The 72,089-nt window shown below is 38.3% G+C and overlaps 2 protein-coding genes and 1 pseudogene across 4 annotated transcripts; 1 reads left to right on the top strand and 2 right to left on the bottom strand.

The window, feature by feature from the left end:
• Positions 1-45: 45 nt before the first annotated feature.
• Positions 46-1,836, bottom strand: LOC148855496 (GDSL esterase/lipase 5-like). The gene is made up of 4 exons (XM_088941035.1): positions 1,505-1,836; positions 1,048-1,397; positions 559-814; positions 46-440 (listed from the first exon to the last, which is right to left on the bottom strand). The coding sequence occupies exons 1-4, from the start codon at positions 1,770-1,772 to the stop codon at positions 193-195; spliced, it is 1,122 nt and encodes a 373-aa protein (XP_088797161.1). The 5' UTR covers positions 1,773-1,836; the 3' UTR covers positions 46-192.
• A 42,213-nt stretch (positions 1,837-44,049) lies between these two features.
• On the top strand, positions 44,050-46,026 carry LOC148855495 (cytochrome P450 71A9-like; annotated as a pseudogene). The gene is made up of 2 exons (XR_016095008.1): positions 44,050-45,017; positions 45,162-46,026. The product of XR_016095008.1 is annotated as a cytochrome P450 71A9-like (transcript).
• A 3,574-nt stretch (positions 46,027-49,600) lies between these two features.
• On the bottom strand, positions 49,601-69,598 carry LOC148855494 (Regulator of chromosome condensation (RCC1) family with FYVE zinc finger domain-containing protein). Of its 2 annotated transcripts, XM_088982469.1 has the most exons (10): positions 69,221-69,574; positions 68,167-68,555; positions 67,781-67,867; positions 65,249-65,338; positions 65,052-65,138; positions 64,744-64,935; positions 61,932-64,055; positions 55,190-55,336; positions 50,385-50,782; positions 49,601-50,185 (listed from the first exon to the last, which is right to left on the bottom strand). In XM_088982469.1, exons 7-10 carry the CDS (start codon positions 63,927-63,929, stop codon positions 50,077-50,079), a joined length of 2,652 nt encoding a protein of 883 aa, XP_088838595.1. In that variant the 5' UTR covers positions 63,930-64,055; positions 64,744-64,935; positions 65,052-65,138; positions 65,249-65,338; positions 67,781-67,867; positions 68,167-68,555; positions 69,221-69,574; the 3' UTR covers positions 49,601-50,076. The 2 variants fall into 2 exon arrangements, with proteins under 2 accessions (XP_088838595.1, XP_088838594.1); XM_088982468.1 differs by lacking the exon at positions 68,167-68,555 and having other exon boundaries at positions 69,221-69,598.
• Positions 69,599-72,089: the final 2,491 nt, after the last annotated feature.

Raw genomic sequence — 72,089 nt, 5'->3', positions numbered from 1 at the left:
TAATAATAATAATAATAATAATAATAATAATAATAAATAAATAAATAAAACAAAAACAGAAGCCGTTCAATTTAGAGTGTCGATATACAAAAGTGTACAGTATCATGTAAATTGTAACTTGGAAGAAATTACATATATATTTATCTCAATTTATTTAGAATACATAGACTAGAGAGAGAGAACTACAAGCAGCTATGGCGCAACAGACAGGAAGAAACTCTTCAAATTGTAATTTCCCTCTACAACAGGATTGGTTCCGTTCCACATCTGCTCTGCCATTTGTTGGTATGCCTTATCTGTGAGATGTATAGCATCCCAAAACACATATTCACTGGGTTTATCACATAACTGATAATTTTTCACTCTTCCTCTTCCACCGCAGCTCATGACTCCCCTCAAGGGTCCTATGCCACAACACGCACTTTCTCCTTCCTTGAAACCTTTATAATTTTCATTGATTACAGATATGTTATCATATATTTAATTAACAAATTAAATTGAAATAAAATATTCAACAGAAGAAGAAAATGGAGGGAAGTTGTGATGAAAATAGCATACCATATTTTGATGGGTACTTCATTCGTTGTCTGAGGAAGCTATAGAAATCATAATTTGAATATTTCAACTCTGGAAACTGGCTCTCGAGTTCTCTGAGGAGATTCGATAGAGCCTTATTGTGTAGTTTCGAAAGTGTTAATGCTTCTTCTATGCAACGTCCTTTGTTTTCTGGTTTGAGAGCTCTCAGTGCTGGTACACAACCCAACGGCCCCAATCTGATGAAACCAAATTTTCTGCCTCCTATCTTGTATATTTCCTGCCAAATAAAAAAAAAAAAAAAAGAAAGAAAAACCACCACTTTCATTTTCATATATATTGCCAAACGAAAAGAGAAGAAATAAGGGAAGGGAGACCTCATCGATCGACTTACACTTTGGCTCCCTTTTACAAATTAAAGGAGGGAATGCTCCTTTGGATCCGCCCTTCAAAGGAGCATTCTGCAGATTCCCTCCTTTCTGAAGGAAGCCAAAGTGGATCTTTCGCCCTTACTTGTATCACACTGGTCAAGTTGCCAATCACTCTGCCGACGTATTGTGTCTGAGAGGACTCTGGAATGGTGGAGTTGCTCAAGAAAGGATACATGTAGTCGTTGCTCCCTACGCTAATTAAGTAAACTGCTCTTGAGAACAGTTTCTTAGCTTCACCGTCTCCTAGTTCCTGTCTCAACCCAGTCGCCACCTTCTTGAAGTAGCTCAGCTGTGTTTTGAGGTTGATTACCAATCCTTTAAAGGTTTCAACCAGAACACCAGCTCCAGAAGAGGCGAAGTTTGCTCCTTCACTGAACTGATGAACGCCAGGGTGTAGAAACGGTGGTATGTACGGCACGTTAGCAAATTCCGCTGCAATTAAGCTCAACGTACGTCATCATCATCATGTTTATGGAGATCTAGAGAGAGAGAGAGAGAGAGAGAGAGAGAGAGAGAGAGATATGAAATGTGGATCGTACCGATAACATCCGGAGATAGGCGGCCATCGGAGAAACGCCCATTGGGATAGTGGAATAAGGTTTGTCCATAAGGCCAGAAATTTGCCTGGATGGCGCCGGTGCCGATGTAGTTGTTATTTCCGGCATCTACGAAGGAATCGCCAAAGATGAAGAAGGGAACATGGTTTTTGGGCTTCCCCAGATCATAATCCAGACTGCAGTCTGCTGGGATGGTGAGAAGGGTTGCATAGAAGACCATAGAATACAGGAGAGTAGTTAGAGTTGCCATGTGAAGTAGTCTAATAATTACTGATCTCTACTTCCACCATTTATCAGTTTGCTATTATTCATATACAGTAACAGAACGATCGTTGTATTGAAACTAAAGGAGAAAAAAAATCCTCATTAGATAATAAAATAGTTTAATTCAGTCGTTAGTTCTAGTTCACATACCAGCTTTGTTATTTTCTTTATATCCCTACCTAACTGCATTTCTATTACGTAAGTGTTTCTGCATTAATATATATTGATAAGAAAAATAAGCAACGATTTGATTTTCTCTCTCTCTCTCATAGGAAAGCAATGCTAAGCATACGTTTGTTTCTTGTATAACTTAATGCAATGTCAAGAATCAAGATTAGGGCTGTCAATGGGTATAATTATGGGTCCGGATCTCCGCACTGGGAACGGTGTGTGCCAGGCAGGCTGCACTTTCACTTGTAATTTGTTTGAAGTGTGATTCAAAAGTTTTAGTAGGGTTAGTTTTGTCATTTTTATTTTTTGTTTTTCCCACACAAGTCACATGCTTACATAAACTTTGACCTTTGCCAAAAATTTTCAATTTCTTTGTTTTTTTGAATCTGACATTGGAAAATTATAAGGGAAGTGTTAAACCTATAAGATGCTCTTTCCCTTACATTAGGAAATCTATTTATACCCTGCACGTTTTACTCTCAGCATCCATTCATTTTCCAAATTGAGAGATTATTGCAGTTGTGTTACTCAGTATTCTGAGTGCACAACTACTAACACCCTTTCCGCTTCACCCACAAATTTAGAAAAATCAATAGCCACCTGAAAACCCACCATAGAGTCTAAGAGACATGGCTAGACTTGCTTGAATTCAGTGATTGCTACGTAGTAATAGACTAATAGAAGATTTCCGGTAGCATTTCTTTTGTTATTGGGCAACATAGCCATTGTTTTGGGGGCTTCAAACAAAGGATCGGGAGTGGAGAAAGACATTCAAACATCCAAGCGATTCATGAAAAAACAAAGAATTACCGTCTCTTGTTTAGTTAGTTTCCTTTGCAGCCTCATTAAGTCGCTTCTTTTGTTTGGTTATCAAGTTAAAACTTATTTTAGAAGTATCAAGACACTTGCCACATTCAGCCTACTCATCCATTTAAAAAGTTGTCATTTCAAAACCATTAGTTGAAAGAATTATTGTTTAGTTAGTTATGTTGGTTTTTGTGCAAGTAAGTAGGCCCCTCTGTTAATTTTATTAGCAATGCATTGTATCGGCATTTTAGGGTATAGTTCCATATATTCTTAGTCTTTATTTGCGTAAGTATTCTCAATCTGTTTTGGCATTCTAGTTTGTTTATTTTTTTTCTTTTTCCTTTTTTAGTTCACTTGTCCTAGAAACCTTTTACTACTTTAGCATATATCTTTCAACACCTTTTGTTTATTCATCTTCCAATAATTAGTTATATCCTACGCTTACTAATCCTTACATTGATTTTTTTTTGGTGTTATGCTTTGAATATGATAGTTAATTGTTTAGTTGTTATTCTTATTTTTTTTATATATTGCTAGCCTTTTCTCTTAGATGGATAAAATAATTACTTTATTTTAAGGTCAAAATTATTAAATATTCTTTGGAACTTTAGTAAAGTAGAGGCCTGTTTAACCGGACCAGTGTAGGGTGTTTAACACCTTCTCATACTGTACCTTGGTCCCTAGACCTTAAGAATCTCAATTCCATTGGGAAACAAGTCACCAAGAAAACTGAAATGTTTTTTCTTAAAAATTCCCAGGTTTTCCTAAATTCCCAATTCATAAAAATTTAGGTGGCAACTCCATAATCTTAATCAACCCCCCTTCGAGTCAAGTAGCCACAGAGTGGTTGGGGATTCTATTTCACACGCGTGCACCAAGCCGGGTCAGGTGTGGGTGTGGGTTACCCACCTACTTTTATGACTGGTTTTCTTTTAATTCTAATAGTTGTGCTTTTGATTTTAAACTTGTTTTAATTTTTAATTCAGACAAGTGACTGTTCATTTTCTTCTTTCTAATCAAAACTACTAGTCTTGACTTAGCATCTCTTTGTCGCAACCTTTAATGGCATCTCTCAGAAGAGTTGCCACCTCTTTCCCTTGCAGTAGGAAATCTATTTATACCCTGCATGTTTTACTCTCAGTATTCATTCATTCACTGCATACTACATTCGTTTTCCGAGTTGAGAGATTGTTGCAGTTTGTATTGCTCAATATTCTGAGTGCACAGTTACAGAGCGCCTTGAAGGCTATTGAATCTTGGGGCAGAACACCAGGTTTACTATACTGCACTGGACATTATCTAGAGGATGCGAAGTTTTGCTTAAAGACAGCGTTACAAACACACCTCAGCCAATAAGTCTTCAAACTCCATTTACCTTCATTTCATCTACACATTCACAGTTTCATCCACTTTCACGAACAACGCTTCCAATTATAATTGAACACACCACATATTTAGCATGGTCACCCTAGTTTACAGGTGCAAGAAAACTAAACAGCAAGTTTTTCCATTATGCATATATGATGCAACTTTTGAAAGTAGATTTTAATCGGATTACATAATTTTTATGTATAAAATACATTTTTATAATTTTAAATATAATTATATAAAATTTATATATTAAAATTAATAAATATTATAATATAATTGAATTCAGATTTTAATCGGATCAGATGGGGCTAAATCCAAATCCAATCCAATTACATAAATAAATCATTCGAATCTGAGATAATCAGATCGGATGTCGGATCGGGCCTAATAGGGATAGGGAAGGGATACATAAGTGTAGGGGTGCAAACTAGGCAGGCTAGGCCAGGTTTTACCTCAACCCAAACCCAACCCTAAAATTTAGGCTTAAAGCCTGAGCCCGAGGTCAAGCCTAAATTATTCAGCTGAAACTCAGCCTGCACTAAAATTTGATGCACTCAAGTTGAATTCAGGCCTGATTCGGACTTGGATAAAATTGGATTGGATTTGGGCTGCATAAGAGTTAAGCCCGGGCCCTAACCAAAACACTTTAAAGCTCAATTTTTTTGGCCCAAGCCTAATCAGAGGACTGAAAATTTGCAGGGGTGTCACCGTGTCAGTCTGGGCTCGGCTTGGGCCCACCCAAGTTGCACCCCGGCGTAAGTACTATGTATATACCGATGGTTTGGGGGCATGTACTTTGTGGATTGCATGTAAATATTTTAAATATTTAAATGATATTGTTTTAATTTTCAGCATTATCAAGTGTTGGTCGTAAAAACACTGATGGTTTAAAGGGTTTGGTTGTAGCTGAATCCACACCCAACCTATCACCCAATTGCCAACCCTAGCTTGCATTAATCACAAGAGAAAGTGAGAAAGAGAAATATTTAATGATATGGTCCCCCAATCCAAAGCTTCTGGTGGGTGGAATTCAATATTCTTTAATTCCTTTGCATTCCGTAGCAATTCCAACTATCAATTATATGATATTTTTCTTATCCCTTATTATTAATATTAAGGCAGTGTTTGGTTTAAAGGAAAAGGTAGGGAAAAAAAGGAAAAGACATGACAACCTATATTTTTGTAAAGGTTTTCTTATCTTTTCCTTCCTTTCCTTACCTTTTCCTTCAGACCAAACACTGCCTAAATGATACTAGTTTTCAGAGAAAAAAAGTGTAGGTAAAATTAAATATGCGTTAATTTCTTTGTATCTTGTAGCAAAGTCAACTATCTGATTTTTTATTCCCTTATTATTAAACATTAAATGAGACTATTTTTGTAAGAGCATGAAATATTGAGAAGGTTGGCTCTTTACCAAACATGAAAATTGGAAGCTTGTTGAATTTTTTAACTTGAATATCAAATTCAAGCATACGTATCCAGAAGCAAATCAAGCGACTGGTTGGTTAGCTTATAAAGCTCTTAACAATCAAGAGGCTAGTAAAGAGTTTAGGTCTTGTGATTTTAATTTTATTTGTGATGTGGATGTAATGGAAAGAGTTAACCCCAGGCTTGTGTAACTCACCTATTTTCATAAAAAAAAATAAAAATGGAAGCAAGATGGCGTACAAAGGCAGTGTTTGACTTTTGCATGTACTATTAGTGAACTAATTCTGATATAATTGTAAGATTCATCATTTTTAATCTTGGATAATGCATGAAAATCATTCATCAAATAGTGATTATTGTTTGGAACAGAATCATAGTCGAACCCTATATTTTACTCTTCATAGAATGCCCCATTAAAAGGTATGGCAATTTTATCTCTGATGGGGACATGACTTCCACTCAATGGGGTCGGTGATGGGGACTTGTTTGGCGGGGGTGGGTATGAGGACAGGGATTAATGGGAACCCCGGATCGGGGTTAAGGTCAGGATAGGGATTGAGGTCTCCACCACGCCCCGACCCCGATTATGTATATATATCAAAACATATTTAAAATATTATAAATAATTTAAAATTTTTATTTATTTTAAGAAAATTTATTTATAAAAAATTTTTATCTAAAAGAATTTTGGGGATTTGGGTCTCTATGGGGAATCCATCCCCATTGAGAATCAAGGATGGATGACAAATTTTATCTCCAACGAAAACTGGGGACAGGAATGGAGTTAATTTCAGAATCGAATTTAGGGACTGAAAATATGATCCTGCCCCGTTGTCATTCCCAACCCAGTAACTTACTAGCGCTCCTAATTTGAGAGAATAGAGATGCACCACCAATTAATGTTTCACATCATAAAGTGAATATCACTGATGTCTGTTTATTGTTTTTTATTTGTTAAAGTGAGCTGTTGGTGTATTTGCAGCCCTTTAGTTTCTTTGTCCAAATCAGCATCTTTGCAGATCTACCCACTGCGAGTTGTTACTTGATAAAGGATGATTTGATCCGATCTATGAAACAGCGATACGTGGACACAGATCCGACGTAAGTGACAGCTCAGCATTGCAGCCCAGTACAGCTAAGCAACAGGCCCATAAAGCAGCTCACCATAGCATATTGCGCAAAAGGAGGAGCTCGCCACGACGCAAGCTCCGGGTTCCCCGAGCTAACCCCAAAGGGATATTTCAAGACAACTTCAGCTCGCAAGCTAAGAAAACCAGCTCGCCCGAGCTCCCGAGTAGACAAATCATCCTGAGGACTAATTCTACTAAGGGTACTCCTGAAGTATTCTGAGCTCGCTGCAAAGTAGGTCGCAAGTGAGCCGCACGAGCATTCTGCAGGAAGCTTCTATCTAACAGGTCGTACCAATTAGGCTGCGCCATATCCCTTACTGATGGCGCAGTGCTTGTCCTTTCGTCAGTCTGCACCCACGTCTCTCAGTAGGCGGAGGCGTGCCTGTCACTTTGGGGATGTGTCATTCGCCCGGGTAAGGAGTGCGTCGCAACGGCCACCTGCGCAGCCCTGGTAGGTAACGACTGTGGCAGGGGGCCTAGTGCCAGTTATGCCCGATCTCACAAAGAGCGCCCCTATAAAAGCCCTCAGGGCAGAGAAGAAACTTCTTCTTAAGACCTCCAATCTCTCGAGTATAGAAAAAAAGTGCGACCTCCACTCTTAGCCTTTGTTTTTCCCTTTACTTCCTATACACAGTACTAACTTAAGCATCGGAGTATTCCCACCGGGTGAATCCCTGGGAATCTTTCCTTTCATCTTCTCAGGTGCCGTTCATTGCCAACAAGGAGCCAGTCAGTAGTCAGCTAGGAGTGCCCGGATCGCGCTACATCATTTGGCAACATCTGTGGGAAACGCTTCAAAAGGCTTTTCTCTCTAAACTCTTTCAGCTCCTTCTTCTTCCTTGAAACAATCCAACATTCATGGCTTCCCCTAGCAACGTCAGACGAAGCACGAAAATGGATAACTCCAGGGAACAACCCCAGATTCCTACTATCTGTATCAGACAATTCACTGTCCCCCTCTCAGCAGACGGAATCCCCAGCTTGAACGTAACTCACACAATGGCACCTGTCATGGCCCCACTCCCTACTACAGTCAGAACGACGTTCACTGAACCTTCGGTTGTGCCCCCAGTGGCCAGCCCGAACCAGCTGGAGAACCTGATGCAGTGCATGGGAGCCATGCAGGCCCAAATGCAACAATTCCAACAACTTCAGCTCTATCAACAGCACGTGCTGCACCAAGTCTCCCAGTACCAGTATCAGCAGCAGTTCCCCCAGCTGCCCCAACCTCAGCTTCAACAGCCTTGGCTCCAGCCTCAGCACCTGGCCTCGCAGCAAGCCAAGTACCGCCGCCAGAGTGAACACTCTGGCTGGAGAGAGGCCCCCCAAAATCTCCCAAAAAACCAAGCCTCCCCCCACGGCAGATGGGAGAGACCAGCTACCCCGATCTCGCCGCGGGCGAACAGGTTGGGAGGACCCCAGCTCGGCAGGTCAGTGTCGCCTCGACAGTCGAAGTTTGAAACCCTGATTCTTGAGAACTGGTTCGAGATTCTGGCAACAGACTCCAAGCAAGCCCCTTCTATCCGTAGCCATCACCAGCAGACCGGGCTGCCCCCGGCACAAACCGTTCGGGATAGCGCGAAGATGAGCAACACAAACGCCGAGCCCGTCAGGAAGCAGAGGCGCCGATGCCGAGCTCACCGATCTGTCACCCGTGATTTACCCGAGCTCACGGGCAAAGAAGAGGTAGGCTCGGCCGAAGCCAAAGCTCCCCTCCTCTCAGTTCCGTTCCCCTGTCTTCCGAACTCCTGGCGGTCCCGATGCCTAAGGATTTCAAGCTCTCCCCTCTTGACAAGTATGACGGGTCATTCGACCCGAGTGATCATGTAGATGCCTTTCAGTCACAGATGCACCAGGCGTGAGCCAATGAGTCGTGCATGTGTGTGGCCTTCTCCACTATGTTCAGGGGAGCAGCCCGCACATGGTACCGAAACTTGGCACCTGAGTCAATAAGAAGTTGGGCGCAGTTTGCACAAGCCTTCACGTCCCACTTTGTCACTAGCAAGTGATGCCCGCGAACTAAAGAAAGCATCTTCAACATAGCACAAAGGGAGGGAGAGTCCATCAGGAGCTATATCAAGCAGTTCAACGATGCTTGTATGCAGATACCGCGCCTGGACCCCGCCATACACCTTGCAGCAGCCAAGAAAGGCATGAAGCACAAGGAGTTCAAGTGGCACATGGTCGTCAACCAGCCCGTGACCATAACCGAGTTTCTGAAACTTGCGGATAGGTTCATAGCCACCGAAGAGGAGATCAACCAGAAGGTTGAGGGGGCACCCGAAAAAAAAAAAGAGAGAAAGAAAACCTTCCAGCCAAGAAAAGGAAACAGCTCAGGGTGCAAAGTCGGGTAAGCTGTTCCGAGCTCCTGCTCTGGACCGAGCTGATTACACTCCACTGAACGTGAAGTGGGCCGAAATTCTGATGGCCATCAAGGACGCCCCATACGTGAAGTGGCCATCCCGTCTGAGGGGGAATCCCAATGATAGAAATAAGAATGTGTATTGCAGCTTTCAGAAAGACCACGGTCACGGTACCGAGAGTTGTAAAAACCTCCGCGACGAGATAGAGGAGCTCATCCGTCGTGGATATTTGAGAAATTTTGTACAAAATAATAATAATAATAATAATAATAATAATAATAATAATAATAATAATAATAATAATAATAATAGTAATAGAACAGGTCGGCAAGGGGAGCACGGAAAAGACGCTCCCGAGTCCAGCAGTAGGCTGGTCGAACAATCGCAGAGGCAGCCTCCAAAGGAGAGGCCAGTTCGGGGGACCATCCACATGATAGTGGGAGGTTCAATCATTGCGAGTTGCACTTCAGCGGCAGCTCGGACGTCGATTCGCGAGGTCACCCGGGAGGAGCAGAACCCCCCAAAGTGGCCAAGAATAGAAGAGCCAATTTTCTTCATAGAAGACGATGCGCGAGGGGTCCATTACCCCCACGACGACGCGCTCATGATAAAGCTGAGAATCAACGACTTCGAGTTCAGACGTGTCCTTGTCGACTCAGGCAGCTCGACCGACATACTTTTCAAAGCTGCATTTGACCAGCTCCAATTGCAGAGAAGCGACCTGAAGTCCACAGACACTCCTTTTGTAGGCTTCAGCGGAGAAGAAGTCCGACCCCTTGGGAAATTAATAGTACCTATAGAGATCGGCACATGGCCTTGTGTGGTCAGATTCGAGCACAACTTCCTGGTGGTAGCGACCCCCTCGCCCTACAATGCCATAGTAGGTCGACCAATCACCCATGTCCTACGGGCGGTGGTCTCCACTTACCATTTGGCTATGAAGTTCCCAACAGACTTCGGGGTGGGAGTAGCACGGGGCGACCAACTTGAGTCCCGCAAGTGCTACGTTGTCGCCCTAAAGGGGAAAACCAAGGTAGTCGATGACCTTGAACTGGAGCGACCCACGGAGCAAGGCGAAGAGCGAGCCACGCCCATGGAAGAAACGGTCGTGGTCCCGACCTCGACAGCAGACCCAGCTCGGACGCTCCAGATCGGCACTTCCATCCAGGAGCCCCTACGATCCGAACTGGTAATTTTTTTACTTCAAAATTTAGATATTTTTGCATGGTCCATGGAAGAAATGTCCGGTATAGACACCGGACTCATAACTCACAAGCTGAACACTGATCCTGTAGTTAGGCCCATTAGAAAGAAGAAACGCAACCTAGCCCTAGAACGGTGGAAAGCGGTCGACGAGGAAGTCGAGAAGCTCCTCGCAGCGGACTTCATAAGAGAAGTCCAATACCCGAGTTGGGTAGCCAACCCCGTCCTGGTAAAGAAGGCCAACGGCAAGTAGCACATGCATTGACTACACCGACCTGAACCCGGCTTGCCCAAAAGACTACTTCCTGTTCCCCAGAATCGACCGTCTGGTGGACACGACCTCAAGGCAAGAGTTGCTAAGTTTCTTGGATGCCTATTCGGGCTATAACCAGATCAAGATGGACCTGGCAGACGAAGAAAATATTGCCTTCATCACGGAGTTCGGTCTATACTACTATGAGGTTATGCCCTTCGGGTTGAAAAACGCAGGGGCAACCTTTCTGAGGCTTGTAAATAAATTATGTGCGTCGTTAATCGGCAGAAAAGTAGAATGCTATGTGGACAACATGGTCGTCAAAACTCAATTCTCACATGAATTAATACAAGACTTGTGTTCTATTTTTGAAATTTTTAATAAGTTTAATGTGAGATTGAATCCAAACGAGTGCGTGTTCTGTGTAACCTCGGGTAATTTCCTAGGATACATCGTTAATCGGCGCGGCATTGAAGCCAACCCGGATAAGGTTAAGGCCATCTTGGACATGAAACCACTCCGAAAGCTGAAGGAAGTTCAGAGGTTGAATGACCGTTGTCTGCCATTCTTTAAGGCAATAAAGAGCAAAGGGTTTGAATGGACCCAAGATTGCCAGTTCGCGTTCGATGAGCTCAAAGAATACCTTACTAGCGTGTCGACCTTAACCCGGCCTGACGAGGGCGATGTTTTAGAACTCTACCTCTTGGCGAGCGATGAGGTGGTCAGTTCGGTACTAATTAAGGAAGTAGATCGGGTCCAACAACCCATCTATTATGTTAGTAAAGTGTTGTAGGGAGCATAAACGAGATACCCGAAGATGGAAAAGCTAGCATACGCATTGATAATTGCAGCTCGGAAGCTTCACCCGTACTTCCAAGCTCATACTGTTATCGTCCTTACCGAAAAATCTCTAAGGCAAGTATTGCTTAAGCCCGAGGTCTCCGATCAGTTGACGAAATGGGCTATTGAGCTCAGCGAGTACAACCTCCAGTACAAGCCGCGAACTGCCATTAATGCCCAAGCCTTAGCAGATTTCATAGCTGAATGCACATTCAGCTCCAAAGTTCCCAGTCTGGTTGAGCGCGAGGCTCCCACCTCGGATGAGCCCGAAGTTCCCAGATCGGTCGAATCCGAACCTCGTAAGTAGTAGCCAGTGTTGCACCTCTCCTAGCTCGGCCAACTGTGAGCTGGGATGAGGAGCCCTGGATCCTTCACGTAGATAGCTCCTCGAACCAATAGGGCAGCGGTGCCGGAATAGTTTTGCACGGCCCAAGCAGCATGAAACTAGAGTACGCACTACGCATCAAGTTCGAGGCATCCAACAATGAAGCAGAATACGAGGCATTGATAGCCGGACTAGCCTTAGCCAGAGAAGTAAAAGCCAAGCACATCGTTATCTGCAGCGACTCCCAACTCGTGGTCAACCAGGTCATGGGCGAATATGAAGCTCCCGAGCCGACCATGGTCGCCTACTTAGCCAAAGTTAGAGAGGCCCTGCTAAAATTCTAGTCACACTTCATCAGACGGATCCCTAGGTTAGAGAATACCGAGGCCGATGCCCTGTCCAAGTTAGCCAGCACTAGCAACATCGCCATGAGAACCGTGTACATAGAGGACCTGTCTCAGCCTAGCATTCTTAGGGGGGCAGAGGAGGTCGCTCCTGTCATTCGAGCAGAGGCAAGCTGGCTTGACCCACTCATGAGCTTCTTGTTACACGGGACCCTCCCTGCAGATCGCAATGCAGCCAGAAGGGTGCAACGCCAAGCAACTAAATACGTTATGATAGACGAGCGGCTATACAGGAGATCTTACACGCTCCTCTACTTGCGTTGCTTATGACCTACCAAAGCCGAACTCGTACTCCGCGACACTCATGAAGGTCTGTGTGGCGGACACTTGGGGGGCAGGGCCCTTGCCCAGAAAGCGCTTTGGCAAGGGTATTATTGGCCAACAATGAAGGCAGACGCCATTGAACTCGTTAGAAAATGTGACAAATGTCAGAAACATGCCAATATTTACCACCAACCCGTGGCCGACCTCAAGAATCTCACCAGCCCGTGGCCCTTTGCGCAGTGGGGCATCGATCTACTCGGGCCATTCCCGCCAGCAACGGGTGGAAGAAATTTCTTTGTAGTGGCGGTGGACTATTTTACCAAGTGGCTAGGACAGCTCGAAATGTCCAAAACTTCTTTTGGAAGAACATCGTATGCCGCTTCGGACTAACTTGGGTATTGATTTCCGACAATGGCAAACAGTTCGAGGACATCAAATTTCAAGATTGGTGCCAAGACATGGGGATCCAACAAAACTTTACTTCAGTCACGCACCCTCAAGCAAACAGTCAAACAGAAGTCACGAACAGAGCCATCCTCCGCGGACTAAAGGCACGACTGGGCCGAGCTAAAGGATTGTGGGCAGATGAACTACCCAGTGTCCAATGGGCCTACCGAACCACAGAGAAGACTGCCACGGGAGAAACACCCTTCAATCTCACCTACGGCACCGAAGCAATGATTCCCGCATAGATCGAAGTACCTACGTTGCGCCTAGAAGCATACAGCGGTCAAACATACGAAGATGAGCTACGTACCAACCTTGACCTACTCGACGAAGTAAGGGACCTCTCATACTTTAGGACCACAGCCTACCAGCAGAGAGTAGCTTGGTACTATAACACTAGGGTTAAGAGGTGAAACCTCCGTGTTGGCGACCTGGCCCTTCGTAAAGTTATGGTGCCTAAGCCCGGTGCTGGCAAACTCGGGTCCAACTAGGAAGGTCCTTACCGAGTGAAACGAGTGCTCAGGGAAGGAACATATGAGCTCAAGACCCTCGAAGGGAAACAAGTACCTCGAGCATGGAATATTTTCAACCTGAGGCATTATTATTTGTAAAAATCAAGCAGACTACGGGTCCCTTCCAAAGCCTAAGGACCAAAAGACCAAGCTAACATGACCTCGGCACAAGAAAACCCCAGCTGCCACTTCGGCCTGGGAGAAATCCAGGAGGGGACTATGGGTCCCTCCCAAAGCCTAAGGGCCAGAATACCGGGCTAATATGACCTCGGCACAACAGGACCCAGCCGCCTCTATGGCATGGGCAAACTCCGCGAGTGGGCCACGAGCCAAAGCATCGAGCTAACAAAGGCATACGTTGTAATCACTCCTTCAGTGGCGAAGGCAAAACATCGAGCTAACAAAGACCTCGCCACGCCTTCAGTGGCGAAGGCAAGGTATGAAATATCAAAAGCGTAAGCAGCTCGGGTTTAAACCCTGCGAAGCATAGCTCATCCCGATACGTTGGTCGAATTGAGGAATAGCCAACCTCGGACATACGTTGTAATCACTCCGCGGTATACCACAGGGGCCTTAAACGTGACAAATCGGGATAACGCCTACCGAAGAGCCCTACTTCAAGTATGTAACTTTAACAACTCAAATGATGAGATTGCTTTAGTAAAAATAAAGGGAGTTCATCATACTCAGAAGAAGGAAAAAACTTTCATTGTCAAATAATAATAATAATAATAATAATAACAAGTGTAGTAACCGAGCTAAACAGCTCGAGAAAGGTTTGATCATCATAGGGCACAACCACCCAACCGAAAACTTGTGAAAGACCGGGTTTACGGCACCCAGAAGCCACAGAAGCCCAGAGAAACGCCACCTCAAGAATCCGCCTCCTCATCCTTCGGAGAATCAGGCTCCTCTTCATCTGCTTGGTCCGCTGTCTCAAGAGACAAACCCTTCATAGTAATGCCGTCGAGGTTGAGCCCGGAGAACTTTTTCCGAACCAGCCACCGGCAGAGCTTAAACCCTGAGCAGTATGAACCTGAACCATACTCCGCCTGGAGGTCATGAAATTCCTGGGAGTCTTTAAAATCCCAGACCGCTTTCTCTCGCTCAACCTCCACCATTTGATCAAAGTTTTGGGTCCGATTCAGAAGAGTGGACTCCAAATCCCGCACCTGCTGCCTGAGAAGCTCCCTCTCCCCCGCCATCCTCGACGATTCCTCCCTATAGCGTGCGCTCTCTTTGGTAAGCCGAGCAATTTCAGCCTCCTGTTCATGGACGAGTAGCTCCTGAGACGCTCCCCTTGCGGATGTGATGGAGTTCACCTCGGATCCGGTCGAGCTCGACTTGGAGCTTCTGGTTGGCAGCACGCTGGTCGAGGGCATCGACGCGATGTATGCGCGTCTGGAGAGCCATGGCATGGATGGCAGAATTTACCTATCAGCGAAAAAGAAAGATCAGAAGACAGCGGAAAAGTGCAAAACAAGAGAGGAAGAGGGAAAAAGGTCACTTACCACCATGCAGTGAGCAGAGGCGAGCGCGGAGAGATCCCCAGGCTCCATGTTTCCCCACTAAGCGATTTCATCATTGGTGATTGCCTTTCGACTCCTCCGGTGAGCTACCAGATAATCATTTACCCCTTCCCAGTTTCCCACTGGGAATCGGGGGTAAGGACGGGGCTGAAGGGGGTTAAAGTGTACCTCCCCCGGCTGAGGGAGCTCGCTTCCCCCATGGTTAGTCCCACTAGTCCCCTCAGGAGGGGGCATCGGAACCTCGGGCAAAGGAGAGGGCAGGACTGACTCAGCAAACCTAAACTCAGTGCTTCTCGAAGGCAGGGTTCGGTCGGGGCGCGTCCTCTTCACCCAACGTCTCTGGCTGCCCGAGAGAAGGCAATGCGAATCGGAACTAGACATGATGGTTGCCACAAGACCACAAGGCATTAGTCCAACAATAAACAAAATGCATGTGTACACAATAGTCACAAGGCACTACGTGACCTAAAAGACCGACCTACCCGGGCTCAAGCCTGCTTGGACGAGCTTCTCCTTGGCTAAGTAGTCCAAGCAATGGAAGCCTACTGACACCCAGGACAGCATCATTTTCCAAATCTCAGGGTCCAGCTCGGCGTCGGGGTCCTGGATAGCGCCCCTTCAAGCAGTGGGAAAGGGCCACCCATCGGGGTTACAGACCACAAAGTAATCCCGCTTCCAGGCGGAAATCTTATTCAGCAGCTCGTATAAGAGCTTATAGCCACGACAGGGGGAGAGGTAATAAAAGCACCTCTCCGGAGGAGCCCCAGGAGCAGCATTCTTTATGCAAAGGATAGAGGCAAAAATATCAAGGTCCAAAGGAAGGTAGTGCTCATGACATAGGGATATAGTCCCAACCATGTTCCGAACAACGTTGGGATGAAGCTGGTCAATAGTGACATTGAAATGATTCAGCACCTCTACTATCAAGGGGTGCAGGGGGAGACGCAAGCCAGCCTCGAGCTATTCTTGAAAGATCACTATATCATTGGGACCATGCTCCCAGGGGAAGTTGCCAGTAAGGAGGCTGTAAACCAGGTCCCCAGGGAGGTGAAAGTAGCGGATCAGAGACCTGAGTCTCTCCGCTGTCATTAAGGAAGGGCCAAAGGTATCAGGCTCCCTCCCCGTAGAAGTAGACGCCGTGTCGCCAGAGGCTTCCCGAGCCTCCGGAATATGCTCCCAGGCTCCTCCCAAGCTCAAGGGAGCATCATCATCCTAGCTATCGCCCCTATGATAGGTATGGCGTGGGTACCCATACATGGCTAACAGCGATTGGGACTCACCAGAGTAAGACAGAACGGAGCAGACTGAGGAACTCGAGTAGGCTAGGTGAAGAACGCGACCTCAGAATCCAAAAGATTGCATGGAGGAAGATAGGGCTCGAGGGAGGCCCCTATTTGTAGCCCCCATCCTTTCAAACTGATGGACCGGAACAAAGCAGATCCAACGGTCTGCAGATATCTTGACCGCACGCCTTTTGAAAACTGAAGGCGATTGGCAGCACATCTTCTACGATTAAGGTAGTCGCAGCGCATGACCTTTGGAATTAAAGGCCACCTCAGCATGTTTTCGGATTCCGAAAAGTTAGGGAAGTCAGAAGATCTCTTGATTCCCACAAATGCATTTAATGGAGGTAGTCAATCATGTTTGAATTTTGGTCAAATCAGTCCATCGCGCTTCATAAACTCCCCGCGCTAAGGCGATACTCTTAACCCGAGGAGTGTGGGGCAATTGATGAAGGATGATTTGACCCGATCTATGAAACGGTGACACATGGACACTGACCTGATGTAAGTGACAGCTTAGCATTGCAGCCCAGTACAGCTAAGTAACGGGCGCATAACGCAGCTCGCCACATCATATCGTGCAAAAGAAGGGGCTCGCCACGACGCAAGCTCCGGGTTCCCCGAGCTACCCCCAAAGGGATATTCCGAGGCAACTTCAGCTCGCAAGCTAAGAAAACCAGCTCGCCTGAGCTCCCGAGCCGACAAGTCATCCCGAGGACTAATTCTACTAAGGGTACTCCTGAAGTATTCCGAGCTCACTGCAAAGTAGCTCGCGAGTGAGCCACACGAGCAGACCGCAGGAAGCTTCTATCTGACAGGCCGTACCAATCAGGTTGCGCCATATTCCTTACTGACGGCGCAGTCCCTGTCCTTTTGTCAGTTTGCGCCCACGTCTCTTAGTAGGCGGAGGCGTGCTTGTCACTTTGGGGGCGTGTCATTCGCCCGGGTAAGGAGTACGTCGCAACAGCCACCTGCGCAGCCCTGGCAGGTAACGACTGTGGTAGGGGGCCCAATGGCGGTTATGCCCGATCTCACAAAGAACGTCCCTATAAAAGCCCTCAGGGCAGAGAAGAAACTTCTTCTTGAGACCTCCAATCTCTCGAGTATAGAAAAAAAACGCGACCTCCACTCTTAGCCTTTGTTTTTCCCTTTACTTCCTATACACAGTACTAACTTAAGCATCGAAGTATTCCCACCGGATGAATCCTTGGGAATCTTTCCTTTCATCTTCTCAAGTGCCGTTCATTGCCAACAAGGAGCCAGTCAACAGTCAGTTAGGAGTGCCCGGATCGCGCTACATCATTACTTATTAATTATTTCACGTACATAGAGGTGATGTCTTATGGTATGATATATTAATATATATACAATAAGTTTTTTTATATATTTTCTTTTAAAATTAAATGTAACATTTTATTATCAAAATATTATTTATTAATTTATATGGGCTAGACGAAATGCCTCTCAACCCAAGCCCAAGGTGTTGGGTGGTTTAGGCCAGGGCAACCTTAAAGGCTATTAATGGCTTGTAAGATCAGGATCATTTCTTAAGTGTGACTTGAATGGAATTCATTTTGTTAAAACATTGTTTTAAATGTGTGAAATGTATAACTCGTGACTCACTATTAGGTTATATCAATCCAACAATTCAGATAGCCGAATTGTCAAGCTATTTTAAACTCAAATTTTGCAATGGATGTTCCATTGTCCACTATTATAAGTCTATCTTTTCTATTTTGTTGCAGGCATTCAATTGTCCATGCGTCACTATAAATCAAGTTTTTGTGATGGACATTGTGATTTTGTAACAGTAATTAGTTGTATGCCAGTATAAATCAGAATTTTGTGATGAAAATTTGTACGGATGTCAATATATATATATATATATATATATATATATATATATATATATATATATATATATATATATATATATTTTTTTTTTTTTTTTGCACCAAAGTTTCAACTACCTATTGCTACAAATTATTTATAAAACAGAAAAATTCCTTCATCAATTTTCCATCACTAAATACAAGATCTTTAGTGATAAACAACTCTATATATTTGTCACTAAAAGCCAATTTTTTTATAGTAGGGAGAAATTCTGATTCGGCCTCCTCCACTATTTCTCTTTGCTTTTTTTCTTTTTTTCCAAAACTTCTATTCAGCCCTAATGACAATAGGCATTCAAGATCAATTGCCAAATAACTTTCCAAAGGCTGACCATGGTCGTTGATGATGGATTAATCTTTTTAAGGAAACGGGTAAAGGTCAGCCTGAGATTTTCTGCCAAGAAAACATCTCCCAATCCTCTACCAACTTGATCTAACACCGCACATCTCACTATGAGACTGGGACCCATCATAAAAGTGAGACCCGCCATATATGAGATGTGTATTGTGCATTTTTTCTTGTGGGAGATTAATAAAATGACATAAATGCCCCCCAACAGCTATATAACTACTAGTTTATGGGGTTTTTTTTGGTAAAGCTATAAATAACTTTACATTGGCCAAAATACCCCTAGCAACGACTAAATAACTAGTTTTTTGGGTATTTTGGGCAATTGAATTATGTTTAATTCCTATAAATAGCCCTATCCTCCACCATTCTTACCACACCAATTCAACAATCAACATTGAGCAATTCTTCTATTAAGTTATTCTCTTAATCTATTAAATCTTTCCTCTCTCAATCTCTCAATCTCTCAGACCCAAGGTCTCTTTCAGTCTCTCATACATTTTCTACAATCTGAGTGAACTCTGATAGTCTCATAGTCTGATTGGCTGATTGTCCGATTCTCTAAACTAGCAATTTGGGAGGCTTGGAGCCTTGGATGTTGTCACGTTGAAAGGCTTTAACCGTTGAAATCAAGTTGGGATTCTGAACCGGCAATTCGGGATTCTGGGGTAAGTCCAATTAAATTAATTTTATTTTTTTAGAATTTGAAAAAAAATGGCCAACTCTTCCAAAAACCCTAAGTTTAACCTGATTTGGAGAATATTTAAAATAGACGATGTTGAGGGGAAGGGGAAAAGAGCAGTTTGCCAAAAATGTAGAAAAGACTTTAGCTATTGTAGCAAGGGTGGTACTAGCCATTTGACCTGACATTTTCTCACACATGAGAAGGAAGAAGAAATAACCCACAATTTAAATGAATTTTTGAAATAATGGAAAATAAATTTTTAAAATATTGGGAGAAGTCGGAGTCTCGGAGAACATTTCTTGCCACCAATCCTGCCATGGCACATGATCCGTGATCTACTAACCCCTCCGGTGTCTATAGGTACAGTTCCATCAGAGTCTTTTTTAGTTGTTTTAGTGCAAGACCTACAGGTACCACACTACGACACTACAACTGTACCAAGGTTAGTTAGATGCAGTCATGAATCATGATGCAGAATATAGATTACAACTTTACAATTACAAGACAAAGGAGGGCTTGATACTATAGACTACTACAGTACTACATACACCGGATATTTCATTTTTCACTTGAAGCAGAAGATGAAAGTGTGTGTGAATGCTTTCATCATAATATATATTTAAATTTTGTTTAAATTGTAAATTTTAACAAAAAACCCCCAATTTTTTATTTTGTCAAATTATTGTAAATTTTGTTTTAATTTTATTTAAATTATTTGCTATTAATGTAATTTTGTATTTTCAATTTGTAACTATATAGTCTATAATTCTATATTGTATTTTTTATATTTTATTAATTTATTCCATTTTCATATTTCATTCATCCAAGTATGAAGTTTATGAAGTATCCAACCATTGTATATTTCATAATTTCAATATTTGTATAATTGTATGCTTTGTAATTTGTATCATTATTCATTCAAATTTAAATGAAATAAAATTCCTAAATTCCTATTTGAATTGTTTTATACTTTTATTTATTTATTCTTTGGGTTATTGGGTAATCATAAATTTGTTATTAATTTATTATTCGTATCTTGTTACTCATGTCCTGAATCCTGATCCTGATATTTCAGTGAGTCTAGCCCTGTTCGGCCCAGGCCCAAGGCCCACCCTATGGCCCAGCCCAGCACGGCCCAAGCCCACGGCATAGCTTGCAGCCCAGCATGGCCTAGGCCCGCAACACGACATTGGCCCGCCTCGGCCCGGGCCATGGGCCATCCCAGGCCGACCCCCAAATTTTCCACCGGAGAGGGCAGCACGACCCATGATGGCCTGCGGGCCAGCACGGCATGGCCCGCCTTTAGTGCGGGCCACCCACAGGAAATGTCATGCCGGCCCGGCACAGCCCACTTTACACCTCTACACAGAGGGTTCACAAAATACTGCACAAGCAGAACTATACCCCCAAACCCTAATTTACAAAATGATTCCCAACAGCAAAAAAGGAACTAAAATTTCTGTCCTACAGATTTGAAAATGTGCTAAAATTGTAGAAAACACAAAAAGGGGTGTAGGAAATTCTAGGAACAATGATTGATGCCATAGACAAAAGAGGGGGCGAGGGAATCGAAATTTCAAACACGAGGAAGAAGAAAGCCTAGAAGGCCCTAGCTCTAAAACAGTGAAGTGTGAATAAAAGACAATATAGAAGAAAATAGGCTAAATGGGAGCCAATAATTGATCGAATTCAGATATTTATCGAATCGAATCAAGTCATATCCGAATTCGAATCTGATTAACTATTCGGTAAGAAAAGGATATCCGAATTCGACCGATTATATATTTAAATTATCTGAATTCGATTCGATTATATCAAATATCGAATTGGAAATCGAATTTTCGAATAGCGTTGACACCCCTAAATATAGAACAGGGACAAATTTACTTTTCATCCCTTAGGTTTTCACAAAGGCACCCTTAAACCAAAACCTGAACCAGTATACTAATTCGTTATAGATGGAACCTGTAAGATAATATCCCCAAGCTTCTACCTTGCTATCTCTGTACCAAGAATTGTGCCAAAGAAATCAACATGTGAACAAGAACAGAATTCAGTGTTTCCTTTGAAGAGGTTGACTATTAGCCATGTGGAGGCTACTGCAGCCAATTGAATTAAATATAGATAGAAATATTACAAAGTTTTGTTGGGATCTCTGCTTGAGGATTTTTGTTTTTGTTTAGTCACTAGGGAACATCGTGTGCATACATAAAATCTATATTTTAGGCTATTTTGATGAACAAGGATGAATTTTGGGGGAAGAGAGGGGAAATTTAAAGGTTGGTTAAAAAGCTATAGCTCTGTCTAGTCCAGATTTCCTTCAATGGCCCTAACCACTCTTCACTTGGTAACAGATCTGTCATTCCTTCTTCAATGGTCAAGATACCCCGTATTATCTTAGACCGTATTCTTTGTGAATGTTAGGTTTTCATTTATGTAAAATATATATAGACATCCACGAAAAGGTTATGTAGAAGAGTCCAAGGAGTGTTGGAATACAACATATTGCTGGCATGGACATTCCATGCATTTAGTTAGTAAAGTCTTTGAAACACTGTAGAAAATCTTCAAAGCTCATCACATGATCAGACGCCAAGTATTTATTCTGTATCTATTGGGGAACAAATTAAAAGAACTGATTTTCCAAATGAATGAACCCCAGCAAGTTCAATCTGTTAGCCGACTTTTCACATTCTGGTTTCCATTTTTGAAATGCACAACTTATTAGCTAGTAGACCTAGTAAATCCAAATGAAGGAAAAAAAGGTTCTTCAACACTGATGGCCATTTTCTTTTTTCTATTGAAATTCCCGAATATTATCTTATCTGCTATCAGGTGCCGATTATAAGAGAGGGAAATTGAACTTAAAGAGAGATGAATGAGGCTTTGAATTAGCTAGTAGACCTAGTAAATACAAGGTGAAGCATGTAGAAAAGAAGTTCAGAAGCAAAAAAAAAAAAAAAACTGAGAGAAAGCTGTTGCCATTGCTCTGGCATCATTATCTTTGGTGAGATTATATCTGATAATAGGGAATTGTTGGTCCATTTGTTTTGTCATGATAGGCAACTTAAAATATATTCAAATATTAGACCACAGGAAACCTGGTACTTAAATTTGTCATGCACAATTAAAGGAAAGTTAAAAGAATAGATAACAACAATTCAGAACCAAGTACAGAACTGTAAAATTAGCCATATACTACCACAATGACCTATTTTTGTCTTATTAAGATGACTTGTTTTTATCATAAAATTAAAAATTTGGCAAATTCCATTTGTTTTCTATAAAAGGCCTCCTTCATTTTCAATATTTACAAAGGAAAATTATGGCATACACCATGATTTTTTGCACTTCACTTATATACCATGATTTTCTTTGCAGGCACAGATACTTCATTGGATGATTCAAAGAAAAAATGCCGATTTACTAAAGGAATAGCATAAATTAGAAATATCTGAAATTTATACAAATTTACCAAAAGAATAAAGATATGAATTTTATATATACAAAAAAAAATGAAAGAATTTACAATTGATAAACAACAAAAACAAAATGGTATCTACAACACTAGCCGAGGGGACAAACGGCCCATGAAGTCATCTTGGAGCAAAGGAATCAATGACGGAGGAGGTTCGTTATACCATTCTTCACATTCATCTGCATATACAGCTAGGTTGGCCAAATGATCAGCAGACTGGCTTGCTTCTCTGTACTCGTGTCGTGCTACCCAGCCTTTGAACTGCTTGAGAAGACTTTGACATTCTTTGACCAATGATTTGACTTCTGATTGAGGCTCTCGCAAATCATTTACCATCTCGATCATCAACCTCGAGTCACCTTCTATCCAAATACATTGTATCTGTAATCTAAATGCCAATTGCAGCCCATGCCACAATCCCCAAGCTTCGGCTATTAATGGGTCGTTAACTGCCACAAGTGGCATCACAAATGCCGCAATAAAATGCCCCTCTGCACCTCTCAGCAAACCACCGGCTCCTGACCTGCTTGCTCTTCTTGTGTATGAACCGTCAAAATTCAACTTTACCCAAGGAGACGGTGCAGGGGACCATCAAACATACCGTAGTGACATGTGAGGTGAAAAAAGGTTGGGCTTGGCTTGTTGGGTAGGAGCCAGAACCCATGGCCCATAAGTGAACGACTCTCTCTGGTTCTCATTCTTCTGCTTCATTGCTGCCCACCTGCAACTTTTTATCTCATGACTCATGCAGCCGCAGAAATAGCGTAAATATGGAATTTCATATTTGAAACGCTGCCACCAAAATCCTTCCTCTCCATCATGTATTTTTGCACCCAATGGCAGCGGTAAATTCAAGTTTACCTCAACGCAATAACGTATGAGATCCCTGCCATCTTCTGTTGTACGGTCAAATTTAATGGGTTGCCCAATTGTATTCGCAACCTGTAATACAACCTCTGGCTCCCAATACTTCAAAGGTAGCCGAGGCAGCCTCACCCAGACTTGTGCAGATGACATACTCTCCCTCTCAGGATTGAAGTCAGGCCACCATTTTTTAAGAACTAAACACTGTTGATCCATAAAGAAAGGACCCGAAGACCATACTCTTCGAAAATCACTTTCCGAAGAGAATCTAAACAAATAAAACCCATTCCCCACTCCGATTATATCAACTACATCCTCTAGTTTCCATATCTCGAGAAGATGGAGAGTACTGAGTCCAGTTTGCCGACCTAAAAGCTTTCCAACGAGAATAAATTCAAAATCAACGTATTTACGCTCAAACCAATCACCAACGGAGTTCCATTCGGTGACCGATTCTCCAAATTCTTCGTACGAATGACTGCAACACAACTCCATTACTGATTCTAAGCTTCTACTCAGAAAACACGTTTACTATTCCTTCTTGCCTTCTCCGAAATTAAATGGGGAGTTTCCTTTTCAGTCAACCCGCCGGTCCAATTGGTGGCGGTGGTCGGTGGACCTCCGGTCCGAGTTTGAATCAAAAGGCCGTGTAATCTGTAACTACTGTTTTAAAAACCGACTCGGACCCGGAACAGCTTTGGCAGGTTAGAGGTTTGACCGTTTGGTTCAAAGGGATGGTCTGTTTCAATTTAAAAAATAAAAACGGATAAAATTTGTTGTTCGGGTCAAATGGGTTGATGGATCGATCGCCCAGGTTTTTGAACACTCGTGACAAAGGGCCCCTAACCCTAATATTAATAAAATAATAATATAACAAACAAAGATATTAATTGTTAAATATAATAATAATAAATATAATTAAATATCAATACAATATAATTAAAGTAATAATAAAATAATAAATAATAACAATAAAATATTAATGATAAAATAATAAAATACTAAGAAAGTAGTAATAAGATGCGGCAAAATGACTAACTCTACTAGTAAAAAACTTGTGGGGTATTTAGGACAATATGTAAACAACAAGGGTCCAGTTAGTCAATTTTCAAACCGTAGGGATATTTTAAGAAATTTTCTCTGTTATAATAATAATAATAATAATAATAATAATAATAATAATAATAACAACAACAACAACATAATCATAAAATGATAATACTATAATAAAATAAGAAGAAGTTAATAATAAAAAGCAAAGATATTTTTTATTAAATAATAATTTATATATCATAATTAAATTAATCATAAAATACTAACATCTTATTTAATAAATAACAATAAATTATTTTTAAAATAATATAAATTAATAAAGTAATAATAAAATATAATAAATATAATAAAAAATTATTTATTAATAAAATATAGTAATAAAAATATTGTCAATATAATAATAAAATATCAATATATTAACAAAATATTCATAAATTAAGGATAAATACTAAGATATTAATTATTAAGTACTAATGAAATAATAATAACAAAGTGCTAATAAAATAATAATTATATATCCATACACTATTAATAAAGTAATAATTAAATAATAAATAGACTAATTCAAAATTGAAAAATTCCAATAGATTCTAATTCCAACTTCTAATGATCCAAACAACGACAATCGAAATTCAATTCTGATTCCTAATTGAACCAAAGGCGTCTTGGTTCCGATTCCTAGGGATTCCTATTCCGATTCTAGTCATGTCCTCAAACCAAACAAACCCTATGATCTTTTCGTTGGTTGGCTTTTCATTTTCTGGTTTTTAGTTGAACTTGTTTATCTAAGGCCTCGTTTGGCATATTTTTTCACGCAGGTTGTCACCTTTTTATAATTTGACGGCTCACTTCCCAATCTTTCTCTGTTTGGTTAGATCTTTCTGCTAAAACACCATGCCCCAAAAAGACACAAGAAGCTCAATTCGAGTTTACTTCGAGAAGCCACATTTTTCACCTACTAAAGTCTCGTCTTCGCGTAGAAAGATGCACCTCCAATCAAATTATCTTTGGGCTGCCAAGATCGTTATGTAAAAGCTCACTATGTCTTTTAGCTATTAGATCTTCTAGAAAATCTTTCAAAAAAGACTTGTCGAATGATACCTTAGCCTTTTTGGTGTCTCAGTTCTTCGGTGGTAAGTAGGCTTCAAATTTCAATGGGTTGGGTATAGGTTGGGTATAGGTAGATACAATTCGAAACTGATTATTAATCTAGACAAAATCATAGACCTAGAACCGTCCTACTTAATAGTTGGGACTATCGGGTCTAGACCCAATAGACCTATTTATACTAAAAACTAAATTTGTTTATTTAAATAATAACTTAAATTTTAAAATTTGATAATACAATTTTAATAAAAATGGCAAAAAAATACTAAATTATTTCTGCATTAATAAAACTAAGCAGTTTTAACTAATATTATCTTATTTATTGTTTATCAAATTTACCATTTCAAACATAAAATATAATAAAATTATATGCAAATTAAGAAAATTTTATATATTTAATAAAATAATCAGTTTGAGTCCATCGAGTAGACGCAACCCATTGACAACCCTAGTGGTAAGTGTTTTTCTTTTCTTCCTGGTGTTTTCTTTCTCTCTTGTTGTTTTAGGTGGTGTTCGACACAGTGGATTGACCACGATATATTGCAGTTGAATTGCACTGGTCGTTCGGTTGGCCCATGGTGTGGACTGATCCACACTATCTCGTGGATTGGTCCACACCGCAGGCCTATTTCTCATCCACGATTTTTTATCGTGGATAGATCAACACTACATCGTATTATAATTTCAAGAGTGATCCATTGCATTGCTTCATAGGGGATGTCTACTTGAAAAATATACCTCATTCTCTCACCATTGCAGCATCGGATCTTCGGATCGGAAAATCTGATCAAATTCAAATCACCCGCTATCCGATATGAGAAGATCCGATCCGATGTATATTATATATATTTATAAAATATATATAATTTGTTATATTATATGAGAAATCAGATTAGATTTGCATCACCCCCTCTAGATCGGATAATTGTTATATTATTTATTTTTTATAAAAAACATGTATATATATGATGAAAATAATTAAAAAATACTTGTGTTTTTTGTTTTTACTTTATTTAAATTAGTATATTTTATTTTTCTTTTAATAATTTATTAATTTTAAAGAAAACAAGTCGAATTAGATCAGATCCAAAGACCCAACTTATCGATAGGATTCAAATTCAAATCGAGTCCTATCAGATCCGACCGGATCAGATTCGACATGAACAATGTCGGATCGGATTCAAATATACCCTAATGCGAATCTGATCCGATCCATTTGCATCCCTACTAATAGAGAGGATATTTTCACAAATTAAAGTGAAAGTTTAGGGGATAATCGTCATTAACCCTATATTACGATAGCCGGTAGGTCTTTATAATTTACCCTATTTTTGTTTGAGTATGGGTATCAATGGAAAAAGAAAGAAATTATGGAAAGATCATCCTTACCTTTCTAGTTATAGGACCAGGTGTGAGCATAAAAAAATGGCTCACTTGGGCTGATTTGAAATCGTCACCCATCATTCAAGTGGAATGGAGGTGATGAGGACTTCAAGGGTTATACCAAAAATCATCGTTGATTTATAGTCTCCAAACCTGAGACATTGACTAAACCAATCTAGATAAGACTCAAATGAGAGATGGAAAGGGGTTAGGCACCCCTCTCCCATTTCTAACTGGTAGGACTCAAATAGAGTTTTCAAGGCAAACACAAACATAACATTGTCTTATAATTATTGGTTCATTCATTTACTTATTTTCCATTATATATGAGTTTATTTCTATTTCTATTTTTTATTTCTCACTTTTATTATTTTTATTTTATTAGTTATATATTTTTTTACAAAAATAAAAGACAAAAACAAAAATGTCTACCTAGGTGAGGCAGGTCCATGTGGGGGAGAATAAAACAACAAACACAAGCACAATGCTAAGGGAATCTAAAACATATGGTACAACTATATGCCTCGGAAAAGAACCAATATTCATCAACAAGAGGAAAGGATGTAACCTGCCTTGAGAGAGAAAGTATAACATAAATAAAGAACATCTTGAAGATACCAAAGTAGCCAAAGTGCAAAGCTTAAACAAAAGAAAAAAAAAACACCTTAATAAACCATATCAACAGTTAAGGGCCTTCTCTCCCCTTCCTTTTTCAGGTGGCTGTTAAAAAGGGGAAGGACAATGTGGAGAGAACTAAGGGCTGCAGTATGTGGGAAGAAAGAAACTCCAAGATATTCTCAGAAACTCAGAGAGGAACAGCAGATCAGAGGGCTATCATACATTTTAGGGCGGTACAATGGCTGAAATCTTTGGAAATATTCACAGGTTACACTGTGGATGACATGTTGAGGAAGTGGGGTGAAATTGCAAATTACACGCAGACCAAGTAAATAATGAGTGTGACTTGGACCCCTCCACTTAGTGGATTATTGAAATTAAACTTTGATGGATGTAGTAGGGGAAACCCGGGACAATCGGGGATCGAGGGTGTTTTTAGGGATAAAAATGGGATCATCTCTGCTATGTTCTCAGGCCCAATTGGAGTGGGTGACTCTCTTAGAATTGAGATCTATGCAGTTATGCAAGGAATCCGGAAAGTTAAGGAATTGAACATCAAGAAACTTATAATTGAAGGGGATTCAGAGGTGGTGATAGGGTGGCTGACTAAAGATCAAAATGATTTATGGAAGTATAATAATGAGAAGAGGAAATTCAAGTGGCAAGTGCGGGAGATGGAAGTATAATAAGACACATTGGATTAAAAGATCAGTTAATTCCCTAGCTGATGGTTTAGCTAAACAAGGGGCAGAAAGGGATTCATTGTTTTGGACTAAGATGTAACGTTAGTGTCTTTATATTTTCTTTTTTCCTTTCTTGAAGCTCTTTGTGACTCTTGCAAGATAAGTGTATTTGTCTTCCACTTGTAAATTTTCTAACAACTTAGAATTATTGGGGATACAATGACTAAAATCTTAGGATGGATTATTGGCCTAAGGAAACACAAACTTTGATATTATAAAACCTTTTATCAAAAAAGCAAGGAAGCTAAAAGAAATACAGTTTACATGTAGCAAAGCCATGTAACTTTTTCAATCATTAAATGAACTCATTTTGTTGATAAAAAATAAAAAGAAAAACAGTTTACATATTATAATGAACCACAAAGATAAATTGCCAAATGTCTTACAAAGAGAAAGTTGGATATTATTATAAAAAAGAAAAAAAAAACATGAATGGCCCAAGATGTATAAATTTGGTGAAACCATAACCATGAAGCCCTCTATCACTTAGCCAACATGGAATCACAAACAGCATTCAACTTTCCACAAAAGATCAGAAAATAGGAGTTGGAAATTTTATTTTTCTTTTTCTTTTTTTAAGAAACATACCTTAGTAATAGTGACCAGTATTGTCCAGAGAAAACAACTTGAACATAGAAATGACTCGGTATGTCGTCTTATGCCGCCATGATGATTGTAAGGCGATAACACGACATAACTAGGGGCAGCCATGATTAATCTATTCGATGAATCAAGCTTGACAAAGCATAATAAATTGAAGTAAATACTAAATACTATAGGCCATATGTCAAACAAGTCAAGACATGGCAACATAAGAGATCGGATATCAGAGGGAAGAGCAAGAAATCTAACACCTGACCGGTGATAATAGTATATACTTTGTGAGACAAGAAGGGCCCAAGATTGATAACATCACCGCATTCCCTTGATCCCAATTTACACAATAAAACGAATAGAATCACGACATTACAAAACAATTAGGAGAAGATCAGAGTACCTTCTTCTAATGCAAGCTATGACCTGGGAAACAAGACTGCTATGCAATTCGGTGGAAATAGTCGTAGTTGGCTCGTGATTGAAAGAAAATGTTGAAGCACCGCCAGGAACCTTTGATCTGGTTGCAAAAGATATTGCTCTTGGTGCAAGTAAATTCTAGGTCAAATTCGATGGATGAATGTATTCGTGGAGATGAACAGTAGAGTGGATGAAGCAATTGTAAGGATTAGCAGACTGGGCGGCGCACTTTGTTACGCATTCATATGGGGATTATCTCTCTCACCAATTCAATGCAATAATGTTTAATTAATACGGGCAAAGGATTGTAAGTAAATGGAATGAAAAAGACGAAGAAGACGAAGAGGAAGCCACCGCTACTAGAAATTGTAGCGGCGGTGGCGGAGATGGGAGAAGACAGGAGAATGAGAGAGAGAGAGAGAGAGAAAATAAAAAATTGATGGGAAGATTGAGAAAGAAGGGTTCAGATGGAAAGAAATCGCCGCCCTTTCCGCAGTTGTCGAGTGGATGAAGGTAAACAGTGTATTAGCGTCAATAAGAAAACAGCGAGGCACCAAAGAGCATATTTTTAAAGTCTGGTGGTATTTTGGTAATACTGAGAATTTTGTGTAGTTTAATCAATTCGGATTTTAGAGTGATCAAACCAGGATCGTCGATGGAGGACTAAAATTTTTGCATAAGAGTAGAGTTGAGATGCGCTTGAGAGTGTATAGTAGTTTTTTGTGTGTGCGGATATTTTTTTAGTTGAAGGGATAAATAAGGGTAATTTTGAGTGAAAATTGATAGGGTAGGGTTTTGGGGAATTTTGGATTAACGAGTAGAGTTAAATTCCTTCAACTAGGTCAGGAGCAAGCAGATTTGGAAGAGGTTTGATTCAACCAATACAAAGCCTCAAAATGGAATCTTTTTTGTGATGAAGGGGTAAATGGGGAGTTTCGAATTGAAATTTGATGGATAGGGGCTTTAGAATGTCTAAGATTTGATGGTAGTGTCTAATTGATTTAGAGGTGTTAAAATCATGGGAATTTAGGTCAATAAGAGGTTTCATAATAGAATTTCAGTTTGATGGAATGGCATATGGGGAAATTTCCAGTTGAAAATTTATGGATAGATATTTTAATATGTATGAAGTTCAATAGTGTTGTTTAATTGGTTCATAGGTGTTAGTAGTAAGGGAATCTAGGGTTGTGGGTGTTTAAATCAACGATAAAGCTTAAAATGGATCTTTGTTTGATAAAAGGGTAAATTGGGAGATTTTGGATTAAAATTTTATGGATAGATGTTTTGTAATATCTAAAGCTTAATGGAAAAGACATGTCTTCAATCGATCATGTATAATGATAGATTTAAGGGTTGAAAATTTATGGATAGATATTTTAATGTCTAAAGTTCAATTGTGTTGTCTAATTATTTCATAGGTGTTAGTAGTATGGGGATCTAGGGTTATGGGTGTTTAAATCAACAATAAAGATTAAATTAAGGGATAAATTGGGGAATTTTGGATTAAAATTTTATGGGTAGATGTTTTGTAATATTTGAAGCTTAATGAAAAAGACAAGTCTTCAATTAAATAGGTATAATGATAGATTTAAGGGTTGAAAGTATCTTTGGTCACAAAGAATGGGTTAATGTAGGATCCCAAGAAGTAATCTTAAATTTTCTATGGGTCAAATAGGAGAGTTTGGCCGTGAAACTTTGTTGGTTGGCTGGGTATGAACTTTTGGGCTTAATGCTAGGGTCTGATGTAATCAATAAGATGGGATGGAGTCTCTTTTAAACTTAAGGTTATTAATTAACCGAAATCATTAAATAAAATATTTTTTTGATGGTTGATGGAAGTTTGGAGTTTGGATCCAAGGTTTGGTTTGAAAGAAGTATTTTGAAGTTCTAAGCTAGATGGTTATGTCTGATTTGATGGTCAAGTGTAAAATGGGGTTTAATCAAGGCTATTAAAATGGGATCAGGTAAGTTCAATGGTGAATTTTGAGGATTGGGGGATAAAATTTGAGTTCTATGGTTTTTTTTTTTTTGTATTTCAAAGTTATCAAAATTGTCTGATCAAGTGTTCGAGGTGAATTGGGGATTTAGATGGAGAACTAAGCAAAAATCAAGTGTTGACAACCACCCATCTTTTTTGTAAGGTAGTAAGCCATGAAACAACAAAGATCGAAAGAAGCATAAAGAGATTTTTGTGGTGGATTAGCTTGAAAGTGGGTCAAGGCAATGGAGGACTAAGGCGAGGGAGAAGGGTTCCCATACAACATTGTTTCATTGTGTGAATGCCATTTATTCTTGGCAAAGTAACCCCTCTTAGGTATCAAGGAACCTTATAAAATCAAGGTATATTTTCTATAAAGAAAAAAAACTCTAAAAATAAATAGAAAATAACATTAAAATAACTTATCATGTAAAGAATATTTATTCTTATCAAAGTAACCTGCTTGGATATCAAGGAACCTTACGGAATTAGGGTATATTTTCTATAAAGAAACACATTTAGAACAGGGACAGAGCTAGAAATTTTTTTATTCGGGGGCCAAAACTAGAGTAAATTGGGGGAATAAATATGGATGAGCCCATAGGGGGGGTAACCATTAGTGTGGGAAGTGGGAGAGAGGGGAAATTTATATGGAAAACTATATTACAGTGGGGATTTCTAGGCCATGACTCCCTAGGTCCCCTTGGGCTCCACCCTTGATTTAGAAACTATCATTAAAAGCAAGTTAGGAAAAGGATTCAAACTTCTCACAAATCATAATTACAAAAATACTCATGAATATTTTTTAGTCTTTTTTTTCTCTTTTTGTTTTAAAAGGCTTAGCAAAACACTTCAAACACTTAACAAAGGTCTTATAATAGATATAGTGCAAATGCTCTTGATAGGCAAGGAGTATCCTTCAATGCAAGAGTAGATTATGCTTTAAAACCTCAATGAAACAATTGATAAATCTAATGACATTGCACAGTATTATGTTTTCAAGTGTAGGGCAATATCAATGTGATGTTGACACACAATTAGTATGAAGCCTTATTATTTCCATTCACACTCTTTGGGGATATGGGAAGGAAAATGTGAAAGGTCAGCTTTCAACACCCAATTTTGGCTCATTACCTCTCCAAGATTCCCTAAGAAACCAAATCTTATTTCAAATATGTCATTAAATCTACAAGATTCCCTTTCGATGATCACGATTATACCACTTCATCACACCTGTGATACAATCAGATTCCATACATCCCTAAAACTATCGACGAATTTGATACTACAACACTTTTCAAACCTAAAACTTGTTATCCAAACATCCCTAAAACTATCAAACCCTCCCAACAATCCCATAACCTAAATTACTATCACTCTACCAAGTTTTAACAAAAAATTTCACCATTTACCTATCAATCAAACCAAGATTCCATTTTGAGACATTTCATTAGCTGAAATACCTACTACCCAAATTCCTATGGTTCCAACATATATGAAGTCATCAAACACTCCCATCAGAGCCTAAATACATTAAGATACCCATCCATTAAATTTCAGACCCAAAAATACCTATTTTATCCATCATTTAAAAATATTTTAAATCGACCATTCTCATTGGTCGTAGCTTTCCTAAGCCAAGATCTCCATCACAACACCTTCCCTGAGACTTTGAAATCATGCCCTCACCTTTCTAGAAATCTTGACCAACCTTCCATCAAATTACATACATAGAATCTTCATTTTGCCCTTCCTACAGAAAAGATTTTGGGTCGACCACCCTTATTGTCCACTACTTAAAAATTCAAGATCCACATCTCGGTACAACTCTGAAGACCCTCAAATCTTACCCTTACCAGCTTTCTAGGCCTCCCGATTGGCCATGCACCAAAATTCAAATGCAAAAACACTCGTTTTACCCCTTATATAAAAAGATTCCAAATTGAGCCTTTTCATTGGCCTCAATCGTCCAAATTGAATATCTGCATCACGACAGATCTCCCAAGACTATCAAACCCCATTGTCACCTTTTTGGTCAATCTCATTACTTATATACACAAAACCACTATATACACAACTAGAAAAATTCCGCCGCTATAGGGATATCTGACGCTGCCTACATTCATTTTAAGAGCTGGCGCAGCGGATTATTTGGCAGATTCATAATAAACTATAATTAAACCGGTCTAATGAGGAGAAATAGCGCAGAGGGAAAAACCTTTTTCTCTCGTGCCAAATATCTCTATTCGACAAGAAATCAAGAAGACAACATCTCCTGATCACTTTTGAAGAAGACAAACTTTCTTCTTCATGAGAAAGAAAAATTGCAAAGTACAAATGCAATTCGTGCAAGTTTTATTCTTCGTTTGAGAAGTGAAAATATCTGTTTGAGAATGAGGAACTTTCAAGCAAGCACCACCGACCTTTGTTCGTTCGAGCAAGAGAGGAGAAGATGACATTCCAACCCTTCTTTTAATCATTTTCATCTTCCTCCTCTTTCGTTCTACCAAGACAGAAGGTTCTCTTTCTAGTGTGAAGTGAGAACCAACCGACCATCTTCCTCCTTTTTCCTTCTCCTCTGTCTTTTTTTCTCGTCTTATCGTAAATCCTATTAGATTGTAGGATAGGGAATTGGTGGATGCTAGCACTAATTATTTTTTTGGAAGAGATTTTCTTTGATCCTAATGATATTGATGGAAGGATATGGTGTTCATAATGTGTAAACTATTTTTTCCTTGTACATCTTTCTTCCAAGGTTTAACATTCTCTGCTCCACCTCTGTCAGTGTTGCCAGTAAAAGCAATTTGTCTGGGCTCAACTCTCCGAGAAATCATTTTGCTAGGAAGCCTATCAACTAGAAGTTAGAACCAATTCCTTTGTGGTCTTTCAAAGGAGAAGACCTTTTATTTGTTTCCTTTGATGCCATAGATGCTCTATTTGTAAAGATAACTATGAGATTTTCCATTTATTAATCTTTTGTAACTTTGTCTCTACTGCCTGGAAATTTTTCTTCTCTTTCTGGCTTAGTTGTTAACATCCAAATGATGTAGAAAGCCTTTCTAGACCTTTATACTTCTCTCCAAAGAATGGGTAATGTTTTGTTGTGGTGAAAGGGCAACAATTCTTTTGTCCATGTGGGAAGAGAACAATTCAAAAATCTTCTCAAGTAAGGACATCATAGGAGGACCTATTTGACTTGTTGCAATAAGAGTAGCATACCAGATGAAAATAAGCAACAAGTCAAAGGGTTTCTCAACAGATGAGACTATTAGGGGCTTTCCTTCAGTGGTGGCATCTTCAACTAGGAGAATTGTTACCCTGTATTGACAACCTAGGTGCATTAGGCATTGGGGAATTTGTTAGGAATCATATAGGGGAGACTAATGGTGTTTTGATAGGTGTTGGAAATGCCTTTCAGGTAGAACTGCTTTCAACTAGGAGAGCTGTTACCCTCGTGATTTGGTTTCCCCCGTGTGTGTTATTTCAAACTAAACTTTGATGTTGATGGCTGCTGTATTGACAACCTAAGTGCATTAGGCATTGGGGAATCTATTAGGAATCACATAGGGGAGACTAAGGGTGTTCTGATAGATGTTGGAAATGCCTTTCAGGTAGAACTATTTTTCCTGTTTCAAAGATTGTTTGTGCTCTTCGTTGAACTTGATGAGGTTGACCAGTTTTTTCAGAGTGTTTGAGGCATACACCTCGAGGCATGCCTTGGGGTGAGGTATATTCAAAACAATTCTGATGTGCTAGTGATGTCCATTCGTCTTGTGAAGTATACACTTCATGGTTTGCAGATTGTATGGAGCATAGAAGCATACATGTGAAATACACTTTAACCTTGAAGCATATACTGATTCATATCGTCACATCACTTATCTTGCACCCAAGCATTGTGAATAATTGCTTGTTAGAGAAACCTCTATTTTTCTGAGATAGTTAATGCAAGAATGAAAACCTTTTTTTTTTTTTTTTTGATAGTTAACATATCACATAACCATAGGGGGAATAGGCCTACACCGGACTTCTTTAAATGGGAAAACCTGTTGAGACAAGGTTTGGCAGAGGACCTTAAAAAGGGAACCACAAGAAAAAATCCCTTTGGGTTGAGGAGTCCAAAGGGAATATGGTACTTGTTCTCCCATCTTCATCATATGGGGGCTGGACTGTTTGGTCCCCTCATGAATTTGGGCAACAAATAAAGTTCTAATATATTGAGCTCCAAATATATTTATAGTTTCATATGCTAATATAAAATGTGGACTTATGATAGCTTAAAAAAATGGGGCTACCAGTTTTACTTGTTAGTCTATTATATTTTGAAATTTCATTTTTACCCCAAGAAATAGCAATATGAAATTATTTCCATATTGTTACTTACCAAAAAAATATTTCCATATTGTTGCTAATAAAAAAAATGTTGTAATCTTTCTTAACCCTAACTATTCATCCCTAATCACACTTATTCGAAAGTTGATGAGGGCGGATTTGGCTCTCCAGTGAAATTGTGACACTTTGCATCTCATGCCAACCAAGTGCAACCTCTAGACAACTGGGCAGATCGGGCAGCTCGGCAGAGCTTGCCACAGGCATCTTGCCACTTACAGACAGCTCGGCGTAGCTCACCACAAGCAGCTCGACAGAGCTTGCCACAACTCGCCATAGGCAGCTCGACATAGTTAACCACAAGCAGCTCGGCAGATCTCACCACAAGTAACTCGGCATAGCTCACCATCAGGGAGCTCCACCATCCTCTCCTAGGAGCATGTCAAATGACGAGGTACTTAGCAAAATAAAAAATAAAAAAAAATTGGTACATGACCAGAACCGGTTACATCAATTGGCACCATCTGTGGGAACATGCTACAAAAGCTAAGTTCTCATCCTACAAAAGCTAAGTTCTCATCTTACAAAAGCTGAGTCCTCTTCTCCTAGAAAACTAAGTCCTCACTTTTTAGAAATTGAAGCTCTCGCTTTATAGTTTACATTTTTTATGAACTCAAAGACTATGCAGGGAGCTAGCAGACTAAGCATCTCTACCAACTTTACTTTCAATTCAGATAAAACCTCATCAGTCCTCTCTGCAAGGTCCCCTCTACAAAGATGAGCTCTTTGTGGCTTCCGCGGGAGTTGGCAGCCAACAGACTACATAGGCACCCATGCTGGTCGAGCCTTCCAAGGCTCCCGTGTGAGCTGGTGACCTAAAGTTAGTAGTGCTGCCCCCGAAGGTCGAGCTCCTAGTAGCTTCTTGTAGGAGTGGGTGACCAGCATTACGAGGCTGATGCAACGTAATCACAGGTAGCTCGGCACCCAGTCAGCCTGACGCCTCACAGGTAGCTCAGCACCTGGTCAGCCTGACACCTCACAGGTAGTTCGGCACCTCACATGCAACTCGACACCTGGTCAGCTCGGCACCTCACAGGCAGCTCAGCACCTGGTCAGATTGGCACCTCACAGGTAGCTTGGCACCCAGTCAGCCTGACACCTCACAGGTAGCTCGGTACCCAATCAGCCTGACACCTCACAGGTAGCTCGACACCTGGTCAGCTTGGCCCCTCACAGGAAAAGCTTACGAGCCACATTACTGCTTAAGACCCAGCCGCCTCTTCGGCACGGGCAAAGTCAAGAAGAGTGGACTACGAGTCGCTCCCAAATCCTACGAGCCACATTACTGCTTAAAGACCCGATCGCCTCTTCGGCATGGGCAATGTCAAGAAGAGTGGACTATGAGTCGCTCCCAAAGTCTACAAGCCACATTATTGCTAAAAACCTAGTCGCTTCCTCACCATGGGCAAAATCAACAAAAGTGAACTATAAGTTGCCCCTAGAGCCTAAGGGCTATAATATTGAATTGGCGGAGACCTCCTCACCTTACAGGCAGCTCGCTACTTGCAAGCAGCTCGCCACATACAGGCAGCTCCCAAAGCCTAAGGAATTGGATCAACACTTACTAGCTCGTCGACTTACGAGCCAAAAGAATAAATCTACTCCCTTCGATGAGTTACTCTCAGCTCGGGAGTGGGGGGCAAATGATGAGGGCGGATTTGGCCCTCGAGTGAAATTGTGACACCTGGCACCTCATGCCAATCAAGTGCAGCCTTAAGACAACTGGGCAGCTCGGGCAACTCGGCAAAGCTTGCCACAGCTCGCCATAGGTAGCTCGGCATAGCTCATCAAAGGCAACTCAGCATAGCTCACCATCAAGGAGCACGACATATCTCTCCTCTAGCATCCAATCCTACTTTTTCATGCTAGGACATGGCACGCTGAAGTAGACTTCCATTTCTTACGGGACTTGGTACCGAACAAAAGCATTCAAGTGCAGTTTGTATCCACAGGAGATCAGGTGGCAGATGTGTTCACCAAGCTACTCAGTGGGACGAGTTTCTAGTGGTCTAAATTCAAGCTTCATGTTCTAGTAGACAGTTAGCTTGAAGGGGGCGTGTTAAGATAATGATGAAGAGTCCTCAACGTGTTGGAGTTTAGGAGCCTATCCTATTATCTCATCAGTTAGTTTCCTTGTTGTACTTTGTATTTATCACACAGAAGTTGATTGTAATCCCAACTGCTATTCAATGTATATAAATAGATACCAAGGCCAAACCATTATGAATTGGTTCTTCCCATTCTATTAGTTTCAGTCTTCTATTCTCTCTTTGGTATTTCTTTAGCCTCTCCTAATGAAGCTTTAATAGTAGAGTCTTCAATATGAGAAATAGAAATACTCCCACCATTGCCAACCATTATCCAATCTAATCCTTGGTACTCACTTTGAATGGAGAGATTATTAAGATTAGACGTCAAATGATTAGTGGCCCTGGAATCGGGGTACCAACTTCCATCATTCATAACATGTGAGGAGGATGCAGAATGAGCTTGTTTTTTAGGCTTGTTGTCGACAAGCTCTAGATAACATTGGCAGGTAGCAGCACTATGTCTGGTGTAGCAGCACAACTAATAGATCACTAAGGTGTCTCTGTTATTGGATTTCCAAGAGAATGACTAACCAGAAGGTGGATACTGATTACCGTTATTACTCAGCTGTTGGGGTTTGTAGTAACTTTGCTGCTGCTAGGTACCACTGCTTTGTGTCTAAGGTTGTTGCAGCTTGGACATGGGAGCATCCTTCTTGCATGTCACCAAATTGATAGTTGGTCTAGACATATTCTCAAAGAAAGAACGTTGCTCTATACATTTCTCAAATGTAAGAAGTAAACTCTGAATGTCTGGTAGTGTCAGTTCGTTAAGTCTCATTGTGATAGAGATAACAAATGTGTCATATTCTGCCAATAATCCTTCCAACAAATGATGGATGGGGTCTAAGTCTGGCATCAGGTATCTAGATGCGGTCAGAGAGTCCGCAATGCTCTTCACCTTTTGGATGTAGTTAGAGGCACTTAGGTCTTCCTTTCTAACATTTGCTTGTTCAAGTTTTAGATCACGGATTCGAGCTTTACTTGCTGAAGAGAAAAGACGGTTGTAGACACCCCATTTTTGTGCTCTTCAGTCTTTTTGCAACACTTTAAGCTTCAAGCATGCTTCAACTAACCTCGCAGCCGACCGGGGGTTATTTTTAGAATTTTATAAAATTTGAGCCTCAAGAATCCAATACCATAGGTACATGCAGCCCAAAAATTTGAATCCAATGACACCAAGATCACCCAAATCCGACACCGTTTACCCCTTCATCTTTAGACCCAAAGATGGAACTGATTCCAATCGTCCAATTGGAGCCATTTTGACCCTAAACCTAATTTCACACCAAATAAGAAATCCAAAGCCAAAGATATGTAGAGTCTAAAAATCCAAATCCAACAACACCAAGATCACCTGAGTCTGACACTGTTTACTCCTTCATTTTAACACTCGAAGTCGGAACCAATTTCGATTATCTAATCGAAGTCATTTTGATCTTGAAACTCATTTCACATCAAATCCAAAATCCAAGACTATAGGTATGTATATCCCAAAAATCCAAATCCAACGACACCAAGATCACCTAAATCCAACACCGTTTACACCTTCATCTTAAGACCCAAAGCCAAAATCGATTCTAATCATTTCATTGGGATCATTTTGATCCTTAACCTCATTTCACATGAAATCAGAAATCTAAGACCATAGGTACATATAACCCAAAAATCCAAACCCAGCAACACCAAAATTACCCAAATCTAACAATATTTACCCCTTCTTCTTAACCTCCAAAGTTGGAACCGATTCTAACCGTCTGGTCGAGGTCATTTTGATCCTTAACCTCATTTCACATAAAATCAAAAATCCAAAACCATAGGTACATATATCATGAAAATCCAAATCCAACAACACCACGATCACCCAAATCCGACACCGTTTACCCCTTCATTTCAAGACTCAAAGCCGGAACTGATTTTGATCATCCGATCAGGATCACTTTTGATCATGAACAATATACCATACAAAATCTGAAATTCAACCTTGTATATGGGTAGAGCTCAAAATTTTGATTCCAACAGTACCAATATCATCCAATTCTAGTACCGTTAACCCCTCCATCTTGAGACCCAAATCTAGACTCGATCTGGACCTTCCATTTATAATCCTCTTCACTACAAAATCAAACCTAGGACATACCACGACCAAACCTTTCTCCCAGCCTCTAGAACCATTTTAAAATCCAAGATTTAACCAACTAGGAGCCTCTAACCAATCAATCCAATCACCTAAACTTGGAATGTCCAATTTAAGTAAATTGGTGAAATCTTCCACTCATTGTCTTGATTGATTGAGAGGGATTTCTCCCAAAGCTATCTTGACAGTCCATTCTCTCAATCAATCTCCCTCCAAAAACCCTTTAAACCTCATCCATTAATCTCCCTTATCTCTTCTTAGCACCCGATTTTTGTTCAGTTCCACTTGTCATACCCCAAGGGCCCGATCAGACCTGACCAACCCCTTTAGGATGTGCTAAAATCTGATGACACCAAATTTCAACTCGAACACCCTCAAATCCACCTTAATCTATAATATTCCCTTTTGATGACCATGATCATAACACATCACCACTTCTGCCACACAATCAAACTTCACCATATGAAATAAAACCTTTTAGCATCCAATCACACCATGTTTCAATCCTAAATACCTGGATTTTTTCGTTCATCCATAAGAGATTCAGTTTCGATACATCCGGTCCCATAATGCTTATCGAACCAAAAACTTGCAATCTACGTGTCCTAGATGTGATCAAATCCTCCCAACAACATTGCACTTCAAATAAATGCCATTCCACCAAAATCCAACATGAAATCCCCTCCTTTAACCATTCATCAAGATAAGATTCCATTTTAAGCCACCTCATTGGCCGAGATATTCGCTACCCAAATTCCTGTGATTCCAATGCCTCTAAAGACATGAAACATACCCATTGGACTCCAAATATCTCGATCAACAACCCGTCGAATTTCAGATCCAAAATACCCATATTGTCCTTCGTACACAAAGATTCCGAATCAACCACTCATGTCACCTGATAATCTTCGAACTCAAGATCTGCACTTATATATTAATATATATAAGCTCAATTAAGCTCATGAGCCTTACGATCTAAGTTATATTAAGCTTAAGCTCGGCTCAATTTGTTTCCAACCCTAATCACTTCTTACAAAATGGGTAATAATAAATATTAATAATTATTCCCATCTATAACATCAGTACAATTTACAAATAAGATAATCATTGTAGACTTTTTTCCCTTCCAAAGTTCAAAATCTCCATTTAAGGGAAATTATTGGTTTCTTCCTTTAAGGTTTCTTCTATTATGTTACCGGAAAATGATAGAATAGCTAGATATATAGGGTGTTGGAAATATACAAACGCTTACACTAGAAATTGACATACCAACACAATATACTAGCATTGGGATGGTATCTAGGTTTCATACTTTTAATGGCAAAAACCAGTTGTAATTTCTTGCTTGTTAAATATCTTGAGGAGATTTACCTAAAGTTGCATTTTGGTCTGTTTACTTTTTGGATGATGCATGTAAGTACATTAATCTATTTATTTTCTATGGTGAGATATGTGGGACTTGCATTGATTTTTTTATAAGTGAATGTGTGAGTGGATCCCATAGGTGCATGATAACCGCATATGCTAATGTGTAAATAGGGACTAATTTGTTATATTGTATAGGGAAATGTGCGAGTGGAGCCATTTTAATATTTTGTGTAGATAAATGTGTAAGTGGGATTCACAAGTAATATTTGCATGTTTGAATGTTATTGGGTTCCTCACATAACATATGTATGTAAGAGATAGGGATCAACATGTGTGCTTGCTAAACAGTCTTTTGGGCTTTCTACCTTTTGAAAAGATCTTTAAAAAAATTGCAGGCAAATGGTCTTTTGTCTGTGAAGATCTCTACCTGTAAAAAACTCATTAATCTTTTAAGGCCTTGAACTTTTGAAAAATAATCCAAAAAAGACTTGCTAAATGCCTCCTAAATGATTATTATGATTCAAGAAATCACTCCTCATTTTATAAAAGTCTTATCCCAATAATAGAGGGTTGGCTATGTAGACATTTCATTTTGTTCGATGCCATAAGTATTAGTAAAGGGTAACATGACCCAGTAAAACATGATAGTCGCATTTTAGAATTTTAGAAATGTCTCACAAAGAAAATGACATACACATTTTTTTCAAAATAATTGGGACTTGCCCCTCACACTCACACCAACCTCATAGAAAATCCCACTGTATTGGGAACGTCTCGCCATGAATAAGAACATACAAGGATTAGAATTTTAGAAATATCTGACACGCAACATGTCATGCACATTTTTTTCAAAACACATGACATAACTGAATATGAATCAGGATTCGCTTCTCGCACTGACATCAACCTCATAGAAAATCCCACCGATGCATTGGGAACATCTCCCCATGAATAACAACATACAGGGATTAGAATTTTAGAAATGTCTCACAAGTCATAAGGAACATGTCATACACTTTTTTTTCAAAACACATGACATAAATGAGAGTGGTCCTCATACCGAATTCATAGAACATCCCACCACGTATTAGGGAGCCCAGATTTCGTACAAACTTTTCCTACCCAATCTCTACCCGCCTAGGAAAAGTGAGTAGGAAATCCCGGGTGCATATTAGGAACATCTCCCCATGAATAACAACATACAGGGATTAGAATTTTAGAAATGTCTCACAAGTCATAAGGAACATGTCATACACATTTTTTTTTCAAAACACATGACATAAATGAGAGTGGTCCTCATACCGAATTCATAGAACATCCCACCACGTACTAGGGAGCTTAGATTTCGTACAAACTTTTCCTACCCAATCTCTACCCGCCGAGGAAAAGTGAGTAGGAAATCCTGGGTGCATATTAGGAACATCTCCCCATGAATAACAACATACAGGGATTAGAATTTTAGAAATGTCTCACAAGTCATAAGGAACATGTCATACACATTTTTTTTTTCAAAACACATGACATAAATGAGAGTGGTCCTCATACCGAATTCATAGAACATCCCACCACGTACTAGGGAGCTCAGATTTCGTACAAACTTTTCCTACCCAATCTCTACCCGCCTAGGAAAAGTGAATAGGAAATCCCGGGTGCATATTAGGAACATCTCCCCATGAATAACAACATACAGGGATTAGAATTTTAGAAATGTCTCACAAGTCATAAGGAACATGTCATACACATTTTTTTTTTCAAAACACATGACATAAATGAGAGTGGTCCTCATACCGAATTCATGGAACATCCCACCACGTATTAGGGAGCTCAGATTTCGTACAAACTTTTCCTACCCAATCTCTACCCGCCTAGGAAAAGTGAATAGGAAATCCCGGGTGCATATTAGGAACATCTCCCCATGAATAACAACATACAGGGATTAGAATTTTAGAAATGTCTCACAAGTCATAAGGAACATGTCATACACATTTTTTTTTTCAAAACACATGACATAAATGAGAGTGGTCCTCATACCGAATTCATGGAACATCCCACCACGTATTAGGGAGCTCAGATTTCGTACAAACTTTTCCTACCCAATCTCTACCCGCCTAGGAAAAGTGAATAGGAAATCCCGGGTGCATATTAGGAACATCTCCCCATGAATAACAACATACAGGGATTAGAATTTTAGAAATGTCTCACAAGTCATAAGGAACATGTCATACACATTTTTTTTTCAAAACACATGACATAAATGAGAGTGGTCCTCATACCGAATTCATAGAACATCCCACCACGTATTAGGGAGCCCAGATTTCGTACAAACTTTTCCTACCCAATCTCTACCCGCCTAGGAAAAGTGAGTAGGAAATCCCGGATACATATTAAGAACATCTCCCCATGAATAATAACATACAAGGATGAGAGATATTTTTGATGTGTGGTTGTGACATACTGTGAGGTTGGTGTGAGGAACAGATCCAGACTTGGCATACACATGGGTATGTACCATCCACCACCCTTAGATGAACATAATGCTTTCTAAAATGAAGTTACAACCACCGGTAAGCTAGTTCATATATATCAATTCCAACCACACAATCGATCTGATAAAGTGTAGATGTTAGTGACCATATAAAAAAAGTCCACATGGCGTGTTGTATCTGGGAACATTAATTTCCATGTTTTATTGGTCATGAGATGTCGGTGTGGTGGTCACAATCAATGCAAGCTCCATCTGGAACGAACTTAAGTGGTCATATATTGCATCTTCTACAGTAGAAAGAAATATAGTAGTAGTTGTGTTATTTAAGGCTAGATTCAAGCTAAAAATAGTTATTGCGCACCTTGTACAATGGATGTTTCCATATTATGTCTTCTTCCCATCCTGATTCTTCTTCTTTCCATCCTGTTTATTCTTCAAACAAAAAAGATGGTTATTGTAGAGAGGAATGTAAACGTCCCTCCTGGCCCTTCTAGGCTTCCCATCATTGGGAATTTGCACCAAATTGGCAAGCTCCCCCATCGCTCCTTATGGCAACTAGCGAAGCGATATGGCCCTCTGATGCATTTACAGCTGGGCCATGTATCAACGGTGGTGATTTCCTCAGCCAAAATGGCCGAGGAGGTTCTTAGGACTCATGACCTTCAGTTCTGTAGCAGGCCTTCCCTAGTTGGACCCAGAAAACTTTCTTACCAATTCAAAGATATAGCTTTTTCGCCATTCGGAGAGACTTGAAGAAGATTTGTTTTGTCCAACTTTTCAACACAAAGAAGGTGCAGTCGTTTCAATTCATAAGGGAGAACGAGGTGGATCTGATGATCGACTTGATAGCAAGATCTTCCTGTTCTTCGCCTGGTACTCCTATTAACATTAGTGAAATCATGCTTTCCCTTGTCAACAACATCATCTGTAGGATTGCTCTGGGTAAGAGGTTTCAAGATGAAGTGTGTACAAGAAGTAGATTTCAATACATGCTGCAAGAAGCACAGGCTTTGTTGGGTGGCTTCTATTTTGAGGATTACTTCCCATCCATTGGCTGGATAATCGATGTGCTAATTGGACAAACTTCTAGGCTTGAAAAGAATTTTAGAGAAATGGATGATTTCTATCAATCTGTCATCGATGAGCACCTAAATTCTGAGACACAGGAAGTGCTGGGCCATGAAGATATCATTCATGTCTTGCTTCAACTAAGAAAGGATGCAATTGGTGGAATTGACCTCACCATAGACCACATAAAGGCTGCCCTCATGGTCACCACTCATCACATATTTACTGCATGTCCTCCTTTTTGTTTTTTTTTTCTTCTTCTTTTTTTGCCTTTGGATGAGCATCTGTACATCAGATGATTTGTTTAACTGAAGTTTACATAATTTTCAATTATGCCTCCATTTCAGGATATTTTTGTTGCTGGAACTGATACAAGCACAGCAGTCCTTGTTTGGGGAATGACAGAGCTCATGAAGAACCCAAGAGTGATGAGAAAAGCTCAAGACGAACTTAGAAATGCAATTAGGAAGAAAAGAATGGTGGAAGAGAGTGATCTTGAACAGCTTCAATACCTCAGAGCAGTGGTGAAGGAGATCCTAAGAATGCACCCTCCTGGTCCATTGCTAGCTCCACGGGAAACCATGGAGGAATGTAAGATCAGTGGATATAACATTTGCCCTAAAACAAGGGTTATTGTGAGTCCATGGGCTATTGGAAGAGATCCTAAGTTTTGGGAAAACCCAGAAGAATTTTACCCAGAAAGGTTCATGGATGGTTCCATTGATTTTAAAGGACTCCATTTTGAACTTGTACCATTTGGAGCAGGCAGAAGGCATTGTCCTGGGATAAACCTTGGAGCAGCAATTGTGACTCTTACACTCTCAAATATTCTCTACTCATTCGACTGGAAATTGCCTTGTGGAATGAACAAGGAAGATATCGACATGGAAGAGGCACCTGGTCTCACTACTCACAAGAAATTGGCTCTTCACCTTGTTCCCATCTCATATAATCAGCACCTCTAGGCTCTAGGCTAGGCAGAAATATGAAGTCCAATTAATTTGATCCCATTGGTATAATTGGGGCTTATTTTTATGTGTCAATAACAATCTATCGTGATGGAGAGTTGTTGATCTGAATGGAAATTGTAGTTTATTAGTCCTACTTAAACATGGTGTAAGACAATAGATTTACATAAATGGATATTTTGGGGCACAGTGGGGACCATGGATCCCTTGGGTCCCCCCTAGTTCCACCTTAATTTGATGGCAACCCTTCAATTAACTATCATGTATTGGATATGTTAAAATTATGAATATGCCCTTGTTACAAATGTGCATGGTGAAAACCATTCAATCTCTAGATTGCCTAAGTATGGTGTGCCTACTAACAAGGGAAATTTAAGTGCAATCCCAACTTGGTCTTTGTTGTTTACTTGATGAAGTGAACAATGAAGCCCACTTAAATCAAGTGAATCTCCTTTTTGGTGATAGTTTGGTAAACCTTTGTTCTAATAAAGTTTCTCATGAGCCAAAATGGGATTTTAAAACATTAAAAACTCTAAAACATTGCACTAGTGTGTCCCTTCAGGACAATTAATGGAATGGGTGTACTTGCATATTTATTGAAATATTAAGCGAGATTTTTTACAGAGGTCCAAGTACAGGGGAAATTGTGGTTTATTTTTGCCTTATAGTTGAGTTTGCCTTGTATATATGTGAGAAGTAAATAAGTAAAATGAACCAGTCCCCACTTTAATGGAAGAGAATGGAGATAGAAGGGTTTATTTGTTTGGAAGTGAGGTAGGAGAAAGGTGGTGCAAATTTTGCATTAGTTTTTAAAATGCAATATTTGTACTGTTAGTGAGTACAAATGAGAGAAAAGGTGCAAATTTCATGTCAGGTAGGAGTGCAAATCACAGTTTCTAACAAACAAATGCAAAAACTGAACCAAATGCAAAATTTATTGAGAAAAGGTAAGGTATAATGCATTACACAAAATAAAATAAGTACAAAGAAGGATCATTAGAACAGGCCTAGACCCAAGGGACCCACAAATAGAAAAGATTACTTCTTGCCTTTGTGCAAGGGTTTCCTATATCTGTTTCCCTCTCTACCTTCCTTTGCTAAGCTGCTTCCCTCTACTTCATATTCTTCCTATTGTTTCATGGTTAACGATGAGATATTGAAGATCAAGACTTTTTTCTGAATTATTTTAATATTGTTAAAGATAGAAGAGAGGATGCTTCCTATAAGTTGTGAGGTAAGGCTAAAGAGGTGGGGGAAGTAAGGGTGTTGGCTCTAGGACAAAGTAATGGGCAATTTTAGGGAATAAGAAGACTAGAATGCTAGGACTCTTGCAATGCTCTCGAGATTATCTCGTGTGTAGGACTTCGGGCCTCCCCCTCATTTATAGAGGGAAATGTGTGACTATAATAGGGAACAGGAAAATGATCAGAGGAAACGTTTTTGCCTTAGAAAGGCAGTTATAATTCATTGAATACATAACCAGTAAATAGCTAGGGTTTCACCATGTGCCTATGAGAATCTCTTAGGATTAGGATTTCCTATCGTTAGAGTTCTCATGTGGACACTCTTATAGCAACAACCCTTTTCGAGAGCTTACTCATAGTCACATGGGACGACACTCTATGTACAGTTGTGCCAAAGTTAATATGCGATATCACAAATAAACTGACATCATTTCTGCTTTAGTGGGTTCCATGGTGGTTACCTTTGCATTATTCCAACCCTCATTGTAGGTTTTGTGATGGCTATCTACATGTACTTACACTTCCTTCAGTAAAGAATGGAGATGTTCTCTCATGCATCTTTAGAGTCTCCACAAGTTGAAACCTAAATGTTGCAAGGCTAAAAAGGAATGATTTGAAAATCGTGGAAGGTCAAAGATTCAACTATTTTGGCTCCTTTCTAGTACAATTCCCTACAAGCTTGGATGACCAGATAATTGAAAAGGGACTATGGCTATTTGACAATGATCTTATTGTCACCTAGAAGGTGGAGCAAATACAAGTCCAAAACACTATAGTCTTCATCTTATAGAAATCTGATAACATCTATTGGGTCTCCTGATAGCTTATCTCAATATCAATGTGGATAAATGTATTGCATTCATGGTTGGGGGCACCTCGCCTGGAGGCCCACGCCTTTTAAAACACTAATCCCAAAATGCTATGATATTTTGGAACTTTCCTATAGTTGCTCAGGAATCAAATCCTTCAAAGAAAGCAGGAGGGAAATGGAGTAGTAATGAGAAGTTCTCTATTAAGTCATTTGTTAATAACTTGTGATGATGCTTTTTTTTTTTTTTTTTTTTTTTATTTTATACAAGGTCATGTGGAGATCTAATGCTTCATGATTGGATTCTTACGGTGGAAGGCTTCCCATGGCAAGTTCCTCACTAAGTAGTTTCAGAAGAAACGGGGTATGCAATTCAAGATCCTCCATGCCATTTGTGGGCAGGAAGTGGGATTATTTAACCATCTCTGCATTCACTACCCTATTGCACATAGCATCTACGTCTGCTTTCTGAAAACTAGGGCTTTCAATGGACCGAGTTTTGGTCCAACTTGACCTAATCCTATAGTAATCCATTAGAAGTTAATCCAGATACAATCTAATCAAAATCCGACTAGTTCTATTCATTTTAGTACAAATGGGATTGGATTGGATCTGAGCTGATCCAAACTAATCGACACCTACTTAATGTAAAGCCAACCTGCAAAGAATTTCTTCAAAGCCACGAATTCCGACCAAGATGGAAAGATAAGCTTGAGGGAAGTTGATTGCCCATGAACCAAATTTGATGATATCCAATCCGATTCTATGATAATTAGAGGTATCTTTTGCAGGCTGTGTCCTGCTGGCACGCAGGCCTGAGTTAACTATGCCTGCCTGCCCCGGAACCCCTGAAAAGGAAAGCCTGGCACGAGCCAAGATGGGCTCGGGCCATGGGCAGCATGATTTTTTAGGAAATTTGAAAAAAATAATAATGAAAAAATTTAAATAGATTAACAAGATAAACAAGAAATTAAAATAAATTATATATGATATATGGACTATGCTGGGCTAGGCCTGGCATCCACTTGCTACAGTGACCAAGACCGAGTGGCTGAGTCGTGCTGGCGGCCTGGCCCGCTTTACTGCTCTAATGATGGTCCACTGGTCCAATCCGATTTGATAAGCTTAATAGACCATCCAAATCTAATTTTATCAGATTGTTCCAACCCAAACCCAGTCCACTGACAGCCTTACTGAACTGCTGGCTCGGGCTGGGTAATGCCTAAATCAATGTTGGAGCTTCTGTCAGCCTGGTCCTTACCTGTTTGAGCAAGAGGAAAATGTGTTTGGAGGGTAAATCCCCTAGCTGTCGTTGATACAATCTGGACCGAGGAATATGAAGCTCTTCAACAAGTGCAGGGAGATGAATGAGTTGATCAGTATTTTGGTGGGCAAGATTGGCTCCTGGGTTTCATTCCCGAATTAGGATACCTTTCTGCTCCGAGTTTTTGGGACCTGTACTGTATTGAATGAAAGTATAACTACAATAATCCTGCCCAATGACAGTTTTCAGCCTGTTGTACTGTATTGAATGTTCTGCTTCCTCCCGAAGAAACAAAAAAAAAAAAAGTATTACTACAATGATCCAGCCCAATGACAGTTTTCAGCCAAGATTTTGATAAAATTCAGATCCTTGGCGGCTTGATAGTTTTGAGGATATTTGTTTGATTGGGACAACAGAGTCCCGAAGTTTAATGGGTTGACACAAACAAAATGGAACTCTTTAATTCGTTTCATTTGTATGCTGTATCCAAAATTCCAAGCTGTTGTGTAGAGAGAGAGAGAGAGAGAGAGAGATTCCTTATTAATATAAAATATACACTGGAAAATAGGCTAGGCATCCAAAATGCCCAAGCGCAGATGCATATATAAATACAAAATAAAAAATAAAAATAAAAAACACAGAAAAAAGGCCTCCAAAATGCGCAGGCATTGATGCATACATAAATACATGTAAAGAAAGAGAATCCTCTGCACAGTCTCTCCACTTGCATCTAATGAAAAATTGTCCACCTAACTTCAAGGTGGAAGAGAGACCATAAGAGCTTTTTCTTAAGCAATAAAGAAACAGCCTCTTCGCTCAACAATCCCGTAATTTAAGTATAAGGCAAACATGTATCATATCGATTAGCTTTAGAAATACTCATTGCAGATGAGCAAGTTGAGGCTGTTTGGTATGACCCAATACGGGGGCATGGCATACTCAAGGAGAACAAGGAGTGGGGAAACATCAGTTGTCAGTTTAGTTCTTGCCTGGGCTGATGTATCCTTCAACTTGATACTTCTGATATACTCTTAGCTGATTCTCTTCCCACCACTGCTCAGCTTCCTTCTGGCTAAACCGTTTCCGACTGCAGAGCACCAACCATGACAATATATTAGTTCGATGCAGTGGGTTTCAAGGGTCATAAGAATTTTTAATTGAAAAAGTAGACCTCAGAAAATCAATATGGTAGAGCTGTTAAATACAATCTATTTACGCTCCTGATGCATGTGAATGGATTTGTAATTACTAATTAGGATGAAATGATTTCCTCAATTTAAAATTACCTAAATCTCACTCTCTTCAGTCCCTTGAGTCCACTTGGCAAAATCATGAATGTGATATATACACCAGGTTCATCTTGCTCTACCCATTCATTTTTCAATTGTTTCGTAGCATTTCGTCTGGAATCTGTCCTTGGTAAAGAGTTAGCTCCAGATCTAGTGCGAGTAGGACATAGATCTCTTTCGTGAGTACTAGATAATGCATTACAAAATGGATCAGGTGACCGACAGGTTTCTGCAAGTTCTCCAACTTCAGGGGGCAACCCAGAGGAAACAATTAGGTCAGTACTCTCAGCATGGATGGGTGGCGTACGTGGAAGATTCATATCAACTCCATCAACTACTACAGGGATTATATTTACTTCTCTTACAACTGAAAGTTTCTCTGACATGGTATGTAGCTGTACAATAGAGAAAAATGTTAGAAGATTTGTAATATGTCAATATAAGGTATGCACCATATAATAAGTTGGGGAAATAATGCAATATCTCAATTGTACTAGTATGTATCAAATTCCCCACCAAATGAATTGTAAATAAAAATGAGGACATTAATTGACAGACAAGCTCTGACTTCATTGCATGGTTTCAAATGTCGCCAAATGTCGCTAATGTCGCCCGACATATGTCGATGTCGAGGCTCACCGACATGAAAGTGGATGGTAATATAAAAATTACATTATGCTGGTCAGAAATGTTGACCAAATTGGTCTAAATAACCAAAAAATACAGTTTTTCCTATTATGTCGACTAATGTACATTAAAAATATAATATATTAGTATATTATATTAGTATAATACAGTATATTATATAGATTATTCTATTAATAATTTCTACTTAATATTTCAAATAAAATATTTATAAAAAGAATTAACAAAATATAAAAACAAAAGAATAAATTAATTACTTTATAATATAAAACATAAAATATTTTTCAAGTAATAAAATATTAACTAGTTAATATTTTTAAAATATTTATTAAAATCAGAAAATGTTTATTAAATTTTATAATAAACCATTTTCTACATTGAATATAAAAAATCAGAATAAATTTTATAAATTTTATACTAAATCATAATTTATTATAAATTTAGTATTAAATATCATAATAAATTCATTAAGTTTTATAAGAAATCAGAACTTATCATAATCTTAATACTACAAAAAGGAGAATCAGTTTATTAAATTTATAATAAAACATAATGTACTATAACTTTAATATTTAAAAAATCAGAATAAATGTATTTCTATTTACTAGTGTGAAATAAATATATTAGAATTTATAATAAATCAGAATTAAAAATAAGAAAATAAAATATCAGATAACCTTGTAAAAACATCAAAATGCATAAGAAATCAGTAAATCATCATTTACTAATTTGTTATTGATCTTAGTTTCTTAGCTTTATATAATGGTTGGGAATAAGATAATAGTCTAGAAATATGTACTGATGCTTCTTTTATCATTTTACAAAATATCTTTGCATATTTCCACATATCTCATAATATTTCCACAATGTATCTAATTTTTACAATATTTCCCCTCGACATTTCCGACATTTCCAACATATGTCCTATATTTTGGTAAGCAGCATTTCCATCGACATCGACATTTTAAACCTTGCTTCATTGACAGCTCAGAGTTAGAGATAGCAAGTAAATATGACGCATGATTTATGGTAGTTTTAAGACCAGATCAACTCAAAGTACCTAAAATTATATCATCTTGCCTAATTAGAATTTTATTTGTCTACAGATCCAGGTTAACAGTAGTATAACAGTGCTCCAATGCAATATCTAGCTCAAAAAGAAGTTGGTTTATCTCTACATAGAGATCCAGGTAAATAGTAATATAGAAGAGAACCCAGAGTTATCATATCTGTTATCATAACATGTGGAAATGTCCCAGATTTTGAAAAAGATAATCAATTCCTCAATCAACCCTTCCAAGCCATTGACAAACCAAATCAAGCTGATCCATCATTTTATTTAATTGACCATTCGTCTGGCTTGTCATGGGGTTGACACTTGACAGGAAGCAAAGTTGCACTACAGGATTATTTCAAACAAGCCTTGGAAAAATTCAAGTTGAGATTGTCTGCAAAATCACTGAAAAATGATTTTAGCAACATCAGGTTATGACAAAAGGCATGAATTCAGAAATGCAAAATTGGTGGAAACAATAAAGCAGAGATAACAATGGACAGATGATTGTTGAGACAGCTTATATTCTTTATTTCTTTTTTTTGTTTTGAGAAAAAAGGAAGAGAAAATAATACAAAGACTTTTCCTGAATGGGTCTAATTAGGCATTGCCCAGTTCATTCAATTTAAAAAATATTGTCGATTTGTTTTAAATATTAGATGGATAAAGACACCGAATGGATGGTTAAGCTATTGCCCATACATTGGGGAAAAAAGCTCTGAAGTCTTCATTTGGAAATGATGGTTCTACTTGTTACATATCGGGGCCATTGCTTGGCATAATGGTAAAATCTCACGATGACAAACATGAGAATGCAGGCTCAAGTCTGGGAGCAGCCACTTGGTGCAAAAATGCCAAAGCTTAGGTTTGTATTTCAGTCAACCCCTCCCACGACCCCAGATGTCTGGGACCAACACTGAGTAATGGCCTTCAGTTCTAATTTACATATATCTAGCTCTCATCTCACTTCACTTTTTCTTCTTAACCTTACACCCACTGATTAGAACCAAACTACCAAACAACTTTGCCTGACAGAAAAGTTGTAAAATTAGGTTGATTATAACAAATGGTCTTTTTTATTCAACAATGGCACACCTGAAATAAAAGATACAAATTATAAACATAAACATAAACAGATCCACATAGAGGTCATGTTTGCTGCACCTGTTGTCTTTAACAAGTGATACACAAGAAAAGGATTCGTTCACAGACCACCTTTGGTGGCATCCTGAAAGGGCTAAACATGTTTGTCATTTCTTCCTCTCTTCATGAGAAAAGTTGCAGCCAGGGAAAGGGATCCAGATAACCTAAATTAGATTACTAGAATACATTTTAGGAACCCTTCTAGAATCCATAAGTCCATAAATATACACCGAAACAGTAATAAGGATAGTCTCACAAAGAAAGTTTTATGTAAATAGATAAAATTGTACATGGTATGGGTATTGGGAGGGCTTTCATAAATTTTCATGGTGACATTATCTTACTCTGTTTATGTTAAATTGAACTAGACCAGAGATTATGACCATCTTACAGGACCTCAGATTGATAAGATTTTGTTGCATTCATGTTGAGGTACAACCTTAGGTTGCTATTGGGTAGATATAAGGTGGGTCCTCTGGTTCTTGGAATCTTTTCCCTTTCAATCATAAAGCTAGACCCTTGACATTCAAAGTCAACTTCTCATAGCCAATTATCTGGAGATGACATGGCCAGCGATCAGTGGAGAGGAAGGGGGGTTCTTCCAACAGAATGATGTGAGTTTGGATTTTGGTTGGTACTATGTTTTATTTTTCATTGTATGAACTAGCCTCCTGAGAGTTTTTTGTTGGTCTTGCCCTTGGTCTCTGGAGTTTGACACTATGTGTGTATTACTGAGACAATGGGTAAATTTCAAAATGTTTGAGTTCATATACAAATCTATATACATGTATCCAGTGAATAATGGGCATTGAGGATGATATATACTATTGAATAAATGTCACAAGTAAATCAACCAAGAAAAATATGTATGGACTAACTACTTGAGATTTTTTGTTGATCTTGCCTTTGGTCTCTGGGGTTTAACAACTATAAATGTCTGTATGACTGAGAGGATGCGTAAATTTCAAAATGTTTGAGTTCATACACAAATCTATAGAGTATAAACATGTATCGGATGAATAATGGGCATTGAAAGATAATATGAACTGTTGGATAAGACTGGGATAGAATAAATGTTACAAGTAAATCAATCAAGAAAAATCTATTTTGTACTCGAAATATCCTAACCTACTAATTTTGATTTTCTGCATCTTTTAGTTTTCCTTCAAGTGCTTTACTATGTTTCAGCTCTATAGAATGAGGATGCCATTTTAGGAATGTATATGTGATGCAAATATGGAATTATTAAGTTTTCATTATTTATTGTGGTGCATGGGATCCACAATTTTGCCTCCAGGAAATGGGGCCAATCACTGACATAAGATTGCATTCCAGTAGTTGAAGGAACAACTTTCCTGTCTGTAAAAGAGATCTATTAATAATTTTCTCATAAAAATGTAAAGCATGCCAGGCTTCTCAAAGTCATGTCAAACACATGTAACTTTGTGCAATGAAGATGGATGCCACCATACAATTAGACAAGATCCAAATATATTTTATAAACTATAGTAAACAATAAGCACTAAGCAGTAGTTGTTACGCTCATTCATCAAGAGTATTTTTTTTTAATTCTATTGTAAATTGATAACATTTATTATGCTAACTTTAGATTTAGAATCTTGGCTCGGTATAATGGTAAAATGGTAAAATCTTGGTTCGGGCTTGCAGCATATGAGAGCACATAGCTGGGGCCAACATTGGGTAATGGCCTTTTTTCTGCACTTCTGGCCTATATATATATATAGTTCTAAGGGTTATTTCACTTATTTCTGCTTTTATCTTTGTCTCCTTTTCCTTTTAACCCATTAAATGATTAGAATACGAGGAAACCACATAAACGTCCCTGACGTCTTTTCCCTTATTTTCTGATATTCTTTTTTTCCTTTGTTTATTTTCATTATGTGTTAAACCAGGATAGGATGCATCCCAGAATAAGAATTTTATAATAAAAGAAGATTACCCTTGTTGTCAAGGCTCTTATAACTTCCTTTGCTGCTTTACATTTAGCAGCTTCATCCCTTGCCAGAGACCATGTTTCCGCAAGCCTTTGTTCACATTCTTCAAGTTTCTCACTTTTCATTTGACATTGCTTTTCCAGGGTCTTAGCCTAACAAAGGAAGAAATCTTCATAAACATCAATAGGTCACTGAAATAAGTAAAATAAACGTATTAAATTTCATAACAAAAGCACGAAATAGAAAAGAAGTATGACCAGGAATATACAAAACCAGATCTGAATTGATATGACCATTTGTTAAACAAGCTTATTATACCATACACAAATTATCTAATTGATATGATAATTATTGGTAAGGCTGTCAACAGACTCCAATACTCCGAACTGAAACCTAATCCAACATCCAATCTGATCAAAATTTGTTCTATGTATATATAATATATATAATAATGTATTTATATAGATATTATATAAAATTGTATGAAAAGTTCATAATAAATAAATTCAACATTTTGTATTTATATAAATTTATTACATGTATAAATTAAAAACTAATTATTTTTTAACTTTTGAAAATTTCTTGATTTCAATGACAACATAGAACCAACCCAATTATAGCATCTGTAAACAACATCAGAACCAATTCCATCAGTCCTGTACCCTGTTCTATACTTGCAATCAAGGATTAAAGTATCAATATGATACTCCCAAATATGCGGCATATCGTATCCGTATCCATGAACATGGATACAGGATACACCACAACTGGGTTTGTATTGCACAAGTCATGCATATCAGTATGATACACCTCCATATCATGCTGTATCAATGGATACGGTTTGATACACACTGATACGGAAACATACCGATTCTTGGTTTCACGACTTTGTATATTGACCGCTTTTGGATTGTCTTTGGACTTTAATAAAAATTTGAAAATTATAATTATAAAAATGAAAATATATTTATTATTTGAAAAAAGTAATTATTTATATAAAAATATTAAATAAATAAGTTTTCCCAAAAATCAATAAAAATGAACATTATAATTATAAAAACTGAAAAAATAATTTAAGATTTAACTTTCCCAAAAAATTTAATAAATGGAAAATTTTGTGAAAATAATTTATGTTATCCACCTTAAATGATTTATATGTTTAATTTTATAGTTACTTTCAAAATAAAACAATCATATGTTAAAAATGAAAACATATTTATTGTTTGAAAAGGCAGTATTATTTATATAAAAATACTAAATAAGTTTTCACAAAAACTTGTAAAATTTTAAAGATATAATTATAAAAAACTGAAATATAGTGATAATTATTGTATAACGTGTACATGTATTTATACAAGATTCAGATTTAGTGTTATTAATGTATTCATATGACTTGTATGCATTTCCCTACTGTATCCAAGCGCTTTCATATCTTTCATCCACATCCATTCATTTCCAAAGTATGTCTATATCCAAACTATCTGATATGATACCTCTTTGATCCTTGACAATTATAGAAGTCTCTCAGGTTGGTGCAATCTTTTAACAGAAGTTCCATATTCCAGCCAGTATGGTGACAATCCAGTCTAAATTTGGATTTATAATATAAGGTGTAATGACTATAGTGCCACCACAATAAAAAAGAAAAAAAAATAATCGTATATAATCCAAATAACTCAAAACTCCCCTTCAAGCTAAGATAGGTGTTAAGCATGGCTAGTAACACATCAAATTTGCGTTTAAGAACTCCTTTTGTCCTTTTGTGAGAACATCTGCTAGTTCACTTTGTAATTTCACAAAAGGGGAAAAAATACAACACTTTTCCAAAGGTAACTTTTAACACTTATAAAATGTCGATAAACCCTATCATGCTAGACTGGATTATGCATACTGTTAATGGTTGTTTGGTTGTCACAATGCAACTGAACCAATCCTTCATACTCAATTCTCTATGAAGAATCATTAGCCACAACAACTCTCAAGTCCCAATGCGTCATTGCCCTATACTCTACCTCAACACCAAACCCAATGCCAACATTTTTTTCCTCCAACACAAAGCAAGGTTCCGACCAACAAATGTACAGTAAACTGACATAAAAAATTGATCATCAACTAAACCAGACCAGTCTGCATCCATGAATGATTCTAGCCTCAAGTGTCCATGAAAAAGTTCCTTTTATTTGTTTAATCTTCTAGTATATTCATATTAGAATTCTATATATATATATATATATATATATATATATATATATATATGTTTCAAAGGTAAGGTAGCAAAGACAGAATAGAGAAGAGAAGATATCAAGAGAGAGAAGAAGAATAGAGAAAGTGTCAACCTCTAGTTCACCTATATATGAGATCCTATATGGCAGTAAACGGAATAACCCCGGCCACACAATTCACTAAATAAGAATAGAAAACAACAATAAATAAAAAAAAAATAAAGCAACCAACTACAGAAATAAAGCAATTAACAATCTCTCAACAGTCCCCGTGAAACTGAGCATAGATGTTAATCATGCCCAGCTTGCCAAGAGTATGCTGCAATGTAGACTTTTTAACTCCTTCGGTAAACACATTGGCCAACTGCACAACCAGAACAGTGAGATCTTGCTGTATTCAACTCCATCTCAGGTGTAACTCAGACAGTTTTAGGATCATCATGATCAAGACAGGTTTGTCAGAATTTTCCCCAAAACCATCAACTGAGAAAATTTTCAGTAATAATCTAGAAGAGAATCTGCATTCAATCAGTTTTTCCAATATTGAATTGGCATTCTAGAGTTAGAGGCAGCCTTTGGAAGAAGCTCTAGGGCCTCTGGAGTGAAGGGATTCTTGTTCTCCAATTTCTCCTTATCCCAAGAGGGGTGGTTCCCTACATCCATGCTGTAGGGTTGTAGTTTTTTCTAAGATTTGGCCCTTGGAAATTTTATTTCTTTTTGTTTTTGATTTGTTCTTGCATAAAATTATATTTTGAAAAGAGTAATGTACTCATTTAGAGGGAGATCTCAAGCAGGATGTCAATCCCTGGGGTAGGTAGCTCTAGACATCTTGGGGATACAATAAGTAATCAAGTGACCACTATGAAGTTTGATGGAAAAAAAAAATTATTTGGAATGATCTTAGCCTTACGTCTGTATTTCAGAGGGTGTGTACAGGATCTGAGGAAGAGCCAAATCTTCATGATATAAAGCATGTGAGAGGGATGTAAGAGAATCTAATGGTAATGTCTTGATTATTTAATTCCATGCAACCCCACCTTAGTTGAAATTTCCTATGGATGAGAGCTGCCAAGGAGATTAGGAAAGTATGGCAGAGACATACTTGATACTCCTAGGTATTAAATCATTAAATGTCACCATGCTTAATAGTTGAACCTGAAGTGAACAATTTAACACAAGGGGATGTATTCTTCTACCCTAAAAACACTGTGGTAAGATATCACTCTCTTGGAAATTGTAGTTTGGGAAAGTCCTACGGATGCAGCTACCTACAATAAGCTTGTAGAGAGGAATTGGGTTTTAAATTCTTAGCTAACCTTAATTTAGAGTATGACTTTACACACCAATACATCCTTACTGGAGACAATGTGACTCTTTCGTAGACTTATTTTCTTGATCATGGTGAAAAGAATGTGAGACAATATGCTATAGGCATTGACTCTAGGTCATACTACTCCATTCACAGCTAAATTGAAAATACAATAGGTGACTCAAAAGGGTAGCAGAACTAAAGAGAAAGAAATATGTGATTACTATAAGAAATCTAGACACAAAAAAAAAAGAAGAAAAAATTTTGGAAACTCCAACCAGACTTGAAGAATAATTCTAAGAAGGAGAGCACAAATATAGCATCTACATAGTAGATTCCTAGGCACCACCACTTTTGCTCCTCCTTGTCTTCCATTGTTAGATACCTTAGCAGTAGCTAGAACTGAGGTTGAGAAACACAGAAGGTATTTATTCCAATTAGAGAATAGTGCTACAAGTAGTTCGCCTGTTCCTAGTTCTTCATCTTTACAGCCTTCTACCGTAATCGCCAACACCAACTAAAGTAAACATGCCACTACAAATTTTATCTTTTGCTAAGGGTAATTCTACGACTCTATGGCTCATTAATTCAGGCTCAGGCGCATCTGATTATTTTTCAAGTCTCTCTACTTCATTTCATTCATATCAGTTATCTCAGGTAGAGATAAGGTGTCTATAGATAATAGGTCTCTTGCTCCTATTATTGGGAAAGATGATATTAAGCTTACAAATGGGCTGATTTTGTCTTCTGTTCTACAAGTTGCTAAGCTCTAATTCAAACATGTTTAATCTCCTAGTATATTTAATTTAGAATTATAGTAGTAGAGAATATAGAAAAAAAAAAAAAGAAAAAAGAGAGGAGAAGAATAAAGGAGAAATATGAAAGTGACTAAAAAATATGAGATGTCAGGAACTCACTATAGCAGTCAATAATCTCTGAACACTTTTTTTGGGAGTTCCCCTCAAATAAGAAAAAAATTCTTTTAGTTGCTTCAAGATTTGCAACTTACGATTGATGCATTTACTGGCTAACTTTAATCATAGCATATGATATGTCAAGATGTGTGAGGCATAAAATATGACAGTCTTGCAACTAGTCTCTAATAGCAGACCTTGTCTTCAAGTAGGTCTCCAATCTACACCAGTTTTTTAAAAGCACAAGGTGCAAAAAAGGCACAGGGGCCAATTTGCACCCGAGGCGCGCGCCTTTTTGAAGCAAGGCGCAAAAATGCAAAAGAAATGCTAAAATTTTAAAAATAAATTTCAGAAAATTGAAAAAAAAATTAAACATAATATTTTGTTACCACTCCAGCCTCAGATCATACAAGTCCTACATTATCCAAAATAATTATTAATACTTTTTCAACCAAAGCGATGTTTCCACCACATCAATTTGTGGGGGAGCAAGAAAAGAGTTGTACATAGCTTATCTCACTATATTAGTTATCATCTTTTCCCTACTTCTACTTCGCTATAGTCCTAGAGGGATATTTCATAGTTTATGTATCAGAACCCTTTAATAAAGATAGGACACTTAAGGGGTGGAAGTCTACTCATGCTAGTCGCCCCTTTACCTTGACTATCACTCTGTATTTCTCACTTTCTGTCCTAAGCTTAGAATCCTTGGGCAGTACAGATCTACCAAGGTAATACCTCCAAGAAGCATCCAACAACCCATCATTTCAGTCCAAAGTAGCTCCAGAAGTCAATTGCATGAGACATTTTTCAACGAGATTTGTACAAAAATCAGAACAGGCCCCAAGAAAGAAATTAAAGCAACTGAAACTATAGGTTTGCAATAAAGGTCATGTCATTTGGGAATATATAATATGGAGGATTTTTCATTTGACTCAAAGATGGTCTGAAGGATATCTACATTAATTCAGTGATGTTGTAGTGAAGATGAAAAGTCAAACTATGGTTTTAAGTATCGATACACCTCTGTGTATTGACACTTTGAACGAACACCTCCCCCCCCCCCTTTTTCTTAGTTTTTCAAGTTTTAGTTTTAAATATAGTTCTATATATTATTTAAAAAAAAAAAGAATGGGTTCCCGAAAACACCTATAAACAGGTGTATGGGAACCAAAATATACGATACTATACGCCAGATATGGAGCGTATCATATCAAAAATTTTGATCCTTGAGTCAAACTAAATTAAAAACTTAATAAAGAGATCAGAATGTCACAATAAGATATAAAAGGAGGATGACAAATTCTCACTCTCACAAAAATCTATATAGAATATTTAAAACCTAAACCAGGTCCTTGAGTCAACAGTAATAAAATTATCAGGATACTATTGTTTCACCACTCATAACTATATACTCTGTTCAATCAAATCTTCTTGGAGGAAGGGAGTCAATAAACCCAAAAGATCTCTCTAGCACAAATCTCCACACCCCTTCTCCTTCCTATACCCTGTATTCTGGTCCTACATCTTTCATTTGACCATTCTTTTTCATCTGGTTATATTTTCTAGTTGTGATTACCACTAAATTTAGTACTTTAATGACAATTCTCAATGAAAACTAAGTTGAATTATGTCAATGCTAAGTCAACAAAGAGAACCAACAAATATGTCAAGAATTAGCAACTGAAGGTTCTAAAGGATGGCACCTCCAGAGCTTGAGCAAAAAAAGGAAAGTCATTTGGCAAATGATTCCAGGAACAGTGTTTTGGATATTATGGCAAGAGAGGAACTAAGAATTTTTTCAGAACAAAGGTTGTCAAATTGAGGATGTATGGAAAAAACAGTGGGCAAACTGATTTCCTGGTCATCAGCTCAATGTAGAATGGACAGATCGGATTATAGATCTCTTTTTTATTACAAAAATCACCTTTTCTATCAGCAAAGGTAAATGTTATTAAGCATTATATAAAACTTAAGCTTACAATTTTGTGGATAATTTACCCACACCCATAGGAGTAAACAAATACAACTAGAGTTGCAATCCCCAAAACAAAGTTATAAAGGTCATGGAATCCTTATCATCCTTTTGTTTTGACTATAGACCTTGCATCTTCTTTTTTATTTCTTTGTTAACAATTTGGAGCAAGTTGAAGATTCTAAAATGGCATGGAGGGAGTCAAAGAGAAAGTGCATTCAGTTACAGATGTGTCTATATGTATGAGAGAGAGAGGAGAGTCACACAGAAATACCATAAATAATCTCTCAGCAAGAATTTTCACAGCGAAAACGGTGAACAAGTTACCTCAGCTCTTAACCGCCGAACTTCTTCTATAAGAAATTTATCTGACTCAGATAAACCTCTCTCCACATTCATACCAGCACCGGTTATGGATTTTGATTGCTGGGGAATCTCTTGTATATATGCTGGAGGAACAGAAGATAATTGATTTCCTGAATGTGGAAGTAATGCCATAGAATTTTCTGTTTCATATGTGCTAAATAATGCAGGGCATGGGACCTGTCCCCATCTTGGTGGTCCAGTTGATGAAGGAAAAGTAGGATCCTGATGAAGCTGACTTCCCAATTGCTTGATTAAGACCTGCCCTTCATTGCATTTGGTTTCCTCATTATTATTTAGTCTGGGAGAAAATAGAGAACCCCGTGTAATTTTTGCCTCTCCCCTCCCTATTTTCAAGTCAGAGAATACCTTGCGTGGTGTCAAGGGTTGTCTTGGGCCTGGGCTTTCCATCTTTTTTAGTCTATCTGACTGTGTGATACATTGCAATCTATTGAAGCATGGATCACAAACCCTGAATGGCTTGCTTTTATTCGGCGCCAATGATGCATTCATAACCTTCTTGCTGCTACATGTGCGGCAAAATGAAAATCCACAATTATAACAGTTGTGTTTTTTCCTGGTAAACCCAAAGGCCACCTTGCAGGAACTGCAGGTTGATTGATCACTACTAAAGATAGATTTGTGTAAACAAATTGCAGCTGTAAAACTTGATCCGCAGGCAACACTCAATACTTGTCTATCTCTTAAGGCCTCTACTAAAGTAGGAGAGTTTCTATCTTCAATATCACCTAACCCTAATCGCCCATTTGCACCCTTTCCCCATGTATAAACACTGCCTCTTGATGTCAAGACAGCTACATGATAGGAGCCTGATGAGATCTCTTTAACACACTCCCCTTTAAGCTTGCCTTCCACAATATTGATTGATTTGTCTCCAGCATATGGATTCCCCAATTGCCCATGCACTGTACTGCCCATTGTCCACACCATACCTGTGTCTGTGAGTGCAACTGTCAGCATCCTTCCACAGGACACTTGAACAAAATCATAAGCCATAAGACGTGATACACATGTTGGTACAAGCTTCCTTTCTCTATCAAGATGTCCAAGCCTTCCTTTGTCTCCATCTCCCCATGTAAATAATTTCCCAGTGGAAGAACTTATCTTGAAAGGACCAGTGGTGACATCCACAACAGCAGCTGTATGCCATGGTCCACATGCAACTGACTTTACTCTTAACCCTTTCAGCGATTCTACTTCTTTGGGTTGGGAAACACTTTGATGGTTCCCATGCCCAAGAACCCCAAATGTTCCATCACCATATGTAAATAACTGGCCAGAGGAGGATAGAACTGCAGTATGCCAATCTCCACATGCAACACTTGATATATGTGTACCACCTAAAGGGCCAGAAAGTTTACAGGGCAACCACTGACTCGCATTGTTTCCATCACCTATGAGACCAATACCATAACTGTTGTCACCCCATGTATAAAGTTCACCATAAAGTGTTACAGCACATGTGTGATGTTCACCACAGGCGACTGATTCTACATGGATGCCCTTAAGCGAGTCAACAATTTTTGGTTCAGATATGTCCATGTTAATTTTATGGCCTAGCTTCCCTCTATTGCCCTCACCCCAGCAGAAAACTTCCCCCTGTTTGGTAACTATTGCAGCATGCTGTCCTCCCAAAGAAATCTTGCTTACATCTAACATCATGGTTGATTCCAGTAACTTGGGCAATAAAGCATCAAATTTTGTACCATTAGGGTTACCAAACCTGTCACTCCTACCACCTAAAGTTCCTCCCTCTATCCCTTCACCCCACATCAAGACATCCCTCAGAACTTCAGTATTGTCAGTTGATGGAAAACATTGAGAATGGGTTCTGACACCATAAGGCAAATTCACTCGATATCCTGTGCCAGCATTAGCTCTTCTCTTCTCCTTGAGATCATTTGGCTCCATATATGACAAATGTGGAACTATAAAATCCATTGCAGTCCTGATGCTTAATAAAGATCGTGGTTCGGATGAATAAAAGCCCTCAGAAGAGTGTGATAAGCCATCTGAAAAACACCTCTCTGCAAGTGACCGTGGAGGACTCCCACATAAGCTGCGAACCTTCAGAATGTAAAACCATGCAGCAAGGATGTTATCAATAGTAATTTACAATACAAGAAGTAAAATGGGAGTACACACCAACATCTCTTTTAAGGTAAAACTTTATAATTAGAATGTATAGAAGTTATTATCAGCACATCATCCCTCCTATCAAATACCTGAAAAAAGCATCTATATGGTGAAATGCATTTTAACATTAGCAAATGGAGAATTACAGAAATGCCATTTTACAAATCATAGTTATTAATTATGATATAGATACCATAACAGTGAAGCACATACAACATGCATAGGATGATAGGAAAGGAACCCCAGTGTTCAATCAATCCTTCCTATCATATACCTGAAAAAAGTATCTATATGGTGAAATGCATATTAACATTATTGAAGGGGGAATACACACCATTGTAACCAGATCAATGTTATTCTTCTAGGTGGACACAAGAAAAGGTCTTGTATTGGATGATTATGATGATTCAATTACAACAGGTTGATTTTTCACCAAGGATATCTCCCACATAAAACCTCCCATATGCCAGGAACACCCCCCCCCCAAAAAAAAAAAACAAGACATATGCTAAATGTACAGTTACAGAATGTATAAAACATAAATGCACTTCTCAGCTATAACAATGCAAAAGCTTCCACAATAGGAAAATGATAGGTATATAATGTGCTCTCTTAGAACCTGAGAATATTTAGATGAATCCTCCAGTCCAAGACTATTCCTTCGCCGGCTATAACCAACAGGACTGTTGGCACAGGTTTGTGCTCCTGGACGATTCCTCAAAGTACACAAACTTCCATAATGATGGGACCTAGATATCAATGCTCTCAAGCCCACAAACCAAGAGTCTGCCTGCTCCTTGTCTTTGCATACCTAAGTAAAAGAGAAAGAAAGAAAAATAGTAATGCCACTGTTAGAACTGAAGAAATGGGTTAAAATAAGGTATTATAAAGATCTAACATAAATAGAAACCAAAAGGAAATTATTACCAGATCCAGTGAGCGTTCACCATTTGCATAGACAAGAGAAAAGGACTGGGATTCTTTCTCTGGTTGGGGTTGTCTCAGAAAATTTACCTACAACATGTGGAAATATCCAACATGTTAAGGCAGTATGATCAATAGCTAGAAAAGGTAAATTGGAAATTGGTTTAAACATCATTTTTAAAGTATCAATGTTTACTTACAGTTCTCTGGCCAGGAATAATCTTTGTAACTGAGGTCAACCTTAATTGTTTTTCCTCCTTTCCAGAATACCAAATTAAAAGTTTTTCATCCTGAAACTCATGACAAATTATGTCAGAAACAGTTGATTATAAAATTTTCTGCACCAAAAGAGAAATAGCTTAATAAAAAGATAGGCAAAGATTAATGACAGTCCTGATAATATTCATCAAAAAAAAAGAGGGTCCTCATAATAGTGAAGTAGAGGTTGTCCAGATGGACCAAGGTTTTATAACAGTGAGGATGAAAAAGAAGGGTCATAAAGCTAAAGAAGAGAGAGGCAACTCATTTAAGTGGAATCAGTTCATTGATCTTCAAGGCCAAATAAAGGCACCCCTTGTGCTCTACTTGATATTATGTTTTCTTTTGGTGTCCTTCAGGAACTTGTGCTCTCTTGTATTGCTTCCCTTGAGGGGTAGGATCCATTCCCTCCACTCTTCTATCTTAATAAATTTCTTAAAAAAAATCTTTCAGATTCTTCCATCTCTAGATTCATCTTACGCAAGAGGTTCCAAAAGCCTATGCTCACAGGTGGGGCTCACTTTCTTGGGTGCACCTTGCCTGAACCCAAGTACACCTCACCTGGCTTAATATTATGTATTGATAAATAAACCTTGAATTTAGATAATTTACTATATTTTAGGTTCTACCTATGTTGTTTAGAATTTAAAAAGTTTAACCTATATGGGACTTCGGCTACAACCTTTATGTCAATATCATGATGCTTTAGTTAATAAAATTTCTAGAATATTTTATTTCTCCTAGAAATAGATTTTGATATAACTTCATATTTAAGTTTTTCTTTTGATTTTTCAAAAGTGTCAGCTCACCTAGTTCAGGTGTGTGCCATAACTTGCACCTCACACCTCAAGCTCTAGGATCCTCTTGTGCTCCATGTATGCACTTCCCACTTTTAAAACTAGAGACGTTTCACATGTTGTGTCCCTATATGAGCTTAAAAGTTATGATAATTTATGTGCTGAAACCAACAAAATCCTCAACTCTTTTGTTTATTACATAACACACATGTTATATGTCAGTAGATAGAACATGAACTTGGCTCAAAATATTCAATTTTTTGAATTTACAAGCCAACCAATGCTCTTACAATGCTGACTTGAAGGGAAAAGAAAATGAAAGAAAGAAGAAAGAAAATAGAAGATACTATGTACTTGAATAAATAGATAAGCTATACTAAGTTTCGTAAATTTAGAATATTTATGAAAAGAAGTACACATATTTGAACAATAATGTTTACTCATCTAACAAATTATTGAAGGCAGCTTGTATCTCTAGGGAATTTTTTCTCTTTTCTGATATTGAGAAAGAGTAAGTTATATCAGACAAAGGAAAAGGAGTACATAAGCAGAAACACAGATTTGCCCAAAATATAAACACAAAGAAACCACATCCAATTCACAACTTTTTAGGTAGGCTGCTGTCACAATACATAAATCATTGATTTGGAAAGCATATCAGTTATGGCTTAAGTTCAAGGAAACCATGCAACACATTGCAGTTTCTTTTCAAAATCATCAATGTGGACTCAAATTTATTTTCAACACGCCATCTGAATAACAACCCAAATAGGCACCGACCAGGAAGGTCCCAATCTTGTATATTCCTAATGAATGGTGTGCATCCTTCACACAATTCATGGATGTGAAGTTGGTGACGGAGAAAAGGTCATATATATCTGATCATTACTTTCAGCAGTATCCTATTATAGTTTTTTATCAAAAATAATTAAGAAAAAAGGATTTGATAAATAGAATAAGGAAAAAAAAAACAATAATAGAGAACATATCAAATTATTGGTACATTACACAGCATTAGCTGATGGAGAAGGGCACAGCCCCTAAGATGCATCTCTAGGCACAGTGCCCCCACTGTCAGTGGATCAATTTATTTGTGTTTTGTGATCAACTTGAGTAGAGTCTTTGTTATACAAAATGTAGTGACCCGACAGAATGGAATGATGAAACAGGATTCATCTGCCAACACCGAATAGTTGAGATAATTCCTTGTTGAGATGAATTGACTTAAGCAGTCAAAAGGTTCTACATTTTAGTGTCGAGACTACCAAAGCATTAGATTTATTTTAAAAGAATGGTGATGGAAAATCTATTAAGTAATTAAATTATGGTTTATTCAATTTGAAAGGAGAGGACCACCTAATATCAGCTTATAAGTAAATGGAGTGGCATTGTAGCACCTCACCACCAGTTTAATCCAGGCCATCACAAACAACAATAGTTCTTTAAAATCGAAAAAGTTGCTATTGTTTTTGCTTTTGTTATTACGGCAGAAGCTTCTCATGGGTACTACAATCACAAGCTCCTATATTGACCTTACATAGAAAGTGCAATAACAGCCTGACAGGCAATTAACTTATGTTGGGTGAAGATCACTTATCAACAAGAAATCTCAGATAACACAAACTGTATCAGGTATTTACTGTCATCAGAAAACTGTATACCACATAAGGAGCCTACCGTGGATAGCCTGAAAGGACAGAACTTTGGCTTCCCTCTACGTCCGTACTTCAGAAGATGTGCACCCTTCTTTAAAGCCACAATTGCCTTTGCAAGATACACAAAGATTCAGTTGGATACAAAACATCTATAATAAATAGAAGCAAACAATAAGCATCAGTAAAACAGAAAAACTAAACACAGGATAACACATCATATGAATATACAAGCATATGGAAAGTGCTCTGCTTCTTGTTCTCAAGGTTGTTATAGTTGCATAAGGCAGGAAAAAGAAAATGCCAAACCATTACCTAAATTAAACATTATGGATGGCTACATCATATTCTAAATCCCATCATCACACATTAATATGAAGACATGATGTAATTCTAGAAAAGATAATGTACCAGCTCTAGATGATGAACTTTTGCTGTGAATTATGGGGAGGAAAAGAATGCTTCCAATGGCACGACCTTAGCAGAACAGTGCATGGCCATTTCCTAATTCAAAATATCCAGCAAATGGAATTCACTGAATTCCATTAAGCCTCTCTAACGTGAATTCACACTCTAAATTTATAACTTTGAAACCCAAAAATAGAAAACCACTTTTCATACAGAAATCAAAGTTAAACGCAGAAAATTTTTTGATTGTAAGACCAACACAGGTAACTTTGACTTAACAGGAACATTAATTACCCAGTGTTGGTACCACTCAGAAGAAAGAGTATGTTAGAAGTGTAAACCCATTGCCTACTGTCTGAGAAGAAATGAATGCCAAACCCATTGCCTACTGTCTGAGAAGAAATGAATGCCTTCAGATATACAAAATGACAGCAAAAGAGTAACGCGATTAGTACAGAGATGTGCAAATAGTAGTCGATCGATTAAACATAAAATCAAAACCAGAGGCGCCAACTTCACTGAACATCCACCTGAACGTAAATTGCCAGACACCAGAACCCAAAACTAACAAGGAAAAAAAACGAAAACAGAAAAACGAGAAAGTAAACATATGTTTCAGACGTTAGAGCAGAACCTTGTAATTGCCACCTGTGAGCTTCATCTAAATTACAAATTTCAAAACATTTATACAAAAAAAATAAAAATAATAAAAACATGAACAAAACAACCAGTAGGAATGTTATGAAAGACTTGAAGAAAGAGGAGGAATAATAGAGACTAAATCCAAACCACATTTTCAGTTAAACGAAAATAACGCAGGAAAGAAAAAAGAATTGAGCCATGAAACAGTACCTACAGGATACAGGCTAGAGAAACAGAGAAAAAATTTGTCATAAATATAATAATGTTAAATTCACTGGGTAATTCAGAAAAAAAAAAAAAAAAGAAAAAAGAAAGAGTAAGATAATAATGTTAAACTTGAAAAGAAAAAAAAAGAAAAATAAAGAGATGGGTATTGTTATATGGATTTTGAAAATGTATAGAGAAAATATGAAACCTGTTCAACTTCTCTGTCCAAAGGCTCTTCACCCATTTTCCTGAGCTTCTTTTTCTGCGTTTTTCATGGAAGAGAAGAGCGAAATAAGAATAAGACAGACAACAACAGCAGAGGGAGAGACACAGAGAGAATGGCAGTGGCTTTGGTTTCCCAAAAAGGGAACCTTAAACAAGAGAATGTGTAAGAACTAAGAATGCAGTTGCTTCTGTTTCTGCTCCAACTGCTGCTGCTTTGCAGAAAAAAAAAAAGTGAGAATGACTGGAGTCTGGAGGATAGAATTTTCAGAGAGAGAAGATTTTCTCTCTTCTTTTTCTTCTTTCTTTTTTTTTTTTTTTTTTTAATTTTTTCCTAGTGAATCTATTCTTCCATTCCTACTACAGTTTCCTTCGTGTTTCGTAAACAGGTTTTAAATTAAGCTTCACTGATGTTGCACGTGTGCGCCACATGCGGCCTATTGTCCTTTCTTTTTGTCTCTGTTTTCCAATGGTTAGATCAGAGCTGTCAATGGGTCGGGTTTATCCGATAGAATCGAACCGCCCGGACCAGTTTGTTGGTTCTGTTTCTGTTGTTTGTATTCCGATTAATAATTGGGTTGGGATCGGTTCTTTATACTCTGAACCAATTATATATACTCAATAATATATGAGGGTCTCTAATTTTTTTGTAATTGATGTTTTATTTTATGTAAAAAGGATAAATTCTACGGTCAATTAATAAGATAGTTTTAGTTAAAAAAACACTTATTTAATTGATATATAATAATTTAGTATTTCCTTTCATTTTTATTTAGGTTATATTATTAAAAATGAAATTCCAACTTATTATTACCATAAGTAATTATAAATGCGAAGTATAATTGAGTCTAATCGGAATAGACCAGAATATTCGGGTTATTAATTGATTTGGTTTTGGATCTACTTTATAAAACTGATTAATTATAATAGATTCAGGATTAATCCACCCAGTCCCAAACCAGGTCCAACCCGTGGATCAAAAATTGAATCTGGACCAAGATGATAAAACCAACTCTGGATCCAATCCGGGTTAAGCTGGAAGATGAGTGGTTCCTGCTGGCTTTTTCTGTAATAAATGGATCGGATCCCATTCTTGGTGGACTATTCCGAGCTCTGGAAGAAAAAAAACAGTGCTGTCCCGGATGGTAATGATGGCTGTACCAGTCTCTTATCAAGTAATGGTTAAACCGGATAAAATGGATGGATGAACCGGGCTTGGTTAGGAACTTTGGAATTCCCTGACTCGAGTGTAAATGCCTTCTAGTTTGAACTTTGAAAGTTGAAACCCTAATGTGAATCTCATGAAATGGTGAGTGTACAGTTACAGAGGGATTTTAATGTGAGAGGTTGTTGAAGCTGTGAGTAGTAGATGACTAGATGTCCCTTTTAAAAGAAATTTAAATGAGAGTGGTCCGTTCTCTTATTTCTCCCTTTGGTTAGGAATTTCTTTTTTTTTTTTTTTCTTTTTTGGAGGGAGGGTGCTTTCATAAAAGGTTTGTTTCCTTCACGCTTAACTCTCAATGAGTGGACCCATTAATGGCCTTGTATGCTACAAAAGCAACCTGTTGAATGGTAGGTTAACCAGTCAAGATGGTTTTGTTGAGGGCTGGTGGCCCACCCAATTGGGTCATAGACAAGCCATGATAAGCATAATTTTTTTGTGCCTTGTAGAGGGAGAAACATGGTCTTTATTTAATGTATTGTATTTTAATTTTTCCATTTTTACAAACTAGGAAACTTCCCTTCTTTATCTGAATTTCCAGCCATTTTAGCATCTTTATATCATTATATGAGAGAGAGAGAGAGAGAGAATAGGACAGGCCATTTAAAATTAATTAATGTATTGTATTTTAAAGTTTCCTTTCTCCATTAAAGAAACTTCCTTGTATAAATTACCAACCATTTTTGGCTCTCTCTCTCTCCATGACCCATGAACCAAGTATTCTCTCCTTTTTTTTTTCTTTACCAAAAATAAATATTCTTTCCTTTTTTGATAATCAATGAATTGAAATATTAAAATTTTACTCCTACATTAAAAGGGTTTTTGTCATATCAATTCCTTTCCTAATTTATTGATATTTCTTTACTAATTAATGAATTGCAGTAATGGTTCGTGTGTGGTTTAAATACATGCAAAAACTAGTTTCATTAACAATTAACAACAAATTATCTGTTTAGAAGATAATTGAACTGAACAATATGCACTTTGAGCAGAAAAAATAAATAAATAAAGAGTGGGAATACAAAACTTCATCCTTTGATAACACAATTTATTAATATTAGGGCTACAAATTATAGATCATATAAGGCAAAGGCCATGATTATAAGCAGATCCTAATTCTAAACCATCCAATCATCTCTAGAGATTGCCTTCAAAAAAAAAAATCATTTATAGAGATCTCTTCTTAGGGGAGGCAATCTCGAGGTATGATTTTACAAGAGTCAAAAAAGTAATGGTCCTCATGACAGTTGTAGTAAGAGTAGAAACATTCTATGCTTAGTGTATGTAGACAGTCTACAAGTGCAATGCTTTAGGTGCATTATTGTGGGATTAGGTTTATATGTTCTATTTTTAGTACATTGCATGTGGCATGGACATGTTGGTCAAGTACATTGTAATCTGTGTACTTACAGACTTGGATTGATCCATGTTGACAAATGAGGCCCAGAAAACAGGAGCTTTGTGAACAAATGCTGAAATATTTTTGCCCTAATTTCATGGGTTGGTCCTCTTCATTCTTTTTTAATTCCTCTTTTGGAGGCATGTGAATGAATCGGGTTAAATGGAAAACCCAGTTTGACCAAATTATATTGGGTTTGGGTTTTGGCTGATCCAACTCATTGGGTCATGATAT

Source organism: Nelumbo lutea, chromosome 4 (genome assembly GCF_056320005.1).
Source record: "Nelumbo lutea isolate HS-2025 chromosome 4, American lotus-T2T, whole genome shotgun sequence".
In the NCBI taxonomy this organism is placed as follows: Eukaryota; Viridiplantae; Streptophyta; class Magnoliopsida; order Proteales; family Nelumbonaceae; genus Nelumbo; species Nelumbo lutea.
Note: the sequence above shows the minus strand (reverse complement) of the source record. Positions and strands in the feature narration are given on the sequence as shown.

Bases quoted from the DNA above. Each gene is read 5' to 3' on its own strand.
- LOC148855496 (XM_088941035.1), bottom strand. From the start codon at position 1,772: ATGGCAACTCTAACTACTCTCCTGTATTCTATGGTCTTCTATGCAACC. The intron at 1,398-1,504 runs GTACGATCCACA...GCTTAATTGCAG, and splicing joins CCTATCTCCGGATGTTATCG to CGGAATTTGCTAACGTGCCG. The intron at 441-558 runs GTATGCTATTTT...AAAATTATAAAG, and splicing joins GAAGTACCCATCAAAATATG to GTTTCAAGGAAGGAGAAAGT.
- LOC148855494 (XM_088982468.1), bottom strand. From the start codon at position 69,256: ATGGGTGAAGAGCCTTTGGACAGAGAAGTTGAACAG. The intron at 67,868-69,220 runs GTTTCATATTTT...TATCTTGCAAAG, and splicing joins TGGACAGAGAAGTTGAACAG to GCAATTGTGGCTTTAAAGAA. The intron at 65,139-65,248 runs GTAAGTAAACAT...CACATGTTGTAG, and splicing joins TTATTCCTGGCCAGAGAACT to GTAAATTTTCTGAGACAACC.